The sequence below is a fragment of the Gymnoscopelus braueri genome, assembly GCF_963280865.1.
Source record: "Gymnoscopelus braueri genome assembly, chromosome: 14".
In the NCBI taxonomy this organism is placed as follows: domain Eukaryota; kingdom Metazoa; phylum Chordata; class Actinopteri; order Myctophiformes; family Myctophidae; genus Gymnoscopelus; species Gymnoscopelus braueri.
Window position 1 is genome coordinate 19,227,168 of NC_137619.1, and position 60,948 is coordinate 19,288,115.

Here is a 60,948-nt window from a genome sequence, read left to right on the forward strand (position 1 = left end):
AAAAGGGATCATGCTAATGCCTCTGTGTGTGTGCGTGCGTGTGCGTGCGTGCACTGTCTGTCTGTCTGTCTGTCTGTCTGTCTGTCTGTCTGTCTGTCTGTCTGTCTGTCTGTGTGTGTTTGTGTTTGTTTCTGTCATTTCCGTCTTCAGGGCTGCAAGATGCGAGACCACATAGTGAGTGTACCAGATGAGGAGACCAGTGAAGGGGACCAGGTGACCTCAGCCCAGACTAAACTCCTCAACGACCTCCTTCTACACAGAGATGCAGTCTGTGTGTCCACCGCACCATCACCAGAGGGGTGTGTGTTATTTCTGTGTGTTTGTGGGCGTGTGTGTGTGTGCGTGCACGTGTGCGTGTGTGAAAGTCATTCTGGCTACATGGATTAAAGTTCTCAGTCACCACGACTGATTTCAGTCATTCCATAGAAGTCTTCCATGTAATCATGTCGTGCACAATCTACATGAGCTTGTAGATCGTCTATTTTCGATTATTTGTTATTTTAAGATGAAAGAGTAATTGAAGTATTCAAACTATCAATAGAATATATGTTCAGAAGCATCTTCCAAAAACCCTAATGGTCTCGGATAAAAGCAAAGGTTAAAGCTTCAATCTGAGATTATATGTATTTGGCCGCAGACCCCCATCTCAAAATATTTTGTTCCAGGGACCCCGGGAACAAAGATTTGAGTAAATGGTTTTCGCTTTGCACACATTATCACTATTTTTGAATAGGCAAAGTATTAATAAAGGTTAAAGTGGTTGCACAGATGCTTTTCCGGCTTTAATGGGTTAAACCATGTGGCTGTGAATGGCTACAAGCTGTGTGTGTCAGGACCAGTGGTGGAAAGTAACTAAGTACATGTACTCAAGTACTGTATTTAAGTAAAATTTTTAGGTACCTTTACTTTGCTGGAGTATTTCCATTTTTCTATACTTTTACTTCTACTCCCTAATCTAATCTCAGAGGCAAATGTTGTACTTTTACTCCGCTACAATTATTTGAAAACGTTAGTTGCTAGTTACTTTGACGATTTTAATTATTATTACAAAACATACATTAACCACTTCAGCCCTATTTAAACTTTGGCTTTTTGAAAATAGCCGATCTACAAGGTCACAACGTGTCGCGTTGCGACGCGTCGTGAGCTTGTAGATCGGCTATTTTCAAAATATTTGTATACATTTTATACATATGATACCTTGTGAAACAGGACATTCTGCATAACGAGTATTTGTACTTTTGGTACTTTTAAGTATATTTTGATGCCAATACTTTTGTACTTTTACTCAAGTAAATTTTGGTTATCTGACTTTTACTTGTAACATTACATTACATCTACATTGCAGTATTGATACTTTTGCTTAAGTAAAACATTTTTAAACTTTTTCCACCACTGGTCAGGACTGAAGAGTCTTCGTCCAGTGGATCCACCAAGGCTCTGGACAGTGACGTTTTCTTCGAGCCAGGTCTGCTGGGACCGCTAAGAGGAGACGGCAGCACCGTAGGTTCTTCTCTTCATCCTCCTTTTCATTTTCCTCTCTCTCTGTCTCTCTGTCTCTCTGTCTCTCTCTCTCTCTCTCTCTCTCTCTCTCTCTCTCTCTCTCTCTCTCTCTCTCTCTCTCTCTCTCTCTCTCTCTCTCTCTCCATCGGGGCTTATCCTCCGGTTCTAACTTCTAACTTTCTCTTTTGTTAGTTCTCCCTGTTGAAAAACTGGAGTCTGCAACTGGTAGGATTCTCCCTTCATGTTCATCATTATTACACCATTGGTTCTCAAAGTGGGAAAAAGTAGTTAACATAGTATCACAATCATTTTAACCACTTTATCCATTTATATGTTGGCCATTCAAAAATAGCAGATCTACAAGCTTGTACATCTGCTATTTTTTGGGGAATATATATATATATATATATATATATATATATATATATATATATATATATATATATATATATATATATATATATATATTAGAATCTTCTCTTCTGGGGATCCCTGTCATAAAACCTTTTCAGGTGGGGGTCCGTGGCCAAATACATAGCAATTTGACATGAAAAAGCACACCAACAATTGGTACAAAACATAATTAAATCAATTATTAGAAATAAATTAAGATAACATGTTACATGCCATAAACAAAACAAAAATAAAATAAACATTAAGTGTGGGGGGGGGGGGGTAACTTGTATCCAAATCTTTGGAATCATAAACGCATACAGTGGTCATGTAGAGACACATTTCACGCACATGAGCACACATTCTTCATACCTTAAAGATTAATTTGGAGTAATCATTGGGTGAATGGCAGAAGGGCCTCTAGAGCTTTAGAGTCACTTAATCCTTGAGCAAGTATTCTTTGAATGGCTGCCATTATGTTTATGAAGCTGTTTTCTTTCTCTCTTATTTTAGCTCTGATTCTTTCCATCGCAAGTGCTCTGAAGATTTCTCTATACTGCTTTGTCACCGATACAGTGTCGTTTTGCACCTGTAACGTGAATGTAACTTAGCCTCTCTACCCCGTCGATTCACAAAACTGCTAAAGAATGTAGATGCAGGAAGACACTATTTTTAAACGAATTATGACAAAACGTAAATCATAATCAGATGAGCAATTATCAATAATGTATCGGCTGAATTAAAGATTTCCATATTCAGTTTCATGATTGGCGTTGGGTCCGTATTCACATTGACCTCTGCCCTTTGACCTTTGCCAGAGGCAGCAGTCCCTCCTGTCAGAGGACGAGGAGTATACGACGGGGTCAGAGGTCACCGAGGATGAGGTGGGCGATGAAGAGGAGCTGTCCAAAAAACAAGGTGCAGGAGTCGAGCGTTTTATAAAACACTTCATCAAAACATCGCAGTAGTTCACCTAGTCAGTCATGTAATTATTATAACCATTTTACTGTAGAGTTACATCATAACCATTATAACCGCAGCAAAAGTTGTTGTTCCCAAGGTTACATTAGGGTGAGCACAAAGAAGCTCTTAAGAATTCTATGTTCTGAACCGTGGTCAGTGATTATAGTGTCTATAATAGTTATTATTGAGGTGGAGTGGTTGGGATAAAATTACCATGGATAATGTGATAATTGTAGTGTAATGAATGTTGTTACACCCTTATGATGTCACAGACTTATGTACAATTGCTTGCATCATAATGGAGTCCTAATTATGATTATTACTTAATTTTTTTGTCTATCTTTGTTTACATACAGTATATAATGAACAATGATCTAGTTGGTTTAATGTTGACTCATGTCATTTATAATTAGTTCTTTCTTTCTTTTCTTTCTTTTTTACATGTCAATTATATTTCAAAGGTAAAAAATGTGTTTGCTGAAAATGTTCTCTATTTAGCCAGCAGATGGCGTAAATGCCATGTGAGATGGAGTAGTCCATGCTCATTAAAGGAAGACTGTCTCAGAGGAGGGCTGTGGACAGTTCAGAAAACCGCCTACCAGTGACATCATCGATGGGGAATCCAAGCGAATTGAAACTGCAGGCTATCTATTCATGGAAAGTTAGCATGCTATAATGGAAGCCATTGTTCTCACATTAATGAAAAAACAAAAACCTGCCAAACGATGATGTCACTGGTAGGCGGGTTTTTGAACTGTCCACTGCCATCCTCTGAGACACAGACAGGGTAGACAAAAATCGTACCATAGTATGATGCGCATTAGTGAGGACCAATTATATGAAGATAGGTTGAACATTGCTGAAGTGGTCCTTTAACATTAACAGTAACGAGTGTATTTGCATATTTGTTTTCCAGCTGCCAAGAAAGCAAAGAAGGCCAACAGGCCACTGAAAAGGCAAGTGTCCTCACCGAATGTTCTACGCAAAGAAAAGACAGACAAAGTGAGTCCCTCTGTTCCCTTCACACACCAAAATGCATTATTTAAGCAGAAGAGAATACATTTTGATATTTTAATGTCCACAAAAGGTGGGATATGTTTGCCTTGTTTTGTCATTCTTAATGATGCTGTGGTTCATGCTGTGCAGTGGTTCAGTATTGGTACATACTTTAGCTTTGTTAGCGCCGCACATTCTGCTGTGGTTTCAGAGTTAAAAAAATCTGTTTATTATCCATTTCCACAGGCACTGTCGAGGGACAACACACCTTTCACGTGAGTTACTCTGAGTAAACAACATCACTTCCTAAGGATATTGTACGTGACCAGTACTGGGCCATTTGCTCAACTCTGTTGATGTCAGTTGTTGTCTATTTAGGTGCCTGATGGGTGGGGGTTGCCATGTAGGCTAGAAAAAACAAGAAAACTTAAAACTGCAATCCTTACTTAACAATTTCATTTTTCTAATCGGCGACGGTACTGAAGATCATTGGCCTGGCCATGCAGGGATTCCCTCTTGGTTGAGTGATATATGTTTGGTCCCTCACGTGGGAGACCCAGGTTTGATTGAAAAGACTACCAGCACCCACTTTCATCCATTTAGGATCTTGTTTTATTGAAGTCTTTAGCCCCCAGCAGCACTCGTATACCGGACGTTTCGGCCTCACCAGGCCTTCCTCAGCGTGTGTCACCCAGGTTTGAATCTGGGTTAGAACATAAAAGTTACTGATTGCAGCTTTAAGACAGTCACATAATTGGACATGGTCATTTTAGTATACATTTCTCAGATTTCCAACCTTTCTAGATTATCCTGATTTGGTAAGCCCCACCCATCCGGTCCAGTGCATATTGAAACAAACACCAAGGATAATTTTGTGACTGCACATTTTGTGACACAGGCATGGTTGAGACTTGAGACTGATGGTACGGTGAGGTCACACATCTGCGTCAGAAGCGTTGTAGCCAATGCAAGCCAAGGCTTCAGGCGCCTCAGTTTACCATGTTGTCTTGCAGGTTGTGGGCAGTGCCAGTCAGAATCGGCTCTGGTGCCGGTGTTAGTTAGTAGGGGCGGCAACTGTCGATCATTTTCTTAGAGATTAGTCTATGTATTACTTTTTCCATTCATCAAAATATTTTTTTGTTTTGAATATATGAAGAAATCGATTAACCACTTATTTTATACTTCAAATAGCAAAATTGCAGATCTACAAACTACAAGAGTTCAACGCATTGCGTATGTGTGACCATACCCTGATGATTGTGGTCTGTGTTTTTGTAGAGTGAGCCTTCAGAAGAGCAAATGGGACAGTTCTCGCGCGCTGAGATACAACCAGGATATTCAGAGGGAAGAAGGTATTATTTGTTCTCAATCAAGGACCACCATGGAAATGGGTGCTTTTCCATTTAAAACACTCTCCCCCTTTGTCCTTTGGTTTACAGCTATGCCATTGTGTGGATTTTTGTTTTACAAAAGCTATATTCATGTTAAACATGAATTTAGCTCGAGTTGAATTGAAAAGTAAAACTAATGGTGATTTGTTTGAAATGCCTGAGTCACCATTGTGTAAATTTTTCTTACTCAACTATCTGGCTTATTTCTTTTTTCATTCTCCTCTTTCTTCTTCTCTCTTCTCCCTACGTGTCTCAGACCAGCGTCGTATGGTGGAAATCACTGGTCACCTGACCAAGATGAGGTTTGGAGATCAGGACCAGAGTAAATCTAAAGACAATAATAAGGAGGTTCGATCTTTATTGTTTTCATGATCAGACAACAAAACAATATCACCAGATAAATGCATATACTGTACAGTATATATATACACTGTATGATTAATGATAGATAGAGATGTAGATATGTTTTAAGAAGTAAAGTCTCTTCTTATGTTTACTGTGTGTGTGTGTGTGTGTGTGTGTGTGTGTGTGTGTGTGTGTGTGTGTGTGTGTGTGTGTGTGCGTGTGCGTGCGTGTGTTCGGTTTCTGCAGCCTGCAGGGGGAATCTACTGCAGACTGGAGGCTCAATTTAGAAGCGTATCTCAAACCAGACAGAGCTCTGATAAAACAGCCAAGTAATGTTTACAGTGCACACACACACACACACACACACACACACACACACACACACACACACACACACACACACACACACACACACACACACACACACACACACACACACACACACACACACACACACCTGTGGCCTGTTTTCATGTTGTTCCTATACCACATTCCTTCACTTAACTGATCCTTTCCTAACATTCTGTCTCTTCAGATCCAAAACACGCCACGCCCAGATCCGGACAACATAGACTGTTTGATGAGAAAACAAGTGAGGAGGAAACCCCCAGTGGAAGAGGAAGGTGGCAGGTCTTCCACACGCTGCGCACTCCGTACAGCAAGATAATAGCCACAACAGAGCAAGCCAACACTGGCGTCACTGCTAGCGTAACCCCCCCCCCCCCCCAACCCCACCCCACCCTGCCTGTGCCATTTCTACTGCTTACTACTGTACCTGGTTGTACTTTAACTCTAATTAGCCCAGCAGAGACTCTCCCATCATTCTTTAGCCCAGTGGTTCTCTAAGTGGGGTATGGGGACGCCCAGCGGTCCTTGAGGGGGTTACAAGGGGTCCCCAGCATAATGATTGATAGTTTGGAACCAAGTGGACACTTATACTGTTGGTCTGTAACTCTGACAGTGTACGAATGGAACACTGTCAGGGTCCATTCGTACACTGTTATGGCATGGTCTAATATAATGAATATCAAACTGAGGGTCTTTGAAAAAAGGTTGAGAACCACTGCTTTAGCCCATTTCGTCCCAGTTCCATCCCCATCAGCTTAGCTCAGGTACATAGGAATGGACATAGAAAACAAATGTATAGACATTTGGTAGCAATGCTGTGCTTCTGTGTCAAACAGAAGAGGATGTGATCAATCCTTAGGGGCCATTTGTTTGATATGAAGATCCGCTGGTTTTGATATCCTTGGCAATAAGTGTCGTCAGTTAGGAAGTGATGATTATGTCCTATCTATACTTTTATGGGTATGGATCACTTCTCGTGGCAGATGGTCACTGTCACTGACAGACTCAGTTAGTAGCTGATCACAGTTAGCTACAGGACACACACACATACACAGGCTCTTGTTCCAACCAATTCTATCGTGATTCATCAAGTATGGATGAGTGACTGTACGTTAGAACCAGTACCAGTAGTATACACGAACACAGTTTCATGGTTTGTTTAGTTTAGTTGTGGCCATGATGATGCGTGGTTCACCACAGAGGAGGAGGTCAAATTTCCCAATGACCACCTCTTGAGTTATTATCCCGGTGCAGTAAACCCAGGACAGGAGCCTGTGCACCGGGTAATAGCTCAGTCAGCTGGTGACCAGTACAGTAGATCAACTAGCTAAAATTATATACCATAGGTCGCATATAGAATATCAGTTAGAGTTGGACATTGGCCTTGTTAGAGCACTGATTCCCAAACGTTTTGGCTCGAGACCCAAAAGAGAAATTTGATGTCTCCCCGGGACCAAAATTACTGAAAATAGCAGATCTGCAAGCTCACAACGCGTCGCATGGCGACGTGTTGTGAGCTCGTAGATCGGCTAATTTCACAACTTCTTAAAGTTGTGAAATTTCTGAAAGATTTTGATTATTTTTGACATTTTTGAAAATCTTTTGAATTGAAGACATTTTTAAAATTGTAGGAAAACGGAGGGGGGGAAATGGGGCCGCGACCTAAACATGCGTCCCGGCCCAGTGTTTGGGAAACAGTGTGTTAGAGATCAGACCAGGGTGAAACAATACTTGCAAATCATTTACAGCTTTTTTCCCCCTACTTGTTGTCAAATGCTGACAGATAAGTTGTCATACATATATAATTGTCTTATTGACTTTCAGTCTGAACTTTGCATTGGTCTTCAAGACCACACACCTGTTACACCAACACCGTACTCATACATACAAACACGGTATAAACAGTTGCAAATTGTTGTACTCCTGTCAGGTAGACAGGTTATTTATGTAAGGTTTGGACTGTGACTGTACTGTACATCACTGGAACCAAGAAAACATGAATGAACTGTGATACCAACAAATAAAAATCGACTTGAGTCTTAAGAGGAGCCATTTGCACGTGTATATTACATTTGTAGGGTTGAGTTTTGATAGCTGCTTTGGAGATGGTTCAAAGTTTGTAAATTGTACAGATTAATTACGCTCCAAGTTACGCTCCAAGTCTTACGCTCCAAGTCTTCAGGCAACACCTCTTGTCAACCAGTAGTGTTCTTACCCAAACACAGTCTACATTTCTCACACGCACACAGACAGACAGACAAACAATGCACGTGCGCGCACACACACACATTTTAAGATGGATCATGGTCATTATCATGACAGTATCATGGTCAGTATCATCAGCCCCTAGGTTCCATCAACCCATTTCTAGACGGCTTTAGCCTAATACAGAGCTGCAGCATTAAAACAATATTCATATATATTACATGGTATATAGTACAGTATTTTACACTATAATAGTATGATAGTATGACGATTTTTTATTTCATGGCTCTGTAGTAATAATGATATACAGTAGCCTACATGTTATGCTGTCCTCAAAAAGAAAAAGTCATGCTATACTATTATTGTCACCATAACCGTGACATAGTGTAGCCTAATGGTTAGAGTGCCAGCTGTAGAAGCATAAAATCCCTGTTTCATTCCCATAATGTCTTGGATATCATGCCGTATTTCCAAAGAACATCATCGGTATGTTGCAAAAACATTATTCAAAGTGCTGTAATAGCCATGAAAGAAGTCACATGTTACTGATTTGGGGGGGGAAATATCGGGGTCAGTGACAAAATTCAAATTTTAAAGGCATGTATCAGATTTGTTACAGTGGTAAAATACATGCCATGCAATGCAGAGATCGTGAGTTCTTTCCAAGTCCGTGCCTGCAGGCTCTAATCTTTCACTGAAGAGCATGCAATAGAACTACTTAAGTATGAACAATGGTGGTGCAGTGGTTAAATAAATCAATGCCTTCCAAAGCAGTGATTGGGATTTCAAAACGCATTCTGAGAAGTCTCTGAAAAAGTACACTGACCAATAAGTATAGTCTGATGTGTTACTCTGTTTCAACCTGCCATGGATCCGTCTATATGGTGTTTTACTCCATTTCAACCTGTCGTGGATCTGCCTATATTCTGACATGATACATTACTGACCATGATGATAATCATCATGATACTGACCATGACTAACCATGATACTGACCATTACTAACCATGCTACTGACCATGACTAACTATGATTAAAAACTGTGAAAATATGGCAATGTGTGTGCAAAGTTTCACGGCAATCACACTCTGCGTTCGTGATTTGAGGCATTTTGTTAAAACGAGCCACTCTTGTAAACTTCAGATGACAATCTTAGCCAATCAGGATGGAATATGAAAAATAAGAAAGATCTGTGTTGATCACATGACTATAGAGATAATGTGTACCGATTTGCGTGATGTTTGCACAAAATATGTAGGAGTAATATAATTTTTTCTTTTAGAAAAGTCGGCATCCTGGTATAAAAGGCAATCACACACTGCGTTCATGATTTGAGGCATTTTGTTCAAAATGGACCACTCCTGCAATGAGTAAATGTACTTAGTTAGGGGTTGACAGGGTAAGCATGAAACAGCCCCAGGTGCACTAAAGTGCAGAGGGACATGGGTTGATATTAATGGTCTTAACTCAAAATGTATAAATCACATAGCTTAGATCTTTGGATTGAATCGGGGAGCAGACCCGTGCAAACCTGGTGATGTAAAAACATATTTGTAGTGTAAAAACATTCCTCCTGTGTCCTCTCACCCTTCTAGCAAACACCATTAGAGTGTACTGGAAAAGCTGAAAAGACTGTGAGATCCACATGTGCTTTGAAGTGGGATAGTTTCAAAAGCATAAGTGATCAAAAAGTTAAAAAGCAATGGAAGTCATAATATACCTCAACCTTTTGAGTGGAATGGAGTCTGTATATTAAAGTAGGCTAGACTAACATGATTGCAAACAAGAGAAATAAAAAAGGGCTTTCACATGAAAATAACATTGAATTTCCCATAGTCTTTATTGGGTGTTTAAAGTTAAATATTTCAAAACATTTCAAAATGACATGAACTAGCGCACGATTCCACAGTATGCTGATTTTCTTTTACAGTTTGAATGGAGTTTCTAGGTGGAAGTATGTAGGACTAGTAGTGTGGCAAAGTTTTGGGAAGATACTGTATAAATAGTTTTGGAGAACATGTCAGTGGTGGGTGTGGATTCCTTGAGTGAGCCTACAGTCACTTCATTCACTTTTCTCCAAGGCCTCCAACGATGGCATCCTTCAGGTCACCCTTATGGGTTTGATACACCTTGAGGGCTCCCTGATCAAAAAAATGTTTTAAAGAAAAGAAAATGAGTTATTATATTTCTCCCAACACTTGTATTGCCCCTATTTTTATCAAATGTTATGTTCCACCTGTGGGAGAGACAGCGGCCCCTCCTGACCTGTGGGGGTCAGTAGTGCAATGCATTTGTGTTAATCAAGTAGGTAGTGGTAGTGTTCTCTCGAGACAGTTGTTTAGTTGGATATAAAGATTATAAACGTGAAGGAAGTCATCTCTCTGGATGCATTCTTCACAAAAAAATATTAGTGGCAGGGATTGGTTGCCTCAGTAATACCAGGTGGCCTCAATGGTGTGAATTATCCTAATTAAAGACTAGTTAGGGTTAATAATCATGCCCGACTGTTATACTGTACTTTCATTATAATCCATCGCATGACAGTGTTGTTTGTCAAAAATTACAATGCATAACAAGGTTGTAGGCCTATACTGTATGTTCTTTTTGTCAAGCAACACCGTCATACTACAAAGTATACTGTAGATAGGTGTAGGTAAGATTGAGTAGGCCAACATAATTTATGAACTATTCATAGGAAGTTGTCTCAAGGCATTTATGCACATTTGTTACATTGTAGCCTTTACCTATAGCCTATGAAATTAAATGTTTGCTGGCTATTGATAGCATCAATGTTGTCATCAATATCCTTGCCATACCTTAATTGTATTTGTACCAAATAGTTCACTAAAGAGTCCCTTCTTCTCAACAGATTTCCCGTGGTCTTCTCCTTCTCGCTCTTTTTCAGTCTAGAAAAGTGAATAGTGAAATATCATGTTAAAACATCCAGTTTCAGGAGGGCAACATAGATGATCCTGTTTGTCTCTCACAGTTATGTACTGCCGTTGCAGTTCTTAACACTATTGATGTGTACATACGCTGTGCATTTACATTGTATATATGTTGATTTAAGATATTTTATTCTGTTAATATTAGCTTTTATTTTCTTCTTTCTTAAATTGCTGCTGCAATGTGTAAAGAAGCCAAACAAAACTACATTTTACCCTTGCTGTATGTACCTGTACACAAGCTCTAACATTAAAGAAGAACCTTTGACCTTGAACAAGAGCAGCTCTTACCTTGGAAACCACAGTGAGCAGAGCCAGACATAGAAGCAGAAGGGTGACAGCCCTGATTTTATCCATGCTGATGTAGAAAGGTTAGCTGGACGAGTCCTTCAAGTCACACTTGAAATCTGTCAGGGATGAAATCCTCAGTCACTGAAGACAATGTTCAGTGCTTCTGGAAACGCAGCTCACTGTGTTCTCTCATATACTGTGTTTCATCAGACAAGGTCTGTGTTATCGCAAATTTACATACACATGATGGGCTGTGGGAGTTTTATCTCAAACAAAATGTCCAACTCTGTCTTTCTGAACACTTTTACTGTCTACACATTATACAAGTCCATTGTTCACTTCCCTATCCTGTATTTCATGGAACCAAAGGCTATAGTTTCTATTAGCTTGGAATCCCCATCGATGATGTCATTGGTAGCCAGGTTTATGACTGTAGACAATGATGGTGCCATCTTATGAGCATTATTGAGGACCAATTATATGAAGATAAGGTTGAAAATCGTCATCACCATCACCATCACCATCACCATCACCATCATCATCGTCATCATCGTCATATATCATCATCATCATCATCATCATCATCATCATCATCATCGTCATCATCATCATCATCATCATCATCATCATCACCATCATCATCGTCATCATCATTATCATCACCATCATCGTCGTCATCACTGTCATCATCATCATGGTTTTCTCAGTATTGACAATATTTTTTGTGTGAAAGCACAAGGCAGCCAGCCCCAAGTTGATGCTCAAGTCAAGTCAAATCAAGCTTTATGCATCTGGTTCTTCTATGTGAATCTGGTCATATGTCAACATTAAACTGTAACCGTAAATGTCACCATCAAACCGTAACTATTACACTGTAGTAGTCGGAACATGTTATCATCATTCACTCACTCACTGTACTTCAAACAGTCAAGTCAAACAGAGAGTTACAGTTAGCCGTCATTTACATTTCAAATGAGGTACATGGAGATTGTGTCACAATTGTTCTCAACTGAGGTAGATTGTCTTGTTCTCAGTTCGAGGCAGGGCTGGACTGGGAGGAGGGAAAAAAAACTAGAAAAAGTGCTCCTCGGAGCACAGGTCTCTGCCAGATCAGGTAGGTTATTGTGGCCTCCTGGTGGCGCTATAATAAGCCAATGTGAAAAGAGTGCCATTTCTTCCTAGGCCTTACACGGCAATCGGACGCTGCGTTCATGATTTCAGGCATTTTGTTCCAAAAATGTGTTTTGCAAAAATCGACCTGCTGGTGGCGCTATAACAGGCCAATGTGAAAAGGGTGGCATTTCTTCCTCGGCCTAGTGGGAATGTGCGTGCAAAGTTTCACGGCAATCGCATTCTGCGTTTATGATTTGAGGCATTTTGTTCAAAGCCACTCCTGCAAACTTAGTTTAGATGCCAATCAGGATGGATTATTAAAAAATCTGACAGATCCGTGTTAATCACTTGACTACTGTATAGAGATAATGTGTACCGATTTGCGTGATGTTTAGACAAAATCTGTAGGAGTAATATCAAGAAATGTGTTTTGCAAAGATCGGCCTTATGGTGGCGCTATAAAAGGCTGATGTGAAAAATGCAGGGCAGAGGGTTATCCTTGGCCTCTAGGGAGTGTGCGTGCAAAGTTTCAGTCGATCGGTCCAGTTATAGGTAAAAACACGAATCAGCCTGTTATAGCGCCACCATAAGGCCGATTTGAAAAATGGAGGCATTTCTTCCTTGGCCTAGTGGCAATGTGCATGCAAAGTTTCACGGCAATCGCACGCTGCGTTCATGATTTGAAGCATTTTGCAAACTTTGAAAGCCAATCTTAGCCAATCAGGATGGAATATGAAAAATCCGACAGATCTGTTTGGTTTAATGACTATAGAGATACTGTGTACCGATTTGCGTGATGTTGTTTTGCAAAAAGCGGCTTCCTGGTGGCGCTATAACAGACCCATGTGAACAATTTGGGGCAAAGGTTCTGAATTGGCATTCAGGGAGTGTGTGTGCACAGTTTTGCTGCGATCAAGCCAACGGTGCCGGAGATTAGCTGTCCACAGACAGAATGACACACGCACGCACGCATGCACACACTCACACACACATAAGGACGGACGGACAGGGTGCAAAACATACTCTATGAGGCCTGGGATCGAACCAGGGATTCCTGACTTGCCAGGCAGGCTCTCTAACCGTTCAACTATGGCCACATCGTTAGCAGAGATTCTAACGCAGACTGCATTAGAATCTCTGCTAATGATGTGCATGGCCTCTGCTAATGATGTGGCTCTAGGCGGCCGCCTAGAGCGGCAGTTTGGAGAGGCGGCAAAAAAAGTCGGGAAAAAATAATAATAATGATATTAAATCGGTACAATCAGAATTAAATAACATAACCCTAACCTAACCCTAACCCTAACCCTAAAACCGAAATAAAGTAGCCAAAAACGTATCATAATCCGCCCAAAACCATACACCGCGACCAAGAGTTTTCTATCTATTGCCAAAAATACATAAAGACCCGGCCACATGGACCGTACCCTTTGAAATCCCACCGGGCCGACCAATAGTTTCTGACTGTGGCAGCGAAACCTATCAGACAGCAGAATTTGTTGAATATTTCCTGAAACCTCTCTCAACCCAACATCCGAGCTATGTGAAAGACACTTATGACTTTGTTGAAAAAATCAAGAAAATAACAATGCCACAAACGGCCTTGTTATTCTCAATTGATATTGACAGCCTATACACCAACATTGAGACGGATGCAGGGTTGAAGGCAGTGAAAGAAATTTTCAACAAATATCCGGATAGGGGAAGGCCAGATGCTGAATTATTAGAATTGTTAAGCCTTAATCTGACCAAGAACGATTTTGAATTTAACAATAAGTTTTATTTACAAACAAAGGGGACAGCAATGGGAAAACGGTTTGCTCCTTCGTATGCTAATATTTACATGGCAATGTGGGAGGAAACAGCATTAAAAAAATGTATTCTAAAACCAACCCACTATTTTAGATTCTTGGATGATATTTTTGGGATCTGGGAGCACTCCAAGGAGGAATTTGAAGATTTTATTGAAGTTCTAAACACACATCACCGATCCATCACTATAAAATTTGTAACAGACACAGACAAAATTGATTTTCTGGATGTAACCATTTTCAAAGGACCACTGTTTAACACCAGTGGAAAATTAGATTTCAAAGTCTACTTTAAGGAAACTGACACCCACGCTCTCTTACATAAAACGTCATTCCACCCACCACACTGTTACACAGGGATTGTTAAATCACAGCTACTAAGATTCCACAGAATTTGCACACAAGAACAAGATTTTAAGACAGCCTGCAAGATCTTATTCTGCGCCCTACGAAAAAGAGGGTACACAAGGACCTTCCTACGAAAGGCCCAAGACACCTTTCTGGAAGTAAAGGAAAAATACCAGGGCCCACAGCTGGCTCTGGTAACTACATACTCCTCACAAAGCAAATTGGCTAACACCAGGATAAAAAGGAATTTCCAGAACAGAGGAAACACTCTTTTAAATGGGTGTAAAATCATTTCAGCCTACAGAAAAAATAAGAATCTCAAAGATTATCTAGTCCACAGCACTCTTAAAGGAACGAATGGACCAACTAACAGGAGACCACATTACTTTAAAAGCACCCAAATGGTGACCAACAGACACAACAAAAGGGTGTTTGGCATTAAACAAAAAATACAAGCTAACACTAAAAACTGTATTTACTTAATCACCTGCACCAAATGTAACCTTCAATATGTGGGTGAAACACAAAACACAATCGCCACCAGATTAAACCAGCATAGATATAATATAAATAATGCCAAGAAGACCAATTTAATAATCGTTCAACACTTTATGACACATGGAATAAATTCCCTAAAAGTCTCTGGCCTAGAACATAACCCAAATTGGACACTAGGACAAAGGCAATATAACGAAAGACAATGGATAAACAGATTAGGTACAATTTTTCCAGAGGGACTTAATATGACAAACACTAGAAACACACAAAACAACCCTTCTTAATTAAATCAAACAAACTCACAGAAACACAAAGAGACCACCAGGTACTCAGAGAGAACTAAAAGAACAAGGACCCACTCAGAGGAAGGAGGAGTAACACCTGACCGGGATACTAGATTAAGGACAAACACAGAAGCATCAACGACCCTAGGGAAGACAAGGGGCTTCTTCCTGACCCATAGCTTAAAACCCAAATAGGTGTGAGGGTACTCAACCCAAATTCCCACTCAAACCTTCAAAAGGACTAAGTGGGTTAAGACACACATAATCAAACAATGGACCTAGGAAGACTTAGATGAACAAATGTGAAATAATAAGGACCTTGAAATTAAATGTTTTAAGGTCCTCATTACTCTAAACCCTAACCCTTGTAGCAGAAATGGAGAATGGTGTCAGTCCCAGCAAAGACGCACTAGAATTGACCAGTAGTCACTGGGAGGTTCAGTTGGGGCAAACGCAGTCCCCACAAACATCATTTACTATTCTGTGCCTATCGGTACATAATTCGGACGGGGCTGAGTAGGCTCAAAGCGAACTTCGCAACGTTCGGCACGGCAACTCGCGCGCCTTAGCGCGCTCGGTGGTGCCTCTCGTGGCTCAAGTTCGCTTGAGACTGCGCCCCTCCATCGCGGTTGGGTCCATAACTATATTTGTTTTCCTAAATCTTTATTGAGTCCTAATCCTGTACCATTCTTATAATGAGACTATGGATGAATTTTGGTATGCAGTCCAACTAAGGTGGGACTCAGGATGACTGGACGTACCTGCCATGCACAGTCCCCAGTGAACATTCCTCACAAAGCTCACTGGCAATTTTATTTATAGTTTGTAAACATGCCTAAAAACCTAAACTTTGAAGAAAAGGAAAATGGTTAACCCTAATGGGGAATCCTTTCTTAGGAAAGGCGAAACAGCCAAAAAGAACTTAGGGCTAAGATTTAGAATTTAGATTAAAGACTTAGTAAACAGAATGTAAAAGTACAAGGACCTTAAAATTAAAGAGTAACGGGATCCCAAAAAGACTTTCTTTCAAAAACAAGATGGCGAGAGCAAAAATTCCTTGCTCTGCCTTTTTCGGAAAGGATGCCCTTTCTAAAAAAGGCTTAGCACTGAAGTCCAACCCAAACCATTCCCTAAAACCGAAATAAAGTAGCCAAAAACGTATCATAATCCGCCCAAAACCCGAAAAATTCACGCGAGCGCTGATCAGCCTAGAACCGGCCCTCTGTAACAGTTTCAGGGGAAACCAGAAAAATTAGGAATAATAATTATAATAAAAGACTGTCTTGCTAATAAAGCGTCATGTCTCTCATTTTTTTTACAATGCATTTGATATTACCTTTGTATTATTTAATAAAGCATTTCATCCTCCATATATTGTCCAGCAACCTTTATGATAAAGGCGAAAAAATATAGTAGACCCATGGGAGCCAGATTGCTCAAATGCCGAGATTCCTGTGCTGGGATTAGATCCCATGATCTTGTGGTCTGAAGTCAAGAGCTCTTCCGACTGAGCTCTTGACGATATGCATCTAGGCTTATTCCTATGTTAATTTGCTAGGTGTGAGTCGGGAGCCTTTGAAAACTTTGTTGAGGTGTGAATTAAAAGTAGTTTTAAATCTATGCGTGTGCCTGTGCATGCTCCTGGTCAAATAGGTTCATGCACGGCGTGCAAGGCCATCCTGTGAGCATTGCACCCCTGTCCATGACAGTCATCGGGTGCGTTCGGAAATTACGCACCGGAGCACACTCGCCTATTAGTTTGTATTGGCCAGTGCGCTCAGTGCTGTATTTTCGAACGCGCCCATCATGACAGATCCAGACTGCACTAGCGATTTGTTAACATTCGACCGCATGGCTCATATGCATAAGACGTTACCATATTGATTTTATCCCACTGTTGAGGGTCAGGGTTATGTTTTATATATTTTGTTTAAGACTTACAGTAGGCTGCCTTGCCCCACTGGAATACAGTGACTGATATGAATTAATAATATACAGTACATACTGTACGTAAAATTAAGAATACCTTGTGATGTCAGTGACATTTTATTACAAATGAAAATGAAAATAAGAAACAGTGCAGTAACAATACGTTTTCGTATAGCAGCAATTTTGCATGTACAATATAAATATAAATATATTGTCTGGTGGAAACCTCATTATGGCCAAAACGCGAGACGCGAGACTATGCAGATACGGGAAGTAAACCGGAGATGGTGTATCTTGCCGATTTTTGTTGCGCGAGTCTTGTTTTTTTTTTCAGCACTTTCAATAAAGCGTTAAGCACTGGTTCTCAAAGTGGGGTCCGGGGACCCCCAGGGGTCCCTGGGGTGGTTCCAGGGGGTCCCCAGCAAAATGTTATTATTAAATATGGCTCTTTTATTGCTACTTTTAACTTTTTAATGGATCCTATGTAAGTAAAGCCTGATAAAAGTGTCAAACTCCCAAAATCCACCAGAATACTGGAAATTACATCTACTCTGTTAAAAATTTCCTGGGGGGGGGACCCCCAGCGTGGTCAAGAGCCCAACCCCCCCCCCCCCCCCCCCCACCCCTGTAAGAATTTTCTCTTAGAGGGGTAGAAGTAACTAGACGCGTCGCAATTCTGGGAAATTGCAAAGTGTGGTTGCACCGACGCCGGTCGCGGGTCGCGGCCGCCGGGACTCTAGGAATACGCCTGGAGGAATACCGTCGGAGGCCGCGCGACATGCAATTCGAATTCGGTGCAGATCGGATGCCGCGTTCGTGACACGTGCCGTTTCGATTTGAGGAAATAGGCCCCTCCCACTAAAGAAACAGGCCCCTCCCACAAATGTAGCGGGCCAATGACATCGTCATGTCACTCCTGAGATCACTTGTATTTCATTTTGAGAGAACTGATCCCCCAAAAATCATGTTTTTGCATCAAGCGGTTACATTTTGCGCATTTGTGGCGCCCCCTATGGATCAAAGTGGAAATGCTTGTGATTCAAATTTGAAAACAGGCCCCTCCCACTAAATTTGGAAGCCAATTACGGACGAATGGTATGGACTATCAAAATTCCGCTTGGAGGTTGTTTATCGCATGGGTCCAGAGATCATGTGTACCGATTTTTGTGAGATTTGGACAAAATATGTGGGAAAAGGAGCTAAAAGTGTTTTGAAGAAAATTCTAAATGGCGGAAAATCTATCCCTATATCGGGAGTTGCGTCATGACCCAAGGAATCTAGGGGGAAAATGATTTTTATTCTACACCTACGGTTCAAGAGTTATAGGCCAAAACACTAAATTATGAACCTCCCCTCCAAGTCTTGTACCTCTAGCCCTAACGGTTTCTGAGAAAAAAATACTTGAATTTGAGTTTGATTAAAGTGGATGGGGAAATTTAATGCACTAATAAATCAATATCAATTAAACTGTACAACGTATCTCTTAGCAAAGTACAAGCCTGTGATTCCCGATGAAGCCGGTCAATTTGACATATGGCACGAAATTGGGGGGAAAAAACTGTGGGAGGAGTAGCGCGACAAAATAATGTTTATCTAGAATAAAGTACTGAGTACTGTGAACCACACTAAATAGGTGGGTAAGCACACTGTACTTTTTAGCATTTTTATCTCATGCTTTTAAGTATCTTGTAAAATTGTGTGTACCCATTTACAGCAAAAATACAATTCAATTCACGGCATAATCCAAATATAATCACTGAATAATTACCGAGGTAAGATGTAGCTACTGTAATAAACAGCCTACCTGTTGTACATGAACAGAAGCTTTAAATCATTATCATAAACGTTTCAATCTAAATGTTTGAATCAACAATTATCTTTGTTGATCCTCTAGATGGCAGTGCATAACCATTAAGAAGCCACTATAGTTCTTTTTAGTCAACTTTGCCCTAGTTCAGGAGATGGAAAAGAGATGGAAATTGGCTATAAGCTATGCAGGTATAGAAGGCCTACATCAAATAGAAACACATATGTTTAACACTACACGGTTCCTAACAAATGAAAAAGTTATTGCATACCTCACTTTCCTTTGAGAATGTGTGAAATATGTTTGACAGGTTATTGTTCATGGAACAACAGAGATGACATTTATTTTACAGAAACAGTTCCATGTGGGCATGTGGGGGTACAGTATATACCATTTTGTATAGGGTGATATATATACTCACTTTTTTCTCTCTGTTTTGACTCTTCCTTCTTCCCACTTTTCTCTTTGTCAACAGTGAAAAAAGCTGATCTACAAGCTCACAACATTTTACGATGCAATGCAGTTGTGAGCTTGTAGATCTGCTGTTTTTTTTATTTTTATTATGAAGGTTTTTTAATTCATGGAAAGTTCTTGAAATATTTTGAAACTTTTCACCTAATGACATGCCCCAAAATATGGATGCCAGGTTTAAAGTGGTTAAGTCACTCATGTGGATACAGTATGTGATTGTCATTGATTGGTTGTTAAAGTAATCTGGCTTCCTGTGTATCTCTCTCACAGGGGTATTAATAACCCTTCCTGCCCAGTGTGTGGACAGACAGTGGGGTGGTGGAGGATGGGGAGGGAGGTTCAGCTTGGCCTGGTTCCCAGCGGTGCTGTGAGACCTCCAGCTGTTCTCTCCTCTCCTCAGTGCCGGATGCCGAGGATGGCTCAGGATCTCTGGATCTGGGTCAGCAGAGAGAGGGAGGGAGGAGGAATCCAGTTACCTTACCACCACACTGTAAAATCCCTGAGTATTAATGTACAAATGTGCAATTGACAGCTCTCTCTCTCTCTCTCCCTCTCACACACACACACTCTCTCTAGTTACACGCTTACTCTCTCCCACTGCCCCTTTCAAAGTCTCTCAAATGGGCCAGACAGACATTACAGTCCAGAAGATGTCATGATACTGGTCATTGTGTACTCCATAGCATGGTCAGTATCATCTCAGTATCATGTCACATGTCAGTATCATGGTCATTGGTCAGTATTCATGTCAGTATCATGTCACATGTCAGTATCATGGTCATTGGTCAGTATTCATGTCAGTATCATGTCACATGTCAGTATCATGGTCATTGGTCAGTATTCATGTCAGTATCATGGTCAGTATCATGTCACTCACATGTCACATGATACTGACCCACAGGTTGAGAATCACTGTGTTAAAGGGATTGCATCAGGGAAGGATTCAGCTTTCAGGAGTGTTAGGAGTGTTAGCCCTCCCTGGGAGAGCACCATTATAGCCTTTATTGGAGTACCAGTAATGTTAACAGGGATTAATGGCAGAGTCATTTTACCCATACCCAACCTTGGCAACATCTGAACGGAAACGGAGAGATGCCACATACTCAGTGTACGGGCAAACATTGTGAATGTGTGTATTGGTCTATGTGTACAGTATGAGTGACAGCAATGATAAAATTAAAATAAATCTAAGAAAGCGTTCAGAGATATACGTAGTTTGTCATTTAAGTGTTTACAATACATTTGAGGGATAAAGAGATTTGCATCTATCAGCGCCTACAAAAACTCTTCATGTGTGTCAGTATTGAGAGGAAGTGGGCAGGATTTATTTAACACTTGTCAGATCAAATAGGAGTGTGTGGCTACTGGGTCACCCAGTGTGAAGCCCACTAGAGACCACGACTTTGTCATAGGCTTTATTTGAGCTTGGGCTCAAATTCAGACTGCATGGAAATCCAATTTGTTTCTCAAATCCACACTGTTATTTGCATGTGATCAGGTCAGAATACATTTTTATATTCAGACATTGTTGACCTATTGCATTGGCTGCTGTGGTAACAATGTAACGACATAGGTGTGAGTAATGCTTAACTTATACTCTGTCAATTATTCAGGTAAGTTCAGTAACGGTCATTCCTTCGATTCGGAAGATGTGAACAGAATGTATTGATACCAGTATGGTCCTTTAAGTTCTGATGCCGCCTTTGTTTTGACATGAAAGAAATCTGTGCTAAAGGCAGAGTTATAAAATTCTCAACTTTAATCAGTTCAAAAAGTTCACAACAAATGTAACACTTTCAGAAGGGAGACTTTCCATTAGAGATCGGGTGCTTATATGGATTTATACATTCCTTTGCCTAATTAAACGTATTGGCAATCAAATTGCTCTCTGGATAAAAGCCTATTGTTATTATTTGGATTGAACTCAACAGATACAAATGGAAAATAAACAAATGCAAAAAATAAAATAAAAATAATACAAAATTAAATGTAAACCAAGTTTTTAATTTATTTTACTTTGCTCTAAACGTAGTGTCTTGAAGCACTACAGCATGGTAAACAGTGTAAATTAGCACAAGTCAAAAACCTCAAAAAACCGTCTGAGTTAAACAGATGTTATAAAGATGCAACCAACCGGCCAACCAAGAACCCCCCATAAATATCAAGTCCACATCCCATTTAATGAAGGCTCACAAATGAGCAACAATCCTCTTAGAGGAAAACAAAAGGCTGATGTCGTCTCGGCGACAGCACACACGCGCACACACTCACAACAACAACAGCAAAAAACATAGACAAAAAATATATAGAATAAAAGGAAAAATAACCAATTATGTTCCCATGGTATTGAAGATGCTATACAATTGGGATGATATGCACATAACTGCAAAAACTAAACTTCTGCCGTTGCCAAACACTATTTTATCCTTTTTTTCTGTTTTACTTAAACGCAACTTATGAGCAATGGACACTGATACTGATGCCTCAAGTAGCATCTCTCAGACCTTCATTCATAATCCGTTCGATTCACATTCTTTCCCACAAGTCAGTGGGGCACCAGAACAAAGGGTGCGCACGCCTCTAGAACCTAGACCACGTCTTCACTTCCTTCCTGTTCGTTTACCTGTATCACAAGAGTTCTACAGGCCTCTATGCAGATTTCTTTTGACACATATTCTGTGTTTTTTTTCTCCACAAAAACTCTGCTCAGACTGTATATAATAATATATTTATATATAAACAAATATATGGGGACTATAGGGAGGAAAAACAGAACGAGGAAGGAAGCAAATAATAAAACTAAACAAAATTATGGTTAAGTTGTCCTAACTGTAGCAACCTCTTCATGAAGATCTTGGGATGGGCCATAGACCGAACAGAAACAGAAGCCTGGATCGTTTCTGGAAAGATATTACACAAAAGAAGTCTCCATAGAAAACGCATATTATGTAAAAAGGGCCACAGGGTGACACGGTTAATCATTTACATAGTATTGGCATTGTTTTGGTCGACAAACATCCAATGGGACTCGCCCCGCACGGCCACCATGGTGGAAGGGGAAGGGCACTCTCCAGCCCCTCGCTCTCCTCCTCTCAGGTTGTGTTATGTTTACTGTGGTTAGGGTTTTATTTTTTGCATGTTTGTGTGGAGGACTGTACAGTTTGATTGAGCTGGCCGCTCAGTCACACATCTCCTCGGGGATCTCGTGGGGGTTGAGGATGCCAGGGACAGACATCTGTATCTTATGTTTCTCTTCCTGGGCTTGACGGAGAGATGCCTCTCGTTCCTCCAGGAACAGGTCGGTGGTGTCCTCGCCCGCGAACTCCTGCAAGACGGAGAGCAACATATAACCGTTTAATCTAGGCTGCCTGAATGTATCCCAACGTGTCCCCTTACTGTACGGTCCACTTACAAACACATACATATTAATACTGTGTACTGTAAGGTGTCGGTAACTACGGTAAGGTGTAAGTCTCTCTTGATATGATAAACGCAAAAAGACTGAACCAATTTCTCCAACTAATTGCCTCCGCCAGGTTGAAGGCGTGGCCGAGACTGTCCCCTGTCTGTCCGTACGTCTGTGTACAGCTCATCTCCGGCACTGTTGGACCGATTGGTGTGAAACTATGCGCACATACTCCCTGGAGGCCAGAGCAGAACCTCTGCCCCAAAGTTTTCACATTGGCCTGTTATAGTGCCACCAGGAGGACGATTTTTGCAAAACATTCTTTTTGCCATTACTCCTACAGATTTTGTCCAAACATCACGCAAATCGGTACACATTATTTCTATAGTCATGTCATTAAGACAGACCAGTCAGATTTTTCATATTTCATCCTGATTGGCTAAGATTGACTTCTACAACCTGGCCTGGAGGAGACCTGTGCTCCGAGGAGCACATTTTCCAAGTTAATATTCTGTTCTGATGAACGACTTCAGCAACTCAGTGGAGCTGGCTCCATACTACAGGAGTTTTATTCAGACAATGAGTAGAGAGACCATGGACTTAAAGGCATGACCTGGCAATGCAGGAAAATGTTATTTATGGCAACAGATAGCTCAGCGGATCGCTATGTAGCTGGTGATAAGCTGTCCTCTGCACAGTGGTGAGAATGGTTGGATGAAGCTCTTCTACTGCCGACAATAGACAACAATGCCAGAGGCATGCAGGACCTTACATTAGCCACTGGATACTTGGTTTTGTTTATTAGCACACAAGTATACCGGATTATAGCAGGAATAGAGTATAGGTATAGAGTTGATAGGGAAGGTGCCAAATTCTATGACCATGTTAGAAATTCAACGGTTAGATAAGACAGCTGTAGCAATCCCACAACCGTATATTACAATCAAGGCAGTCTGATATTTCTGAATAAGCTGAATGCTGTTCTGCCTCCGTTTACAATTTACATTGATAAGCTTATTTCTGAATAAGCTGAATGCTGTTCTGCCTCTGTTTACATTTATAAGCTAAGAAAAGCATTTTTAAAATATATATTTTATGTCAAATAATAATGAGGTCATTGGAAAATAAACCCAGATTCCGTGACGCAGGACCGACGCAAAGTAATCCCGCATCACCTCTTACTTAACTACTGCACTGTTGCTCCACCCCAGAGAGGAACTGGACATTTTTAGGTCGTATTCTCCTTTTTAAGATATTAAAGGGCAGGATAAATGGTCTGGAAACCAACAGGCTGTGTGATCCAATCCCTTCCAAAGCCTATTGGGTTCTAGCTTACAACTTTTGAAGAGGCTACAGTAGCACTGGCAGTAATACATCACCCCATTAAACTATATCTTATTCATAGTCTCCTTACTTACATCTACAGTGGCACCCAATGAGTGCATCAACAGAACAATTAAATGGGTGTAAACTAAATGGGTGTAAACTTTCATAAAGCCTGATTTATGCTTAGTTGCACGCTAGTGGTGCACACTGAAACTGATCTACAAGCTCACAACATGATGCTTTGCAACGTTTTGTATAAAGTTGCTTTCACTGTGCACTGAGTTGAGTGAGTGAGTGTGGAAAACCTAATTCAAACCTCACAGAGAAGATGGAGAAATCCTCACCTTGATCTGTACTAGGAAGTCCCTAAGGTGCTCCTTGAATGCGGGAATGTCCTGATTTAAGCTGAACAGCCCGGTCACAAACACCTTCACCTGGGCACTGCAGAAAACAAATACACACACACAGTCTTAGGGAGATATTATTTGAGGACAGCAAATTAATTAATGAACACACGTCGTTGCAAGAAAAGAGAGAGGAAAGAGGGACCAAGAGAGATGAGACGGGGATGAGAAAGAGTGAGACGGAATGATTGGGAATGAGTTTGTGCATGTGAGAAGTGGTTCTCAAACTTTTTCATGTCAAGGATCCCCAAATTGATGTATTTGGCCGCGGACCCCCATCTGAAAATATTTTGTGCCAGGGACCCCCCATACAAGATTTGTGTTAAAATGTTTTTAAAATATTCCAAATGTTAAACATTTTTGCAAGATTGTTTTTGAAAATAGTAGATCTACAAGCTCACAGCACGTCGCAAAGCGACGCGTTGTGAGCTTGTAGATCGGCTATTTTCAAATAGCCAATGTACTGTATATCGGGCTCAAGTGGTTAAACTGAATTGAATGCAAAATTAACTAATTTTGCTGGGAACCCCCTGGTATGCCCCCAAGGGTCCCCGAAACCCCACTTTGAGAACCAATGGTATAGTACAGCAGCGATTTCCAACCTGTGGATATTGCAAGTGGGACCCCCAATAATTGACAAAAAAAATGTCCATTGATCTGAGCCTGAACACAATCGATGGATTGTTCATTAAAATAAGCATGCTCTGAAAATACACATAGCCCACCCATCTGACTGAGTGGTCAGATGGGTGGGCCGCAAACACTTTCGAGCTTTTGAATGGGCTGATCCAGAAAAGTTTGAACCACTGGATGTGTGTGTGTGTGTGTGTGTGTGTGTGTGTGTGTGTGTGTGTGTGTGTGTGTGTGTGTGTGTGTGTGTGTGTGTGTGTGTGTGTGTGTGTGTGTGTGTGTGTGTGTGTGTGTGTGTGTGTGTGTGTGTGTGTGTTTTTGCATGTCTGTACTCACTCCTGTAGATGAGGAAAGGCTGTCTTGAGCAGGTTTGCTACATATTCCTGGATGAAGCCCTGGTTGTTGGTTGGACTGGCTGGATTCAGGCCTGTGGTGATCTTACCCTCCTCCACCAGGTTGAACATGTAGGCCAGGATGGACGCATGCATGGTCAGACCTGCAAGACACACACAGACAGATCGATATATTGAAGCAAAGACTGACTGAAAAAATACAGAGGTGCTCCTTTTGCTGACTATTATCATGATGCCATCATGATAATGCCATCTCTTTATACAGCCATTTTCTGTGAGGAAAACTAATGAAACAAAAACAAAAACAAAAGACATTTCTAACAACATGGAAGGGATTAAATGGATAACACTACTTATCTCTTCTCTTTGATACAACTTTATATTGAAGCCTCAGTTTCTGCACAGAACACCTTGCTTTGGGATCTATCTGAAACATCCAAGTACAAACTGTATCCTCATGCATTTTGTAAATATTCTATTTCTATGGTTTTATCCATTAACTGAACAAATTTACACAAGAAGCCTGACCACCTGCTGTGACTGGGAGACAAACGACAAGCAACTCTGATGTCTCTGTTGGGATCACCAAGCAGCTGGCCTGGGGTTTTGTGTTAAGTGTGTGTATTCTTGCAGATTTGTTGGGGAAGAGCATGTGTGCCGTCTACATAGGTCTGCATTTATCTTTTTGTCTGGGTGTTTTAGTTTTTAATAAAATACGCCTTCATTGCGATCCCATTTCTGTTACTCCAGTAATATCTGAATCTGACCTATGCTAATATTTGAATGCTTTATATTCGAACGCACCGAGTAGTGCCAAATAACCATTCCAAACTGGGCGTGTGTGATTGTGGAAGCTCACCAGCAGTGTGTGACGTGTCAGTGACCACGGAGAAGATGTGTTGCAGGATGTCACAGAAGTACGTCTGGTAGAAGCTCTGCGCTGCAGCTTCTTCCTGAGCCACGTTTTGCAGCAGTGTGTACAGAATCTGCAGACCTGAAGGGGATCATGAATACATAGTTATTCACAGTTGAGAATTATATACAGGGGCTACACCAGTAGGTGAACATATAAATGGGTTGATTACGTAACCGCAACATAATCTCTGGTTCCAGTGTGGTTGGACACCTGCGTTGCATCATCATGTCGTTCATCCTCTCTTCCCTCACCTTCCTGTCTCTCTTTTCTGTCTACAATAAGCCTCAAAAAGTGTCAGTTAATTGTCTCCGCCAGGCTGGACGGCTGTAAGCCGGAGACTATGATTTTTGCTCCTGTCCGTTCGTGTGTCTGTCTGTCTGTCTGTGCGACTGTGAGCGGCTTATCTCCCGCACCGCTGGACCAATCGGCGTGAAACACCCCCATAAGGCCAAGGAAGAACCGGCACCCCACAGCCTCATGGTGGCACTATAACAGCCCACTTCACGTTTTGGCCCATAACCTTTGAGACTTAGGTCGTGCAATAAAAAACTAAGAAATCCCCTTGGATCATTAAATTGTGTCCAATGCTCAACAGTGAGTCAAAATGCACTGCAGAGACTAAACTGGTTTTCCAGGGGGGTCAGCGAGACAAGCTCCAAGTAGCTAAGAGTGCTGAGGGAGAGGATATTTATTTGATCCTTCTCTCAGCACTAAATTATGGATTTATTCTGCATCTAGTCATTTCTGTATTGTTCATTTAGAACCAAGAGTCTGTTATTCAGGTCAAAACTGTGGTGGAACAGATTGAAAGGGGAGCACCTGGCTGCATGTCTTTGAATGTGGATAAATGGAGCAGCACCAGAGGCGTTCATGTGTTGGAGCTTTTCTTTGAAAAACCAAGAAAGATTAAGTGTTCTGTCAGACGGAGCCATCTTTGTTCATGCTAAAACGTTCTTGTTTTTAGCTTCTTCTCTTTCTTTCTTTTTCTTTTTTTTACTTCATATTACTCTTCCTATGTGGGTAGATGGGGGTTGGGTGGATGGGGGGGGGGGGTGGGTCTGTGAAATATGTATGAAAATTAAAGCATTAAATAAATCACATTACTGTTATAGGTCAAACTCTTTTGTTATTTGTCACATGCAGAGTAGACCATTATGTGACAACAAGTCATGGATGATGATGACACCCATCACCCATTCCCCTGCCTACAGCCACAAGTATGTTTCAGACCTGTGGCAAACCCTGTATTCTTCACAATGCTAAATATCACAGTATGAATTCACAGTGTGCCTAAAGCCGCATAAGTACATACATATATACATATGGAGAGAGAATGTGTTTTTACGTGCATTTGTCCACATTTACCTGTCCCGCTGAGCGTTGTGTATGCGTTCACGAGTGTACTCACTGTAAGTGTTTGTGTGCATGCGTCATGGCATCCTTACCCGTGTCAGCAACGTTCCTCATAGTGTGTTTGAATGCCCAGATGATGGAGTCCAGGACCAGTTTGAACTGGGCTGGGGGAATGGCCAGGAATGCTAGGAAGCAGTGGGAGTTGACCGCTTGGAGCAGGTAGAAGAAATGGGTTCTGTGCTCTGGGTATTCCTCAAAGTTCTGTTCAACCAAAAACATCCAAAAAAGGAATTTAGGGCACATTCACATTATGTTCTAAGTTTCACTTGTCCATTAAAAGTTTGCTTTTGGTTTGAAACTATCTTGGCACATCTTCAGTCAAAATACAGCACTTATGAATATCAGTTCATATTAAAGCTGTATTATGTCACTTTTATTTAGTGAAGAAATTAGCATTTTGTGTTTTTGTCCAATCTGTATGGTAGAGTATGCTAATGCAATATAACTTATACAGTTGGGGTGGTTTGGTCTCCCTGTTCTTCTATTGACACGACCTTTGACCACATCCCGTTTCTGGTTTGACACAAATTTTGACCTGAAGGTCCAAATAAAATGTCTCCCCTGAGTAGACAGGCTGGCTGTCAAGTAGCTGTAAGTAGGCAGGCTCCTATACCATCAAAATAAAATGTCTTCCATCTAACAATTGAAAATAATATAAGATCCATCAACCAAAAGAGAATGTTCCCAGTGTGACCCATACGACAGTTATCCCGTTAAAACCGGGGAAGCATCTGTGTCATCTTAGATTTTAGCTATATATATATATAGCAACATAGGTTTTTCAGAAAACTGTTGTTGTTCTCAAAAATAGCAGATATACAAGCTCACAGTGCCTCATTTAATGCCGCGCAGCTACTTTTGAAGTGTCCTTGGCACAAAAAAGTTTGAGAACTACGGATTTAGAAGCCGGCCTCAGGTCTAAATGGGTTAAAAACAGCAGAGAGGTGTGACCTCCGTCCCCTCAGCCCCTACCTTGTTGATCATGTTGAGTGTGCATTCAAACACGGCGTCAAAGATCTGCGGGATCTCGCCGGTGATGTGGCCAACCAGCTTGTCGACGATGGTAGCCATGGTGCTGAGGACCTCGGGCTCACGGGCGGCGGGGACGTTCCGCTGGTAGTCGATCAGAACGGCTTCCAGCAACGGAGGGACAAAGTTCTCCCCAACCTGGAAACACGCAAAGGCAGGATGGACAGACAGACAGATAGATTAGCGTGGATCAATATTACACACTGATGAGGATGATGATAATTAGGGCTGCAACCGTGGATTGTGATCAGAATAAATTAATTATTGTAATTGATTTATTTATACCATACATTTTGGTGAAGTTGTAAGTAGTAGGACAATCTCATGAAGCCTGTACTGTAGGTTTGTAGGAAATGTTGAATTAATGCATCTTTACATGTGAACAGTGATGATAATGTTTTGATCATGGGGCGGCCATAGCTGAGTGGTTAGTGAGCCCGCCTAGGGAGCCAGAGGCCCTGGTTGCCCCAGGTACAATTCCAGGCCACGCCAGCATATGTGTCGATGAAATGAAATTTGTCCCTGAGCAAGACTCTTAACCCCTAATTGCTCACAGGCCCTCATTGGAAACAAGCCCGCAAGGACTTTCATGAACGTCCTGTTAAAAGGAATTATCCTTATCCTAAAGGCCCCCCATCAAAAACAGACACTAGATTTTTGAGCAGTTCAAATGCCATTTGAACAAGTTGCACTGCTGAGTTTTGATATGAATACAAACCTTTTAAGACTTATCATGAGCCAAAGCTCAGACATGATTATAAAATATTTCAAGCAACTGGGGTATGAGAGAGTATTTTGTGAGGCTAATGTAATGTGGGAATGTAAGGGCAACAACACAGCTAAACCAAGTTTTGGGACTTGACAGAAATGTCAAATATTATATTTCCATTTCAGCACCACCCTTCAATACGATAAATATAACTAGCAAAATAAATACATAAAAGAAGACAACATAATGAAGTCCTCCATCCATGGATTCCACAGCTCAAATAATGAATAATCCACTGATAAATGGGTGGCTTAACCAGGAAGTAGACAACTCAGCCGTGCTAAAATGAAGGCTTTGTGTTTGATCTAAAAATAACAGTTGGATTAGTTTAAATAATTTTCTACTACCAGTCTTGTCACCCTCAGCCAAAGTGCTGTGTCACGCCCGACAACAGACCGGGTATCATGTTAGGAGACTATTTTGGTTGAAAAATGTATAGTTACATCTGTGTTGAGAACAAAGATGATGTTCCTCCGTTCCTGAAAGGAAGCCTCTAAGTGTGCTCTCATTGAATGAATGAATGAATGAATGAGAGTGAACGGATGAATATATAAAAGAGTGAACAGATGATTGTTGCAAATTAAAGCGTGAATGAATACATTTCTATAGAAACAATATTTTGAAAATTATTTCAGAGCTCCCACTCACCATCTGTGGATCGTTTGATCGGCTAACCCAGCCTGAGATCAGCTTCAACGTCTCTCGTTTTACCGTCCTCATACTCCGGATCAAGGGCTGTTTCGTCACCATCTCTCCTGTAAAACACACACACACACACACACACACACACACACACACACACACACACACACACACACACACACACACACACACACACACACACACACACACACACACACACACACACACACACACACACACACACACACACACACACACACACACACCATGAGAATGAATGGATACAACAGAAAGAAGACAAATTCACTTTAGTCTGATAATGTACTGTGGTTATCATCTTCAGTCAGGACTTTCTTAAATGCCCTTTTCTAGACAAATCAAGTACAGATACACAGTTGAGCATACACATGTGCATACACACACAACCTAAATCTATCTTACCGTAAAAGCTCTAATAGTAGCAGTGGCTTTAAGTGACCTCAAACGAAGAGAGAGCCAGGCCTTAATTGTTGTAAATTAATAATAATTATAAATATGATTAGTTTTTATAAAACAATGGTGAATTGTCCACCAGAGTCCTTATGGTAATTTCAATACTTTTTTTTACCCGTTTTTGTATTGGGAACCAGCCCCCCCCACACACACACACACACACACACACACACACAGACACACACACACACACACACACACACACACACACACAGTGGTGAGCTGTGGATTTTTTAACTAAGGGGGCTATATTTTATGACGTCACGTGCGCGCGCACGTGCACGCGCAGGCATGTGCACATAGCAACATGCCTGCATATCCAACATAGCAACATTATTTTCCTTTTTTTATATAAAAGCCCTTTACATATATTCACACACACATAAGTACTTAAAATAATCAATCAACTTGTCTTTACTTGAATAACTTTTTTTTAAAGACTTACATTGCTTTTAAAACAGTGTTTTTTAAAACAAGTAAAAAATAAAAAAAATACCCTTTTGCCACTCACCAAAACAAAGACGGTTTTATGGAGTTGAAAGCCTACTTTACTAAATGGGAACACTGTGAGTCCCCACCTCACGTCTAAAATACACTTTTTGGCCAGAAAAGAAAATATTTCACCGGAATTAAAACCTGTTTTTCGTTACTCCACAGTGCCCTCTACAGATCTGGTCAATGGAATTTTCCTATTAGACCAGATTCTTCCTTCCGGTGAAATATTTTCTTTTCTGGCCAAAAAGTGTATTTTAGACGTGAGGTGGGGGCTCACAGTGTTCCCACTTAGTAGAATAGGCTTTCAACTCCATTAAACCGTCTTTGTTTTGGTGAGTACCAAAAGTGTATTTTTTATTTTTACTACAGACGAGAGGCTGCGCTACCGCGGTGCGAGGGGAAGAATCGAAAGTACCATAACGTTAAGGAGAACTCCTTCTAACGCTATGGACCAGAGCTAGACAGGGATAAGTTTGTGAGTGTCTGGCAGGCTACTAGCTCTTGTCCTCTGCTAAGCGATTAACCCTTTCACACTCCATGGCTTAATGTTATGCAAAGCAGCCAGGTTGAGGCCATTGTTAAAGGTGTTAAAGACGGCTCGCCCCCATAGAGGTATAATATAGCTCGCCCCTGACGGTGCGTTGTTGTGTTAATGATTGACGGCTCGCGGGCGGCTGACGTTGAGTGCTCGCGCGTGCATGTGGAGCTCGTGCATGTGGAGCTCGCGCATGTGGAGCACGCGCGAGCCCCCAGCCTGGGAACTAAGGGGTCGACGACCCCCCGTAGCACCCCCTTCAGCTCAACCCTGCACACACACACACACACACACACACACACACACCTGGTTATTATTTGAGCTTTTACAGTAGGTAAAGTTAAAGCATTGTTAAAGCAAAGTTTAGAAACAATGTTGACTTCAAACCCCTTTCTCTCTCTCTCTCTCTCTCTCTATAACACGCACCATTGGTCTGGATAGCAGCGGAGATGTTCTCACTGAGGCACTTGTATACGTTCAGCATGTCCAGGTAGATCCTTCCCAGCTGGATGACGAACGGGTGTCCTACAGCCTTACAGGCCCTCACATTGGTCTTCAGGATGCTCCCTAGCTGTTTCACCGTCTCTGGGTCTTTCAGGATGTCCACGTTCTGGAGCCCCACAGGAGATCAGGAGGAGGAATGGAGGAGGTTAGAGAGCAACCTTACAGCATTTGAAATAAAAACAGATGAAAACTTGAAAACATTATATCACAACCAGCCCTATGCGCAACTATGTCAAAATGTATCATAATAGTCTGGTCTACCGTCTCCTTTAGTTGTTTTGGGGGTTATTCATCAGTGTACGTTTGCACATACAGTACATGACATTTGCTCTCTGCATCTAACACGTCTAAACTATTAGAAGCAGTGGGGAGGTGCCATTAATACAGCCCCTGGGGAGCAGTTAGGGGTTAAGTATCTTGGTCAGGGACACTTTGACTGGGCGACACTGGTCTGATTACCAGACGGCCCCTACCCACTCAGCTATGGCCGGCCCAGGTCGTGAAGGTCAATCAATCTGGTGTGGTGTTGGATTGGAAGTACCCTCCTCTAACAACACACCACTCAATACGACTAAACTGTCTTTCCCCTCCTCCATTTTCTTTTTTTTAGCATTATCTCATTGGTGTCAGCCACTGACTGAAATGCAGTACATCTGTGTCTGCAATACTGGCATTTTAGCAGCATGCAAGCTCTGAAGAAAAAAAAACAACACATGTTCACCTTTCCAAAAGAGTATAAAATAGTATTAGAGTATATATTTGTGGCAGTAGTTTGTTCTAGTATCATCGTATTATTAGAGTATGTTTTTGTGGTAATCGTTTGGTCTACTAACACAGTATTATTGGAGTATTAGTATTATTTGTGGCAGTAGTTTTGTTTAGAGAGTATCTTTAGCTGCAGTAGTAGGCAGGTCTCTCTTACCTTGGTAGCTTGCTGGATGATGCTGTCCCACACCTGATTGGGCAGCAGCATGTATTTCTCTATCAGGTGCTCCTGTACCGCCTGGTCTGTCTGGGCACCGATCATATAACCTACCGCCTCATAGAAGGTGTGTACCTGTGTGCGCGCGCGCACACACACACACACACACACACACACACACACACACACACACACACACACACACACACACACACACACACACACACACACACACACACACACACACACACACACACACACACACACACACACACACACACACACACGCAAGGTTTACAGCAACATGCTAAATCTATATTGGTATGTAATTGCACCAAATCTCAATACATATCTCTTGGGATATGTTCGGGAGATGGAGAAGACCTTTGAAGTAAAGTGGATATGAATTAGGTTTTCCAAGTAGACATGTAACATCAGCAGGAAAGTCTTCGCCTTCGCAGCAGGCAAGTATATTTAATTTAAGACCAGTAAAAATGGTTGATGGCTGGCATAAAATACTACTTTTACTAGTATATAATACTTCGACTGGGCTAAAACAAAACCAATTTGACAAAATATAGGAACTATTCATTAATTACACAGAACAGTATCTGTCTGCTATTTTGTTGCAGGTTTTATTATTAATTGATTTATGCATAGGACTTAAGCAGATATGCTGGTGGTGACTGACCTGCACCATTCAGTGTTTGGGTTGAGCTAGTATATGTACTGTATTTGTATTCATATTTGTATGAACAGTATTTGTGTATCTGTATATATTGGATGTGTACAAAAAAGGAAAAAACTGTTATGTATATTGACATAGTATGTAAGAGACTGCAGTAGATTAAGAAACAGAGAGAGAGACAGACAGATGGAGACGGAGACAGAGAAGTGACAGAGAGAGAGAATACGAATATATCTGTGCACTGACCTGCTGGGGTTGAAGGTCACAGATGATAGTGTTGATGTTGTTGAGGATCTCGTCAATGAAGGGCATTACCTCTCCCACCTGGACCTGGACAAAGTGACGCCGGCACTTTTGGGCAATCTTGATGAAGGTGTCACATGCCATGTCCTGAACGCCATCATGGGTTTCTGATGGAGGGTGGGGTGGAGGAGGTGAGAATGCACGGGGGAGTTAATGACAGCCATTACCAGCGATTACCACACGCATACAAAAGCACGCACATTTCTGTCATTTAGTCCAGAATTCCTTATACACACACACACAAAACCTGCTCTCTTACCGTGCATGAATTCAAAGAGCTTGTTGACGACCGTTTTGAGGAACTTCCAGTGAGCTCTGAGGAAGCGTGGGTACTGACCAACTATGTACATGATGTTGGATGCAATGATCGCCTTGTTATCTTTCCCCCTCTTCTGCTCACACAGACCCAGGAGATCCTAACACACACACACACACACACACGCACAAAGTCAGTGGAACATTATCACTGTCAATTTTCAAGTGTTTTCTTTTTCTTTTGCACATTCCAAAAGCTTGCAGAGTAAAGCCTAATTTGTTGCTTGCTGACAAGAAGTGATTTTCTTCCTTTTGACTTTTTAAAATGTATTTTGGCAGGCCGAAAATAGTCGATCTCGACTATTTTCGGAGCGTGACACCCAAGTGCAGCCAAGCATAAAATGGAGCATTAGTTCTACTGGATCTCTCCCTTTATTTGTTGACATAATTATCAATGTAGTCCTAGTTTTAGTCATCATAGCTTAGTTTTTATTACGTTTTTATTTAGTTTTTGTCAGTAGAGACGATTTTTTTGTCTTTCGGCCTGGTGAGATTATGTTTTACCCCCTGTCTGTCCGTCCGTCCGTCCGTCTGTCCATGTGTCCGTCCGTGTGTCCATCTGTCTGTGAGCAGCTAATCTCTGGCACCGTTGGCCCGGTCGCTGCAAAACTGTGCACACACACTCCCTGGATGCCAATTCAGAACCTCTGCCCCATGGGCCTGTTATAGTGCCACCAGGAGGCCAATTTGTGCAAAACCCTTTTTTTGATATTACTCCTACAGATTTTATCCAAACATCACGCAAATCAGTACACAGTATCTCTATAGTCATGTGATCAACACGGATCTGTCTGATTTTCCATATTCCATCCTGATTGGCTAAGGTTGGCTTCCAAAGTTTGCAGGATTGGTCCGTTTTGAACAAAATGCCTCAAATCATGAACGCAGCTTGCGATTTCTGTGAAATTTCACATGCACATTCCCACTAGGCCGAGGAAGAAATGCCAATTGAAACTTTTCAAATCAGCCTCATGGTGGCGCTATAATAACAGGCCAATTTGCGTTTCTAACTATAACTGCATCGATCTGCGTGAAACTTCGCACGCACACTCCCTAGAGGCCAAGGAAAAACATCTTCCCTGCATTTCTCACATTTGCCTTTTATAGCGCCATATTGATATTAAGCCTTCAGATTTTATCCAAATTTCACGCAAATCGGTACACATGATCTCTATAGTCATGTGATCACCAGGAGGCAGATTTTTGCAACACTTACACATTTTGTCCAAACATCATGCAAATTATCTCTATAGTCAAGTGATCAAGTTGGTTCCGTTCGTTTTTTTATATTCCATCCTGATTGGCGAATTCCGAACATTGCTGACCCACAATAACCTACCTGACCTGGCGGAGACCTGTGCTCCGAGGAGCACTGTTTCTAGTTCATCATAGTTTTAGTCATCAAAATTAACACTATTTAAAGTACCTTGATGACAGTGACCAGGAACCTCTTCTCGTCTTCCTCATGCATGGCTCCGCTGATGGAGCCGATGGCCCAGCAGAGTGTGTTCAGGTTCTTCCAGGACCACTCTGTACCGTTCACCTGGTTGTGGAGTTTCTCTGTCATGATGCGCTCTGTATCCGCGTAGTCCAAATGGGTCAAGTACACTGTAAACAAATAACAGTACAGGTATTTTATTGTAAATTGAACATTAACAGTTTGTTGTACTTTAGATTTTTCTCTCTCACATCTACCTAACGAAGACGTGTAAACATGGCCATTCTTTTCTCAGCGAGTGTGGAATATATTATGTGAACGATGGACGTTGAGGCATGCATGCACTGTATACAGTATACATATCTCTGCAGCCATGTCCAAAATATTAACCTTTCAGGAAATTAAGTGTTTTTTTTAGAACAACACAATACTGCCTGTCTGCCTCATCAGTTGGTATGGTGACTTTATAGTACATTGTCAGATACTTCGATATGTTCTTATATTATCATCACTTTACCCAAATACAGCTCAAGTGGAGTTAGGAGGTTTTTGGCCATTAATGTCTGACTTCATCATTCTAATCAATGATGGAAAAATAAATGGAAAAAATCTCCAAAGTTGGAGTTAGGTGGTTTGACCGACAATTTGAGGATCCAATGGAGTTAGGAGGTTTAGTCAGAAGCGCTTTTTAATACTTTTCATTGGTTTGATATTTGTAAAACACACACACAGATGTAAAGGGTATTCAATAGCACTGATTTATATTAAAAAAAAAAGAAGCAGTTTTTTGCCCGACAGCGACGATGTATATGCATGTATGTGTGTGTGTGTGTGTGTGTGTGTGTGTGTGTGTGTGTGTGTGTGTGTGTAGGTATGAGACCATGTGCGTGTCCCTGCATATCAATGAAATAGTAATTTCACCAAGCTAAAATGCACACCGCAGAGACGGTATGACATTAGAGAACCCATGTGGAAGAGGATGAGGGAACCATCTCATTACACACTGTAGCTGTGGGCATCGCTAGTTCCTCCCCAAAAGAATAACCACACACAAACAAAAGGAGGATGTTGACAGTGGGCATGGCCCTATGTTATTGGATCTTAAGGTACAGCGTTGGTATCGTGTAAAAAAGTTGAGAAGGGATTTCTGACAACTAGGAACAACAGCAGAACACTGAGGTCATAGTAAGAGCTCCTAGATAAAAATCTAAATGTGCGAAATAATTTAGTTCTCGTAGAATCAATTTAACCACTTGCTCCTGATTCCTAAAACAACTGACAAACTGTACCCAACTCTTGTACAGTCTCTGTTCCCATGCAGTAGAAAAATACATTTGATACCATTTTACTGAAATGCATTGCACGGATTGATTGATTTTAATATAATTATGGATACTAAAGTGTTAAAAGTTTCCCTTTAAGTATTAATAGTCTTATTGTAATCTTCTCCTGTGGTCCATCCACAACTTGAACCCTGTTATTGGCTGCCGTACCAAGCCAGTTCCCTCTCAGGGACTGCTGTTAAAAGTTTTTATCCTTACCCAGCGTTTCCCTCATATTCTTGTAGAGGTTTATGGAGTCTGTGTCCTTCATGAACTCTCGGACCACCTCCCCCTGGTCATTCTCTACCACCAGCACCTCTTCAGGCTTGGCCATCCGGCTCACCATCAACAGGCGCACCTGCCACATCGGATAAACGCTTGTCAGCGGGGGGCGTGCACACAAATAACACGCGCACGCAGTTAATGACATTCTCCGACTTGCCGCGCGGACAGACGCAGACACATATAGCACAGCTCACACTCACCCACACAGATCACTTAACTCAATCACTCACCCACACACTCTCGAACTTACACATGCGCGCCACATACATTTACCCTAATGCATAAATACATACACCACTGTATTAGAATAGTGCTGAGCAGACACATATGTACTGTATAATAATAACATGCATGACACATGTACTTTCCCCTTTCTGAAGTAAAATGTTGTTTGTGATTTTGTTCGCTGGTGACTTCTAACTCTAACTAGGAGTCATAGTTAGAGACTAAGACTCCTGTTGACAGCCACCTGTTACTTCACTGGTGCAAGCTGACTCTAGAGTGTCTCTTCATTTAAATACTTTCCAGGGATCTCTTGCACTCGATCCAGCTGCTTCGCTGTCTTCTAGGAAGTAGTCAAAGATTATTTACGGACTTCATCCTCAGGGATAAGTAAATGTTACATTTTTACCATTCTCAAGAAGAATAATTCTTTATATTTCACGAAAGTGGTGTCTGCTCACAGCAAGCGATGCTTTCATGCATCAGCTCGTGGCTTAACTGAAGGTCTTTATAGTAGTACATCAACTTGATGAGTTGAAATGTATAAGCTTACTATATAAGAAATGGTTCTTTAATAAGCCAGTATTCACCCAGTCCATGATGTACTGTAATAACAAACAATCAGCCCAGTTGCCACAGCTGGGTTCCTCTGTGGTGAAGCTCCTTCACAAAGTGACCAGAAGCACAACAGCAGCAAAAAGGCATTCTCTCACAGCACTTCATAACTTTGCTTTTTTCAGCTTTCCAGAAAACTCTAAGGATTTAGAACAGCGGTGTAGAACAGTGGTTCTCAAAAATAGCAGATATATGAGCTCACAGCGCGTCACTTCGTGCCGTGCTGCGAGCTTGTACATCTGCAATTTTGTTCTGAGTGGGGACAAATACTTAAAAAGTTTGAGAACTACTGATTTAGAAGGCATCTGTAGAATCGGCCTCAGGTCTTAATGGGCTGATATGTGTGTGTGTGTGTGTGTGTGTGTGTAGGAAACATAAATGGAAAGACATTCTTGAGTTGCCCTCTATCTGTATTTAAAGGGAGACTATCATGCTGTAGATGTGCATTTCAGTTCATTATTGACGTTTATATATTTCATGTGTGTTTTTTTTCAAACCTGCTCTCATATGTCTCAGTTTCTGCTAGCCTATAGCTTCAGTGCTGCTCTGCTCATTGTGATTAATTAATAACATATATACTGTATAACTGACTTATTGGCCGTTATTAAAATGATTTAAATTGTCTGGTTCATTTTGTCATCCCATCAACTGCTGATGAAACATTCCCTACAGCAATTGCAAGCATATGTGATAATCATACATCCAGCTCCCATCAATCTGTAAATTAGACAATCAGGTACTATGAGCAGTACCTTGGACAGGACAGGCAGATAGAGCTGTCTGCGGGGGGGCACGTCAAAGTGCTGGTTTCCAGAGAGCAGAGGAGAGGTGGAAGTGGAGAAAGGGCTCTCTCTGTACAGCTCGGCTGCCAGGTGGTTCCAATATTCCAGACAGATTTTAAAGATCTCCGTCTCCTCCACCTCCGACACCAGCAGCATGTAGTGGAGAGCCTGAGAGGGAGAAGGAGAGGGAGAGGGAGAGAGAGAGAGCTTTTGTGGATGAACATCCAGTGAATTGAAAAATAAAGGTTTGGTAGCGGGGTAATGGCTAAGATTATACAATGTATTATATTGCATGCTGCTTGGGCACCTTAATAAAGTACAATCTAATCTCTTCTCATCTAATCCTGCTCATTAGGATATTGAGATCACAATTCATCTCAAGTCAATTGGGAACAAAAGGTTTAGATATACTAGATTAGTCTAGAGTCTGTCGACTCTGACTGTAGACTCTGTCCATCTTGATCACCGTGTTCTGTTACAGTATGTTGTGTAATTTCTTTTTAAATATTGCCACAGTTTTATGCTTATATATTGAGGGGAAAATAAAATGACAATGCTTCACCAACGATAAAGGTTGGGTATCATTCGGTTTTATCCAATACCGGTGCAAACCGGTACTTTTCAAATGGTGCCGGTGCATAAACGGTGCCAGAAACAATACTCATGGATTAAAGCAAAATAAAATCTCACTACTGAAAGATGTTGTTAGGCATTAAGTCCTAATCTGCAATTTGTGAAACTGCATGAAAGGAGCCCCGACACACTGGCGCTGTGTTTCATAAACAATTAGCACAATATGTACAATTATAATGTTTTGGTAGCCATACAGCCAATTGCAGATTGAGTTGTAATGTAATGTAATTCATTATTTGTCACTGTATATTTGCATATACGTGAAATTTGTCCTCTGCATTTTACCCATCCTATAATCATTAGGAGCAGTGAACAGCCACTGTGCGGCACTTAGGGGTTAAGAGTCTTGCTCAGGGACATACATTGACACATTGCTGGCCTGGTCTGGAATTTATGTATATCATTGCTAGTTTGACCACTTCAAATACTCAACTAATCTTAAATGAACTAATACCCAAAAATAGGCCATCTACAAGCTTACAACGCATCGCAGAGTGGCACATTGTAAGCTTACAGATTTTACTACTTTTGGTGCGTAACATGCTTCCATGGAAGGCATGCTGACTTCCATGGAAGCATGCTGACTTCCATGGAAGCATGCTGACTTCCATGGAAGCATGCCTCCAAAGAAGGCATGCTGACTTCTTTGGAACCCAAATGCCAGAAATCAGTCGTGGCGACTGAGAACTTTAAACCATGAATACAGGTAGTAACCTGTGGTACAATGTTGTACTACTGGGGACAATTAAGTATCACTGACTGAACTGAAGCTAGTTTGCATCTAATTTTACATCTCTTTACAGTTGGTTATTCTAAACTTAAACCAACGTAAAGGAGATTTACAAGCGCACAACACGTCGCACATCACGAGGCATTGAGAGCTTGTAGATCGGCTACATTAGGCAAGCAGTAACGTTGTGAGGCGGAATAAAAAATGTAACATTATGCACAGTGCATCGCTCTCCATTCAAGTGTATCCCATGCATCACCAGATGCTTCATTACATTTGTGTAAAACGTGTCCCCCTTGTAAACATTGCGTGTCCTGGTGTTGGAATCCTTTGGAGTGAAATAAAGCCACACAGTTTAGACCGTCTGGCTTTAGGTATTTTAGAACCGTGTTTAAGCTAATAAGCTAAAAGTGGCCTCTATTCTGCTAATAAGCTAACGGTGGTCAGAGCAGTGTTGTTTACTAGTCTGGCACCATAAGTGTGGTTCGGCGATGCTGTTGCCTGTAATGTCTGTTTTGGAGCACCAGGGGGCAAATTGATAGCTCAGGCATTATGTGGCACAGAAATGAAGCACTGAAATCTCCATTGTGATTTGGTCTGGTAGGTAGTGGACCTGTCGGAACCGGCCTCATACTGGCACCAAGTTTCAGTACTAAACCCCACATATGCTATCCTGCACAGCTCTGAAGCGATCTTTGTTTCCAACTAGAGAGAGAGAGAGAGTGCAGTGATCTATTGGGGTCACTACAGTAGCTAGATGGGGACAGCTGTTGTCGAACAGTATTCAAGAGAACAAGAGAATGGAAAAATAAACCCTCAAGTAAGCCTTTCGCTGGACCCGATTTTAATTAAATGAATAGAACTTTGTTAACTTTAGTAATTTAGTAATTACATTTTATTCTTTCGGTTTACTACTACAACCACGAACACCCACCCTGATTAGCTGATACCACCTGGATAATATGGGTTTCTCTGGAACAGAAGTGGAACAACAATGACCCTCTCCTCTCACCTCCATCAGAGTCTCTCGTAGGTTGAGTCTCTTCTCAATGAGCTGACCGTGCTCCTTGAGGAAGGTGCAGAGGAACAGACTGAGGTTCTGAATGAAGTTCTGTTCGTCGTCTTTGCCATTGGCATAGGCCAGACGGATGTTCGTGTTCAGGGGCAGCATCTAAAAGAAAGAAATACAGACATCGGCTGCATTGGAACCAAGGTGAATGTTTACATTTTACATTGTAAAAAAAAAATTGTGTTGTTCCTGTTGTAAGTGAGATGAAACATAGTAGAAACACATTTGCATTTCATGTTTATTAGAGAGTATCATTCCTGTAGTAAGTGAGAGGAAACATTGTAGAACACACTGTATGATATCAGCCATCTTGAAATGTCCTCATTGGCGCATATGTTTGTCATAAGTGTCTTGGGTCGTTCAGTGTGACAGGGTCAAGGAAGGCCATCTACGAGCCAATCCACCCCATCATAGGCTACGACGAAGTTCTGGCAGTGTCAGATTTTGGGCCAATGTTCGTGCTGTGTGGCTGGTGCTACGACAAGTGTCGACGTGAGACCATTACGTAACAGCTACCAACGAGTAAAAATAGAGGTAAGTTCTTGTTTGTGTTACCAGAAACTGCTACTTTTACAGGCAAAGATTCTGCAGCAACTTAACTGGTTTCATCTATTTAATCACAGGGAATGTATCACTATCTGCTACCCCCAAATGTTCTTTATTTTTGTTTTTGTTTTCTCAAGATAAATGATTGCCCTGGCGTACGGCGGCAGATGAAGGTAATTATTTTGTGATAACGGTAGATTCAATTCAACTTACAAGGATAATTATGGTTTGATCAATTTTCATGTCACGCACCGAGATATGTCATGATTTTATAAGACTGCCCCAATCGTGCATCGTGCAAGCACCTTTAGCCTCATTCGAGTTGCTTCAAATGTAAAACATGTATCTGACGTTCTGTTTCAAAGCAACAATGAGCTATCATGTTACAACTTAAAGATGTATGTGTGTGACAGAGAGATAATATGAGCATGGTTGCCACTGAGGACTCTAGTGTATGCCCCCCTCCCACCTGTTTGAGCTGACACATAGTCAGGGTGAAGAGGGTGACGAACTGCTCCTCGTACTGGCTGACGCTCACACCGGCGATCTCCGTCAGGCACTTCAGTGTCACGTTGCGGAACATCGGCACGTTCAAGAACTGCGACGGGCAAGAGACAGAAACAGTGGTTAGGTTAGAGATGCGTGCTGTGTAACGACTTGTGGTTCATCATTGTTGTAGTTGGGATTATTATGAAAGATTGAACACATTAATGCATTTTTTTGTTATTTCGAACATTAATTAAAACAAATAAAATACGAAACAGAAAAAACAAGCATAGCAACAACAATGTTCGAAAATGAGTAGGATGAAGTGTAAACTTATAAACTCCTACCCCCTTTTGCCAATGCAAACTCTATCCACTGATAATTATCACAATTTTTGTTTTTCTTTTTCTTATACACAACCCAACACATCTCCACTGCATGTTCAAAGAAAACCTAAAAATAAAACAATAAAAATAACCACAGAAATAAATGAATAAAACCGACCTGTTGATACTCGACACTCTAAATGAAACCAGCCGATCCACAGGCCCATGACGGGCTGCAATGCAACTCGTCACGAACCTGCAGATCCTCCTCTCCTCACCCGGCACTAGCCCCAGAACAGGGATGCCAGGATGCTCAAAAGGTCAACACAGCCCCTCATCATCCAAATACCTAATCTTTTTAAATGCCTTGCCAGTAATTCATATTTGGATACTAAGTCCATTCCACAAATTCACTCCATAAACTGAAATGCACATACTTTTCAATGTTGTATTAACACAACGTATTTTGAAATAACCCCCCTCTCTATCACCCAACATTTTTTGTATATTACCTGGCAATAACTTGTTTCTTGCTCTAAACATAATTAATGCAGTCTTGTATTCGGCAAGGTCCATGAACTTCATGGCATGTGATTGTGAAAACAGTATATTTGTGAGATCCAGATATCCTACCTTGTTGACTATTCTAATGGCTCTTTTTTGTAGAATGCATAATGGTTTTAGATTACCTTTGTGTTACCCCAAATCTCTACACAGTAATTGATATATGGTAGTACAAGTGAGCAATGTAAAATATAAAGTGATTTATGGTCCAAAATGTGTTTTGCTTTCCCCCTAACAGCAATGCTCCGTTCAAGCTTTGTTCTTACATAGCTTATATGAGGTTTCCAGCTGATTTTGTGGTTCAGTAATACACCCAGATATGTATTTTCATATACTCTTTCAATGTTAACATTATCTATCATCATTTGTACTTGTGTGTCTATTTTACGGTTTGCAAACAACATAAGCTTAGTTTTGTTCAAATTTAATGACAATTTATTTATATCAAACCAATGTTTAAATTTACTAATTTCTGTAGTGGTGATCTCCAAAAGCTGCTGCAGATTTTCCCCTGAACAAGATGCATTAGCATCATCTGCAAATAAAACAAATTTCAACATATTTGACAAACTACATATATCATGTATGTATAAAATAAACAGTATTGGGCCTAACACTGACCCCTGTAGGACTCCACAAGTAATGTTAGCCCATGATGATTTATAGTCGCCCATCTGTACAAACTGTTGCCTCTGTTGTTGCACATAACGTTTCAACCAGTTTAACGCCACCCCCCTTTAATTAATATTTCATGATTAATGGTATTGAATGCTTTTTTCAAATCTATAAATACTCATAAGACATATTTCTGACTATCAATATAGTTGGTGTATAACTGTAATAACCTCCGTTAACTCTAAAATAACAATAACCTCACAATAAATAAAAAAATCTATGTTGAAGTCCACACAGATGAATGTAACCTTCTGATTGGTACTGGCAAATAACACCTCCATACTGTCCTTAGTTGTTGTCATGTTCTCAACAACCTTGTAATATATATATATATATATGTGTGTGTGTGGCCATTATATATATATATATATATATATATATATATGTATATATATATATATATGTATATATATATATGGCCACACTCCCTCCTCTTTTCCCCCTTCTATTCATATAATTGAGCTCATATCCATTCAGCTCAAAATCAAATCCCTTCTCAGGGTAGAGCCAGGTTTCAAATAATGCAATGATATTGAATGTTTTTATTCTATTTATTTAAGTAGTCTTTGATACTTTTGTAATTGGCATACAAACTTCTGCTATTGAAGCGAATAACAGATATTCCATGGTCTGGCTTAACATACAAGTCATTGTACTGTTCATCGGTGTAGTAGCAAAATGTGTTGTTTAAATGGTCAAAGAAGTTATTGTCCGGATCAATGTCTTGTTCAAGTTCCTGCATATTAAGTTCATTTGTCAGTCAGTGCATGTTCTGAAGTTACCATAGTCTATGGGTTGTAATTACCTTGGTGGAGTCACTGGTATTTGTCCAGCTCATCCATGTCTCTGATTACTAACACTTTGGCCTCCTCCGGTGACCCATTCAACTTGATACACACCTTGCAGTTTGCAGTCCATGTTGATAGAATTTCCCCCTGCTTTCTCAGAAAGCGTGCATTTCTGGCAATGTCTGCATTTTTCTTAGTTAAGTGCTTATTCACATACACATCTGACCCCTTCAGCTTCCTTCCTTGTCTGAGCACTGCATTCTTATGCTTCCTATTAGTGAAGCGGATTATTATAGCTGGTTTGTATGCCTTGTTTCTCTGAGGGAGTGGACGGCACGCTTCGATGTTGTTGTTATTGACTGAAATGCCTTTTCTGTTGAAGAATGCAATCCCCTATTGAAACCGCCTGGGCTTATGACAGAGGCCTGGTCTGCAACCCGCTGACAAAAATATAATTTATGCGGGAGTACTGTAATCTGTTCCAGGTCTGCCACTCGGTATTCCATGAGGGCCATCATCGTGTCCTTCTCGGCACATTGTTTTTTAAGTTCTTTAATTTCACCCATCATGTCCAGTATCAATTTTTGCTGTTTAGAGATAGTTGAAATTTCACCAGACATATAGTTCAGTGATTTCTGTATCTCCTCAGTCTCCTCGTCCAAAACTACATTGCTCTTCGATCTTAGTGGCATTTTGTTAGCTGCTGTTAGCCCGGTGGAGCCTGGTGTTGGCCTGGGCCTGACCCAGTGGCTGCTGCTAACTTGGTAGAGCCTGGCGATAGATGGCTGCTGCTGGCCTGGTGGTAGATGGCTGCTGCTGGCCTGGTGGAGCCTGGTGGTAGATGGCTGGTGCTGGCTGGCCTTGTAGAGCCTGGTGGTAGATGGCTGCTGTTGGCCTGGTGGAGCCTGGTGGTGGATGGTTGCTGTTGGAGCCTGGTGGTAGATGGTTGCTGTTGGCCTGGTGGAGCCTGGTGGTAGATGGCTGCAGTTGGCCTGGTGGAGCCTGGTGGTAGATGGTTGCCGTTGGCCTGGTGGAGCCTGGTGGTAGATGGTTGCCGTTGGCCTGGTGGAGCCTGGTGGTAGATGGTTGCTGTTGGCCTGGTGGAGCCTGGTGGTAGATGGTTGCTGTTGGCCTGGTGGAGCCTGGTGGTAGATGGCTGCAGTTGGCCTGGTGGAGCCTGGTGGTAGATGGTTGCTGTTGGCCTGGTGGAGCCTGGTGGTAGATGGTTGCCGTTGGCCTGGTGGAGCCTGGTGGTAGATGGCTGCTGTTGGCCTGGTGGAGCCTGGTGGTAGATGGTTGCTGTTGGCCTGGTGGAGCCTGGTGGTAGATGGTTGCTGTTGGCCTGGTGGAGCCTGGTGGTAGATGGCTGCTGTTGGCCTGGTGGAGCCTGGTGGTGGATGGCTGCTGTTGGCCTGGTGGAGCCTGGTGGTAGATGGCTGCTGTTGGCCTGGTGGAGCCTGGTGGTAGATGGCTGCTGTTGGCCTGGTGGAGCCTGGTGGTGGATGGCTGCTGTTGGCCTGGTGGGGCCTGGTGGTAGATGGCCTCACCCAGCGAGTAGAACTTGGGCTCAATCCAAATTTCGGTCTCAAATTCACCTTTTAGTCCAAAAGCTTTACTATGTGTGTTATAAGGAAACACTTACAAACCACTGGTATAACTTTGAATGAAGAAATACTGAGGATTGTTCCGCTTTTTGATGGATTGTATACGAGTGGTACTACTGCCCCTATCACTCCCTCACTGCTGCCTCAATCAATTTGATCACGTTCTTTAGCATTACAGTCAAAGGTGTGGTGTGTGTGTGTGTGGGGGGGGAGGGGGGTTAGGCCTTGAATGTACAGTACCACCAGCAATTCAGACTTCAGGGTAGATTCAAACAGTCTAAGCTAACATGTCACATTCAAGGGTGTGCATGTGTGTGTTTGTGTGCATGCACACCTTGTACACCAGTGTGCTGATGAGTTTGGTTTCGAAGATGTACCCCAATGGAATCCAGTTGAGAAACCGTAGCAGGGTCTCCAGAGTGGCGTGGACCAGAGGTGCATTCTGGGAATTCTCCTAAGGGTTCAGCCAATCGCAACAACAGAACAGTTAATGGCCAAATACAACCAGAAGAAAATCAGATGATGAAAATGTAGGCCTATCTGATGTTGCTAAAGGAAACCTTTACCAATTTCCAACCTGCCGGTAAATACCATTGTTCTGATGTAAGGAGAACAATAACATAGTGTGTAAAAAAAAATACTCAAATGCCGATGTCGCAAAATTATGATGTCCAACATTTCACATCATCGGGCATACATTCCGATTTTCCGAAGGCTCGATGAAAATCTGTATTTTCATTTAAGTAATGGTTTTGAGAGAGAAGAAAGATGGGATTCACATACCATTACAAACTGGCAGAGCTGGAATATCTGGGAGAATTCGTTGCACATGCTGAAAGACACAGAAATCCCCAAACACATTAAGCAAAGCAGACTGTTTTAAACACATATTTAAACAACAGGAAATTTAAGAAGCAATCAACCTGCTTTCAGAAGAAGACAATACAGTTCTCCTGATGAATGTCTTTTATTTTCCGTGTGTAAGCTCATGTGGCTGTGAAACTATAAAATGACACGTACTGTCTGTTAAAGGGCAAGACCACTTTGGTAGAGGTTTGGGTTGTGTAGTTACCTTGCCATGATGTAACTCCAAAGGTGGACAAGAAATCAAAAATAATTGCTCCATTGATTAGAAATTGATAATTCAAAATCCTCATTGACTTACATTGTACGGTAAAACAGCTCTCAAAGTCACTCTTTTAGCACATAAATGAACCCAAACAAAGCTGATTCAGACATTATAGAGCATCACCAAACCCAGTACTGTTTGTTTTTTTAATAAAAATGTCAACTTCCTGTTGATTTTGCTATTTGAAGATCTGGATCCAGATCAGCGGATCCAGTCCAGGTTTTCTACTTATTAAAAATGGCAAGATGACATTTTTATTTAAAAAAAAAAACAGTACTGGGTTTGGTGATGTTCTATAATGTCTGAATCAACTTTGTTTGCGATCGTTTATGTGCTAAAGGAGTGACTTTGAGAGCTGTTTTACCGTACAATGTAAGTCAATGAGGAGCATATTTTGAATTATCAATTTCTAATCAATGGAGCAATTATTTTTTATTTCTTGCCCACCTTTGGGGTTACATCATGGCACGGTAACTACACAACCCAAACCTCTACCAAAGTGGTCTTGCCCTTTAACCTCAAAGCCCAGATGAGCTTGCACTTTGTTTGCCTTTATGTGCTGTGAAAATGAACATGTCCCTGCGCAAACATCACTTCCTGGACATGTACTCTACATTAAAGGCAGTCTCTGGTACTGATACCAGAGGTCCAGTAGCTTTTTAATTAAAAGCGTGTTAATTTTTTTAAAATCATTATTATTGTTGTTATTAACATTACGGCATGACTCTGCAGGAGTCTAGCCACCTATAAGTCTGTCTGTGGCCTCCAAGTACTATGATAATGGATACTGCACTAAGCACTGTGACAACGGGTTCTCTGACAACCGCTACAACAGGTATTGGTGGACAACCGAGAGACGTGAGTTCCCAACGGGCATCGCCCTAGTTTGATTTTAAGTTTTTATCAAGGGGGCTCGGATCAGGCTGAAACCTTGTTATTTAATTAGTATGATATACTATTGATATTATCATAACTGTTATCATTATCACATTATTATTACCAATCCTACTTCTACTAATATTACTTGTCTGACCTGTCTTTGAGGTGCTTGGCCTTGACCTGGGTCATCTGACCACTGGAGAAGTCAAAGACCTCCTCGCTGAGCAGTTTGAGGATGATCATGTTGTTCTGACAGAGGCTCTCACTGGTTCGACTGGCCCCCACGATGTCACTGATGAATGTGGGCCAGTGCTTGGGCCACTCCTGCTTCAGGATCTGCAGAGATGGTGGGTGGAAGAAAAACACTTGTGTCATAGGGTTCAAGTACAGTCATGCCTGAGTTGTACTTAGTGTGTGTGTGCTTTCATGCCTATAGTTATGTAGACTAGACTAGACTCTGTCTCTGGGGTGAAATTGCAACAATGTTGCATTTTTCATTCCGTTCAGTTTGCGTTCACGCTGCACTTTGTCAAGCACACCAAAAATCGTAAACAAATGTCACACAGTTGAAACAGTTGCTCGTTTATGGGACATAATTTCCAAGGGGCCTGTACTATGAAACTGGAGTTAGCAGCAAGGTAAATTCAGGTGTAACCCTTGGGTTTCAGGGTTTACGCGTCGATGGTCGTTCACTTCTTAACGGGGTACATCGCCACAGTTAACATCTGCTGCACACAACAGACAAAAACGTATAGTGCTGTACTGTCTACTGACAAATCAATTCTCTTTCGATTCCTGTTTAGCACAGTGCCCGGATCACGGCAAAAACCTTTGGCTTTCCCCGATTATTTTTTACAGTAGAGGTATGGGAGTGAGTTATCTGTGACAGTTTCTTGAGCCGTGAGCTGTTGACTCCAAAAAATATCTAAGCCATTTCATAGTGCTTTTGTGTACCCATATCGTCCTACAACAGAGAAGGATTGAAGCACTAACATGTGTACTTGTTGAAGCCTACTTAAGATATGAAATAAATAATATCAAGGGGTGTGCTCTCTCTGTCTTTCTCTCCAACTCTCTCTCTCTCTGTGTGTGAGAGAATGAGACTTCACTGATCATTATTCATCTAATTTAGTTTAATAATGGGATTCAATAAGGAAATATTTATTGATATAATCTGTAAATCATCTATAAGTCATATACAGTACGATTTCACACACACACACACACACACACACACACACACACACACACACACACACACACACACACACACACACACACACACACACACACACACACACACACACACACACACACACACACACACACACACACACACACACACACACACACACCTCATTAAGACCCTGGAATCTGATCCACAAACAGTGGATGATCCCTGAAGGCCAAAACAATGTGAGCTCAGCTGACATAAGCAGTGACTCATCCTCACTGGCAATAATGCAAAGTCACTCAAGCAATTACGGTCAGTGAACCGCTCACCCGCTTCAAACCTCTCACTTACTCTCACTAATAAACACACACACACATACAGTGGGGATGCACATGATTATTGGCATACAAGTCTTACCTGGACGAGGATCATGTTCAGCTTCCCAATGTACACCTTTTCTTTCTAAAATAAGTTAAAGGAACAACAGCCAACTTAGAAATAAGTCCTGCAACACAAAATGTCTCTTGATTTCCTTATACCTGTACCCTGAAAAGGTTTTACAACTAATATCTTTTAACACATTTTAGTCAAATTGGGCACATTTCCCGATATGACACAGTTTTTACTCCCGGAATTATGCAGGAAATTATAGGGTGAAAACTTTTTCTACTGGCTTACATTATATTTGACTTGTAAATATTGATATACTCCACATCATCCCATCATCCAATTTTAGACAGGGGATTAATTATTAAGAAAACATCGGTCATCGTCATCATTAATTAGCAATGTACTGTACCAGCACTTGTTGGCATTTCTGAATTTGAGTCTATGATATACCATAAAAATAAAACTCAAAATAATCACAAAAAGGTAACACTTTGACTGCAAATCCAAAAGACAGACTCACCTCCACGTTCGATGCATCTGATGATGTCTTGATAATGAGACCGACAACATACTTTTTAATTCCTGAAAACAGACAAAATGAAAGGCAACAGAAGAATGAATTGTATGCCTGTGATGAGAAGACACTTAAACAACACAACCTGACATAGTGAGCTGCCTGGGGCAGGTTACTCAGTGATCCAAAAACAATTCAACTGGCTCAAAATTAGCTGAATCTGCCTACCCTGTCCCAGTACACAGGGGCTTTAAAGGTGCACTTCCCATTTTCTAAATCACTACAGTCCCACTGCACAAACACAGAGGTGGACTGTAACTACCACAGAGTCTCAGCTGACCCATTGAAGGATTTAAAAACAATTCATTGGATGTCACATTTATGGTAAATTGTTTTCAAACCAAAAAGTCAAACGGATCAGTGTTTGAAGAGCACCTTTAGGTTTAACTAAGTTCTCTTTCTGGCCCTGGTGCTGTACAATCACTCTGACCCTCTGTGAAATATATTATGTGCTTGGGTGTAGCGGGCGGAGCCGGAAGCAAGGCAATACTCTCTGAGTACATAAGGGGGGTAAAAAACATACTTGCCGGTCGCCCTGCCCTGGATTTGCCACTTGAACAAAAGTCAGGCATCTACGGTCAGAAGTGGGTAAGTCTTAGATCAATGAGAAATGAAATTTTGAATAAATAAATAATTTAGTAATGTAGGGGGTGGGTTTAATCAATTGTATTAATATTGATTTGAACTCAGACTCACAAAGTCAATTTCATGATATCATTATACAAATGAGTTAAAACCTTGAGGCAATTTTTGGTTAAAATTGTCTTTCCGATGAACCTTAAACTGCAATGTAAACCTTAAACAGCAGGTGGCAACAAACTCTTTAATTGGAAAAACTAAATGGAGGGAACATTTTTATATGAATGTAGTAGCAGCAGTAAGACAGCAGAATAACTCAGACAGTGACCTATTATCTTTCACCTTACATCACATCATACACAGTAGAACTGAGCACTGGTATGCACTGAGCATGCATGGTCTTCAACTACACCACAACTCATCTATCCAAAAGCTGGATTTTCTTTTAGTCAACTCCGGAAAAACATGTAGGCGGGATGTAAATCACTGTTTGTTATCATGCAAGAATGAAATGACAACAATTGCTTTGACATGACAAAACAAGCTATATGTAAACCAAGAGAAAACAGGCCAACTTAAAAGAACACAGTTCCTCTGCCTCTCCACAGATGCAGTCCAACAGAGAGCTTTGAAATCACATAGTGTTGACATGTTTTTTCGTCGTTTCCTCTCCCCTTAGAAAAAACTGCCACAGTGCAGAATCCAGCCATTCTGTAGCAGTCAGTGGGAGCCAGTCGGGCAGAAAACAAACCGGCATGCTTAGTGGGGGAATACTGCTCAACTTGGCAACCGCACGTCATGACAGTTTTTTAAGGACAGAGTTGCATCACTGCCACAATGTAAAAAAACAAAGGCATCTTGAACTACATATAGCATGAATAGCAGACAGGCCATGAAGGGGACAAAAACTAAATAATGATCTTACCTTCACATTGATTCCGTGGCAGAATCTTCCATCTTGTTTTAATAACGGTTTCCAGAATCTGAAGAGCATAGTACTGTAATGTACAGGGAGAGAGGAGCATTAGGGTCAGGCACCACCAAGACAATACTGAATGATAAGCATTGTGCATTTCCATTATACAAACCAAAACAAAACTAAAGAAAATCACTTTGGTTTTGATGGTGTTTGAGATAACTTTGTCATATTGTAAATTCAAACGGACCGAGCCGATATTTCATGCAAAATTTGTACTAGGCAAAACAATGGCTTTTTGTCCCTTTGCACATCTCTCTACAAGTGATATTAAGCTGAAAAACACTGCAGAAGTCCTGCTGTTTCTTTCAGCATCACACCAGAATGGAAATGACAGCAGAGAAATAAACAAACCAGTTAACCTGCTTATAGATTTTGAAATCAATTTTAATTCACGTTGAATGGCCCTTTAGCAGGCTACTACTTTAACATCAGACTAAATTTTCATAATACTCAAATGCACATTATGTTCAAGCAAATTCCGCCACAACAAAGGACAGAGCTAAAATGATGTTAGGATCTACTGCCCCTTTTCCCTGGTGTGTCTCATAAAGAACAGCAAGACCAACCACAGGTTGTTTTAAATCCTTGGGTTAATTCCTGGGAGCTCTACAAACAAGCATGAAAAACCAAAAGAACTTTTGTTTTTTAAGTTAGTGATCTTATTGATCTATTGTTATTTCGAATGACTTGTGTTTCAGCTGTAGGGATCATCAGTTCAAAAGAACGATGGTTTAAAAAATAAAATAATGAGGTGCATTAGAGGATGTTATTAAAGCTAGGGGAGGGGAGGGTAGGATCAATAATGTGTTGCAGACAATGAATGGTAGGAGGATTAAAGGCGGAATAACGGCACACTGACTGCACACCAACAACAGGTGTCACTCATTGCCTTCGCAAACCATTTCAGAACTTATTTTTCGCCTTTATTTTCCACACACACCGTGCGCAAAAACATAAAAATAAAAAAAACAAGGATAAGAAGAGAAAAGCAATTGACAGGGCAATTGCCAAAGGCCTAGCAACTAACTTATTTTTTCTGCCTAAAGCATGACCTTAAACAGGTCTTAGGGGAAGCCTTGAGAGGATCAGAGAGAAGAGGTACAGGGTGGAAGATACACTACAAAAAGAAGGGGAGTGGAGGGTTAGGTAGGCGGAGCCATGATCCCTACAGGTGAAATAGGAGTCGAAAATAGACGGTCTCTCTCTACAATGGAGCCCACTGACTGCAGCCTGCGCCCTCTCTCTTGTCCAATGGAATAAGATGCAATAGAAACGGATGAACAGAATTCAGTCAAAGGGAATTTAAAAAAGGGGGTAGACCTTGTGGAGGCCTGCCGTCAAAGCCTAGCTGTGTCAAGATGCACAGGGTGACACATCTCTTTTCTTCCTATTACAAGCCATAAACATAATGGAACATCGTGATTAATATCAAATAAAGTCAGCAGCTTGAATTCATCACATGAATTTAATTTACATATTTAGCAACTTATCGATTAAATAAAAAAGCCAAATGTTCTGGAAAGTGCTTTTAAATGATGCACTTTGTTTTTAAACAAATGGAGAAAAAAAAGTGAATGCATAATTCAAGAGGTGTTTACCTTTTAGGTTTCCTCTCTTTTCCTCTAAAGCCCTCATTTTTGGCCAAGTAACGAATTTGAAACTATAACAGATACTGTTGATAGATCAACTCAGACATTAGTAATGAATGTCAGTGTTAAGAGCAATCTTACAGGCAAGCAAAAGAAAAAAAGAATCACTCTGAGGAAGTTTTAGACGCATAACACTTTCATTATTTGTGATGAAGTACATAGCAACACTTTCCATGATGGCACATTATATTAGGCTACTGGATGAGACTCCACTGCCCTGGCCTGAGTGGCTTTGCCATTCTAATGTAATCTTTTTTTTTATTTTTATATAGAGTGGTGAACCCCCCTTCCTGACTGCTATTGAAGACTCGATCACTGGGCTTTCAGTATGCAAGCGCAGTTTGTTTCATCGGCTGTATAAATGCACAAGAACGGCACAGTGAATGTTCTAACTGCGGACAGAGAGGAAAGGACGCTCAACTGAGGACATCTGGGATAACACATGAAAGAAAGAAGAGAACTGAAGCCTTGATCATTGCTACAGGCCTGTTTTTAAATCTCCAAATTCAAATTCATTCAACTTCAAAAAGTTCAAATTCAAGTTCCACTTAAAAGGTGCTGGTGACTTTGTATTATGGTGTTTTTCTGTATTCCTAATGCGTATGAATGATGGGCAAAAATGGCATAAAGAATCCCCACACAGACTCAAACAGGGCAGAATAATTAAGATCTGTCTGAGATTATAGTAGTCAGCACCACCAGAGCTAATAGGCAAAGTCCACTGTCGCTCCGACAGATTCAGATCCAACAGAATATGTGAGAAGGGGAGAGTAGACTAGTCCTGTTTATTTCAATGAGCGCAAGGAGCAATAAACTAACACCACCAGGATTAGGGGTTTAAGTTCCAGTAGGGACACACAGTCAGAGTATACACACACTCTTGCACATGGCACCTTAAATAAAAGCAACCACTGATTTGCATTTACTGCATTAAACAGGTTTCACAAGAAAACGCCATGTCATGGTGTAAAGAATTGTGTCTACTACATATAGTAATACAAGAGTATTCAGCACTTCCTCAAAGCACGGATTGTGACATGGGAATGGAGCTGGCTTACTTTGGTGTTCATGTTCTGGGAGAACTCTAGTATGGTGTCCACTCTTGTCCAGGCATCTGGGTGCTCTTTCAAGTGTGTCAGCACCTCTTGTGCCATTCTTTGCTGTAAAGCAGGGCGGTATGTTGTTAGATTTAAGGCACACAACACAAAGTACAGGACAGTTCATAAAACTATACATTTTTAGAAATTAACAACAGTTATTTCTAGTCTTGCCTGTTTCACTGTCAAACAACCAAAGAGAAGAAATAAATAAAAAGCTGCTCAGTAAACGTGTCACTGCTGCTAGACTAACATTGCTGCTTAAAATGTGACCAAAAAAGAGCAGAACTAGAAAATGTGCTCCTCGGAGCACAGGTCTCCGCCAGGTCAGGTACGTTATTGTGGCCTCCTGGTGGCGCTATAATATGCCAATGTGAAAAGGGTGCCATTTGTTCAAGGGCTTTTCACTGCAATCGGCCACTGCATTCATGATTTGAGGCATTTTGTTCCAAAAATGTGTTTTGCTAAATTAGACCTGCTATTGGCGCTAACAGGCCAATGTGAAAAGGGTGGCATTTCTTCCTCTGCCTAATATAAATGTGTGTGTGAAATTTCACGGATATCGCAAGTTTGCGTTCATGATTTTAGGCATTTTGTTCAAAACGGACCAATCTTGCAAACTTTGGAAGCCAATCTTAGGCAATCAGGATGGAATATGGGAAATCGGATAAATCCGTGTTGATCACATGACTATAGAGATACTGTGTGCCGATTTGTGTGATGTTAGGACAAAATCTGTAGGAGTAGTATCAATAAATGTGTTTTGCACAAATCTGCCGCTTGGTGGCGCTATAACAGGTCAATCTGAAAGATTTGGGGCAGAGGTTCTGAATTGGCATCCAGGGAGTGTGCGTGCACAGTTTCGCAGCGGCCGGGCCAACGGTGCCAGAGATTAGCTGCTAACGGACGGACAGGACGGACGGACGGACACACGGACGGACAGACGGACGGACAGGGGGTAAAACATACTCTCTCGCCATGCCTTTCGGCCTGGCGGAGACAACTATGCACATCGTTAAAATGTTTAGGCAAGGTGGTGGAACAAGGGAGACTTTAAGTACAAATGAAAAAATAACTGCCCGCCCAGTAAAAAAAAAATCCAAAAGAAAAGAGTAAAACATTGAGTGCTTGAATCCTGTGTGCAAGTATTTCTTTTTCTTTGCCAAGGTTCTAAGGTTCCACTCTTATGACATTTATAACTTTGATCACAAAATCATGACCTCAATTATCAATCGTGCTCTACCTACCTGTGATCCCACACCATGATACACACAGTTCACCACATTATCCAGCAGGTTGATATCCAGTTTCTGGTTGAAGTCCAGCAGCTGTTGCGCTGCATGGTCTGCTAACATTGTCATAATTGCTGGCATAGAGCTCTGCAAGGACAGGGGGGAGGGACAGGGGTTATGATAGCAGAAAACATTCAACAGGCAAAGTCATGTGAACTGCGTGTTTAGGTGCACAATTCCAAACAGCTGACTACCTTAGTTCAAACCTTGCACTGTGCCCCCCCCCCCCTTCTCTGTTATTCTAATTAGTTATGGTTGTGTTGTCACAAACCCAACAGTGTTCAAAATAAGCCACAACAAGTACAAGAGAGCTGTGGTTGTTCCATGAGACTGTTGTTTGCTCAATCATGTGATTGGGACTTGTTGAACCTGAGACTGCTGTTGCAATGGCAAGCAATTTATACTCCATGTATATGCTGCAAAGGTAGTCACAACTACTACCCCACAACCACAACAACAACAACAACCATTATATTATATACAGTGCCAATGACATTGGCCCTTTAATTAAACAAACCAAACACCACGCAACACAACACACACAGTACTAGGTCTAATTTAAAGTGGTTTTACACACACCACCCACTCCGCCTACTGTAAACAATGGAGTTGAACGTGAAGCCAACCACGTGTCGACAAGGCAACGTCACATTGTTTACATCTGCAAACGTACACTCCTCCTCCCAAAATGTGACCACAAGTAGGCTGGTAACATTACCTGAACAAACTAACGCAAGGAACGGACTCCATTGTACTTCATGCACATTTCTCATCCTTGCATGTTACCTGTTAACTTAACAGGTGACGCGTGTTGTATTGCGTTTATATCTAACTTAACAGTGTTAAGTTAGATATAAACGCAATACAACACGCGTCACCATTTTAACGCCGACTATAGAATCCTGACTACCTGGAGATTAGCAAACAATTGGTGTAATTTTCCCTTCGCAAGGCAGCTTGTTATGTTAATTACGTTCCCAGCAACAACACCAGTTCAACAGTCAGTGGTCCTTCCTCACTGATCGTCGCCACCATCACCATGGCAACCAGGCAACGCTCCAACCACTCACACCAAGGCAAGGAGGAGGAGAACTTAAATAAATATAAATACATATAAATACATATATATATATATATATATATATATATATATATATATATATATATATATATATATATATATATATATATATATATATATATATATATATAAGCATCATCTACCAAAACAAAATACACAAGTAACATTGCAAAAAGAAAAACTATCATTATCTGTCGCAGAGTACCAAACACCCAGTGGTGTAAAAAGTGCAATTTTTTTTCTTTACTTAAGTAAAAGTATCAATACTGCAATGTAGAAACACTCAAGTATAAGTCCGGTAATCAAAATTCACTTGAGTAAAAGTACAAAAGTATTGGTATAAAAATGTTTTGCAATAATAATTCAAATCTACAAAGTAACTATAGTTACTTAAGTTTTCAAATAATTGCAGTGGAGTAAAAGTACAATATCTGCCTCTGAGATGTGGTGGAGTACAAATAAAGTACTGAAAACTGGAAATACTCCAGTAAAGTAAAAAAAAAAGAAAAAAAAAAGAACTTAAGTACAGTACAGTACTTGAGTAAATGTACGTAGTTACTTTCCACCACTGCCCAGCAACACCACCAACTTGACATCCGCTATCAACACACACACACGCACGCACGCACGCAGCAGCCAGTCAGTGATTTTGCACAGGGGAACGTAGGAGAGGCACGGATTTGCAACACAGCGTTGGATTTCCATTCATCAGCAGGACCACGTCGCTCTGAAGGTGCTGCAGCGTCACTGAGTTGTGTATTTAGACAGCGTTACACTGACTATCCTGACAAGTGGTTCACCTCCTAATCCTTTAAAAGTGTAGCTATAACATTACGATATGCGCCGTGTCTGTGCTAGCTATATAGCAGTGTTGTTAACGTTATCATTAGCTTAAGCCAGTGATTGATGCTGCTGCCCGCTGCATTCATATATAAGTCAGAAGAAACAGTATTATGTTACTCACTTTAATCAAACTAAATTTACTTTTGAACCCCGTTAAACCAAAAGTCAAACAATTACAGCATGGTTGATTTGCGTTGCAGTTACCTACCTAAAAGTCCAAGGCTCTGACTGAGAACAGTGGCTTTTAGCCCAAGAGGATCTACCAGATCTAGTGATGTAGTTATCACTGTAGATTAGAGAATGTCCTAATATCTCTGCAACGGTGACTAGGGCTCCAATTCCAGTATTGAGTGATGGCTGGTTGATATTAAGGACCAGTGATGTTGTGGATTCCAATACTATGATCACGGCAAGCTCAGGACTATGTCACTCCGATACATCTTTCGAAATAAAATAAACCTTGATTGACAAAATTAATTCTTTTTACTGAAGTAATTTTGCAGCGGGGCGGAATAGAGAGATGGTTGTGCTCTGCGCCTCCTCTCTCCTCTCTCTCTCTCTCTCTCTCTCAAGCCACTAACTCGTAACCGGTTGAAACCGGTTCAGACTGGGAGATTCCATCTCGGTTTAGTTTTCAGCCGATGGCGCCGCGGAAAGTTTGGACTGGAGTTACGCCCACCCTGGGCCGTGATTGGCTCCGCGCTCGCTGGTTACTTCCGCATTGGGGTCGCATTGGATACATCGGCTGTCAGTTTATTTCAGTTCGCTCGAGCGCCCACGCCACCACTCCCCCGCCCGTGGAGAAAAAGAGGGCATACTCTCGTGCAGAGCTGGCCATGGATACACGACGGTCGTCTGTCACGACCGTCATGGATGAACTTCAACTTGGTGTTTGCACTTTCTCCCTTTTTGTGCCTTACATCTACATAAACGTTCAGATTTCAAATATAAAGTGCTTAGCCCATGGCCACGGATGTTACAATTATGTACGGGTCCACAGAATTACTCTTATCTTCCTTATTGTTCAATAAAAAGTATTTTAATACGATTGGTGGCAATTTACTCAAAGTTATAATGTATCAGAGTGCAATACACCTCCCAGCCGATAGGATCGTGTAGTTGAAAGCATATGGTGAAAACACGGAGAAAATGGCCACCGATCGGATTAAAATGCTTTTTATTGAACAATACGGAAGATACGGGTACTTCTGAGGGCCCGAACACAATTGTATCCTTGGCCATAAGGTAAGCACTTTATATTTTAAATGTGAACGTTTATGTAGACGTATATGGGCCGTAAATGGAGAAAGTGCAAACACCAGGTTGAAGTTCATCTATGACTGTCATGATAGTTTCAGGGCTAGTGCAGAGAATGGACTTCGATGACTCCAGTGAACAGATAGAATAGCCCGCTACACCGTTGCGTGCTGCTCCTTAGCTAATAATACGTGTAATGGCGCTATTCATGCTTAAAATGTTCTATTATTGATGAATGTACAGTACATATATAACACAAAAAACAATGTTATTACACTTTAATGCACTTTAGACCGAGACGTGTGTGTGTTTTTGCGCATTCTGAATGTATTGTATTTATATTGCATTAACCAATGTAAAATGTTAACTCGGATTAAGCCACGTTGTTGAGAATGAAGCGTTTAAAGATAAAACAATATCGCAAAGCGTTTGCTTTTTGCCTGTTGCGCTTGTAAGCTGGTAATTTTCCACCAGCCACGAGTGGGAGTGGTTATGATCATGAACGCACGAGGTTAGAAAAACGACCTGCAAGTACTAAGAAATAAGAATTGTCCCCATATAATGTTAAATAAAGTGTACAGACAAGCGGACAATCAGAGCAATTCGGCGTGGACAGTTGTCACTTTGGTGTAACGACGCACTATTGTCCGGCGTATTAATTAGAGTAATGTGCTGCTGTCAGTTGAGAGGATGCAAACATGACAGCGTTTTTTTTTCTCTTACTGCCGTCACGTGACCCAGCGCGCTACTTGATGGAAAAATACTGGATTTGGTGTGTTAGTGGAGACAGTAGACAACCCTAGTAAAGTCATTCAGGGAGCATTTCGAAGGGCGTTTTATACTTTACCCAGCAACACACCACTAATGTTATGTAGCCTACTCTCATTTGATCTATTAGAAACAATTGCTGTTGCTCCTTGCATGTTTGAAACAGTATAATTGCATTGTTTCAAACTGTCATTTGGGCTTTTTAGTGCACTGCATTGCACACAACATGCATTCAGTTTGGAATAGACATCCAGGCTAGTTCAGTGATATTTCAAAGTGCATTTTGGAATAATAATATAAAAATGACTTTAGCCTATATTGATGTTTTTCCTCGTGTGTGTAAACCCCTTTCTGTATCAAAACAATGGAAATTGTCTCCCCTCATACAGTAT

The 60,948-nt window shown here is 41.2% G+C and overlaps 2 protein-coding genes and 1 long non-coding RNA gene across 10 annotated transcripts in view; 1 reads left to right on the top strand and 2 right to left on the bottom strand.

Annotated features, from left to right (window-relative positions):
• The window catches only part of sanbr (SANT and BTB domain regulator of CSR), a 17,508-nt gene extending 9,588 nt beyond the window's left edge, over nucleotides 1–7,920 (top strand). The window contains exons 12-20 of the mRNA XM_080449008.1: nucleotides 151–299; nucleotides 1,404–1,503; nucleotides 2,715–2,814; nucleotides 3,776–3,861; nucleotides 4,102–4,130; nucleotides 5,134–5,207; nucleotides 5,503–5,594; nucleotides 5,838–5,920; nucleotides 6,127–7,920. Of these exons, the coding sequence (XP_080305134.1) occupies nucleotides 151–299; nucleotides 1,404–1,503; nucleotides 2,715–2,814; nucleotides 3,776–3,861; nucleotides 4,102–4,130; nucleotides 5,134–5,207; nucleotides 5,503–5,594; nucleotides 5,838–5,920; nucleotides 6,127–6,163 (750 nt within the window). The 3' untranslated portion in view covers nucleotides 6,164–7,920. The remainder of the gene's footprint in view (nucleotides 1–150; nucleotides 300–1,403; nucleotides 1,504–2,714; nucleotides 2,815–3,775; nucleotides 3,862–4,101; nucleotides 4,131–5,133; nucleotides 5,208–5,502; nucleotides 5,595–5,837; nucleotides 5,921–6,126) is intronic.
• Nucleotides 7,921–9,953: 2,033 nt separating this feature from the next.
• On the bottom strand, nucleotides 9,954–11,548 carry LOC308100201. The gene is made up of 3 exons (XR_013934421.1): nucleotides 11,381–11,548; nucleotides 10,961–11,050; nucleotides 9,954–10,285 (listed from the first exon to the last, which is right to left on the bottom strand). It is a non-coding gene; the product is annotated as an uncharacterized lncRNA (long non-coding RNA).
• Nucleotides 11,549–21,379: 9,831 nt separating this feature from the next.
• xpo1b (exportin 1 b) lies at nucleotides 21,380–59,431 on the bottom strand. Of its 8 annotated transcripts, XM_080448821.1 has the most exons (27): nucleotides 56,563–56,582; nucleotides 55,277–55,378; nucleotides 54,168–54,241; nucleotides 53,890–53,956; nucleotides 52,516–52,588; nucleotides 51,535–51,583; nucleotides 50,958–51,019; nucleotides 50,465–50,509; nucleotides 49,028–49,209; nucleotides 47,649–47,697; nucleotides 47,200–47,319; nucleotides 42,892–43,020; nucleotides 41,820–41,978; nucleotides 39,415–39,612; nucleotides 37,760–37,898; nucleotides 36,207–36,388; nucleotides 34,725–34,881; nucleotides 34,409–34,572; nucleotides 33,475–33,609; nucleotides 32,475–32,658; nucleotides 30,533–30,639; nucleotides 29,059–29,253; nucleotides 28,119–28,287; nucleotides 26,617–26,751; nucleotides 25,741–25,900; nucleotides 24,715–24,811; nucleotides 21,380–22,963 (listed from the first exon to the last, which is right to left on the bottom strand). In XM_080448821.1, the coding sequence occupies exons 5-27, from the start codon at nucleotides 52,582–52,584 to the stop codon at nucleotides 22,817–22,819; spliced, it is 3,033 nt and encodes a 1,010-aa protein (XP_080304947.1). In that variant the 5' UTR covers nucleotides 52,585–52,588; nucleotides 53,890–53,956; nucleotides 54,168–54,241; nucleotides 55,277–55,378; nucleotides 56,563–56,582; the 3' UTR covers nucleotides 21,380–22,816. The 8 variants fall into 8 exon arrangements, with proteins under 8 accessions (XP_080304947.1, XP_080304950.1, XP_080304946.1 ...); XM_080448824.1 differs by lacking the exon at nucleotides 56,563–56,582 and having other exon boundaries at nucleotides 51,535–51,605; nucleotides 55,277–55,624; XM_080448820.1 differs by lacking the exons at nucleotides 51,535–51,583; nucleotides 53,890–53,956; nucleotides 54,168–54,241; nucleotides 56,563–56,582 and adding exons at nucleotides 56,589–56,694; nucleotides 58,740–59,431.
• Between the last annotated feature and the right edge of the window lie 1,517 nt (nucleotides 59,432–60,948).

Excerpts from the sequence above, each read along its gene's own strand:
- xpo1b (XM_080448819.1), bottom strand. The coding sequence starts at position 56,688 with ATGCCAGCAATTATGACAATGTTAGCAGACCATGCAGCGCAACAGCTG. Across the intron at positions 43,021-47,199 it reads TCAGCACACTGGTGTACAAG|TTCTTGAACGTGCCGATGTT; the intron begins GTGTGCATGCAC and ends TGCCCGTCGCAG. Across the intron at positions 36,389-37,759 it reads GAATATGAGGGAAACGCTGG|TGTACTTGACCCATTTGGAC; the intron begins GTAAGGATAAAA and ends ATTTGTTTACAG.